General features: G+C 33.9%; 3 protein-coding genes across 3 annotated transcripts; 2 read left to right on the top strand and 1 right to left on the bottom strand.

The window, feature by feature from the left end:
• Positions 1 to 14,689: 14,689 nt before the first annotated feature.
• On the top strand, positions 14,690 to 15,348 carry LOC125675638 (uncharacterized). The gene has a single exon (XM_048913410.2). It carries the CDS (start codon positions 14,747 to 14,749, stop codon positions 15,122 to 15,124), a length of 378 nt encoding a protein of 125 aa, XP_048769367.2. The 5' UTR covers positions 14,690 to 14,746; the 3' UTR covers positions 15,125 to 15,348.
• Positions 15,349 to 51,235: 35,887 nt separating this feature from the next.
• LOC125677223 (uncharacterized) lies at positions 51,236 to 53,740 on the top strand. Its single transcript, XM_048915229.2, has 2 exons — positions 51,236 to 51,505; positions 51,702 to 53,740. The coding sequence occupies exons 1-2, from the start codon at positions 51,494 to 51,496 to the stop codon at positions 53,181 to 53,183; spliced, it is 1,494 nt and encodes a 497-aa protein (XP_048771186.2). The 5' UTR covers positions 51,236 to 51,493; the 3' UTR covers positions 53,184 to 53,740.
• A 2,902-nt stretch (positions 53,741 to 56,642) lies between these two features.
• LOC125675967 (uncharacterized) lies at positions 56,643 to 58,077 on the bottom strand. Its single transcript, XM_048913827.2, has 2 exons — positions 57,967 to 58,077; positions 56,643 to 57,656 (listed from the first exon to the last, which is right to left on the bottom strand). Exon 2 carries the CDS (start codon positions 57,639 to 57,641, stop codon positions 56,835 to 56,837), a length of 807 nt encoding a protein of 268 aa, XP_048769784.2. The 5' UTR covers positions 57,642 to 57,656; positions 57,967 to 58,077; the 3' UTR covers positions 56,643 to 56,834.
• Between the last annotated feature and the right edge of the window lie 14,012 nt (positions 58,078 to 72,089).

The following is a 72,089-nucleotide window of genomic DNA, read 5'->3' as shown; positions in this document are numbered from 1 at the left end:
GCAAATCCATACCTTCAACGCTCATGGCGCATGAAAGCGTTTGTGTTTGTACCTTACACATAACATACATTAAATTGTTAAATGTATGGTCGAATGTGAAGGATATGTTATCGTAACTTTTCTTCATGACGTTTTGCATATCATCTACCAGTAAAACTTAGAACATGTTCTGGAATGTACTGGTGATCAATTTCCTATGATCATGGATACAATTTATTGCACAGAAATGATTGATCGCAGATTATTAGATATATGATTAATCGCATTATGACTAAATACATGCTTATTTATTGAGTATAGTGATTGGTAAAGTGATTTTATATCCAATTAGCGAGGAAGAAGCTCATGCATGATATGTATTGATAACCAGAGGAAATTAAAAGGACATTATTAGGGAAACGCATAATAGAGAGAAATTATATAATGTGTGCAGATAGCCTAAACAAGACAATATTTCAAACTTAGAATTTAAAAGATATTATCAACAAGTGCCAGAAATTAATCACGTGCATATCAACACTCCTTTGCCTTTCAAAATTGGACTTTAAATTTGAAGTTTATTTACAGAAGAAACATCACTGATATTAAGCATTCTGCTATCATCGTTGACCTCAAATGACATTTGTTGACATTTCATTACAGTTCTTGAATAACAACATCTTTATTTAGGAGCTTATGATTCAAATTTTAAAATTTATGTTGCGGTTAGGGTCACACATTTGGAACTTAAAGATGGACGGAAATACTCATCAGATTTTATTTTATGTCAGTCCATTCAATGTACCACAGCCCTTCCCTGTTATTAAGTTGCATAACATCGTTCCAATTAAGATTTATTGTTGATGATTAATTAACATAATTATGCTATCACTGACATCTATCGAACTGTGATGAAGTATAAATAAGAATTCCCGTCGACTAAAAACTACCACATTCTCTGCAGGTCTTTCGCCAGTGTAAGCATTCATAGCTCTCTTGTAATTTGCGAAGGTCTTCCCTTCAGAAACAGAGAGGATGAACGGCTTTGAATTTCTATCAACATGTATTCTTCTTTTCGTGTTATGCATAGGGGTAGAAACAGCACCACACGCCTCCGACCCAGCTTATGTGAAATGCACGAGGGAATGTACAGTGGAAAAAAATAACTGTTCTATAGAATGTCGTCTGCTAGAAGACATTAACAACAAACCAGAAGTTATGTCCTGTTTGGTGGAATGCAAAGACGAGTACATTGAGTGTGATATTGAATGTTCATGTATTTCCCGTTGCTCGCGTGATTTGCGAGGATGCATAGAACAATGCGATAGCCATCCTTTCCAGAGTGCATGGGACATGAGTGAATGCAAGGAGGATTGTCATCATGAAGAAGAAGTATGTCAAGACTTATGTTAACATCTCATCTCACAGTGGAAGCATGTGAAGACTTATGTTATCATTTTTATCATTTCATCTCACAGACGAAGCATGAATGTGGAATGTTCTTTGTATGAGTTGTTGATAATACTGTGAAGTTGTAGAAATCCGTTACACATCTGTATTTTTAAATTGTTTGATGCATTTGTAAATTTGTAAATATTAATTTATATTGTTTTGTCAGAAAGTCATTGAAATCAGAATGTTTGTTGATTATGTAGAATTTACGTGTCAAGATATAGTGTGAAAAAAGTGTCGGTGTACATTGCTGGGAAACCTGTACTATTCCTGTATTTTGTTGTTTAGAATAAAAGAATAAAAAATATCAAATGTATTTTCTCTGAACCACCCCCTCTAAATAAATAAGGTTGTGTTCTGCGATATATTTTCTATACGATCTTGGAATATTTCAGATGTTGAGTTTGAAGTAAGCCAAAACAGAATACTGAACAATTCTAAATCTTTACAGGTAAACAAATACTCCAACAGTATTTTCCATATAAATGCCTACAATAAAGCGCTGGACGAGTGATTGTTTTTACATTGATAAAAATGAGAAAGACATTTAAAATGCAAATGGGTTGTGCGTTTTTAATATTATTGCTGATTGTTAGATTATCAAGTGAGACATTGAGAAAAGTGCATTTTACAGTAGCATTCAAGGGAAAGCTTTAACAAGCGGCCTTATGTCTTATTTGTTACCTGAATATTTGTTAAAAGTATCAATAGCCTCAAGGGTTACGAAATCTACAATTGTCCTGTTTTTTATCTTTCAAAATTCTAATATTCAAAAGGGGTATAGAGCAAGAGTAATTTTGTTTGATAAAGCACAAATATTCCCGAAAGTGATCATGCTGATTTTCATGTACACTTTATATTAATCTTTGTGATTCGTAGGATGGACTCAGATTCAGTCCGACATGTCTACCAAAGCATAACATGGGAAAATATCTGTACTTTTTGTGGGGGTTTTCAACTATTTAGTATAAATCACATTCTAAGTGTGAATTTAGTGGAAATGGAATTCAGCGGACTATGATGACGGTCCTCATTCAGGTTACATACGAACGAACTATCATTTAAGGAATTATACAATTGATAAATTGTTATATTATTTTCTGCATTCTTTTTCAAAACAATTGAATTTCCCGATATATATTCACATATATATATATATATATATATATATATATATATATATAAAATAAAAAAGATACACGAAGACGATTAGTAAAGTTTTAGCGCTTTTATTTCAAATCTTCAGAACTTATATAATCTTTCAGAATCTTCGAAAGATTTGAAATGAAAGCGCTAAAGCTGACTTGATAAATCTAACAATCAGCAATAATATTAAAAACGCACAACCCATTTGCATATATATATATATACGTCTTCGTGTATTTTTTTGTATTTTTTACCTATATATATATATATATATAAGATTCTGAAAGATTATATAAGTTCTGAAGATTTGAAATAAAAGCGCTAAAACTTTACTAATCGTCTTCGTGTCTCTTTTTTATTTTTTTTTACCTATACTTTTACCGATCATTGCGAAAAGTAGTTATTATCTATCTATATCTATCAATCTATTTATCTAACTATCTATCTACCTATCTATCTATCTATCTATCTATCTAACTATCTACCTTCGTCATGCACCGGCAACGAAGTGAAAGTCATGGATCTTGAGATTGATGCAATTTATTTCGATCCAAAGGTGATGGCGGGTAGAAAGTGATAGACAGATCTTTGTATAATTATGTTGTTTGTATTCGGAGGATGTATTTTTGCATGAAAGGCGTAATATTTCTTTCTTACAACATAAGTTTATTTCATTTCCAGATAAATATATCCAACAAAAATCTCACGGCGGCAGTATCGCATTTATTTTGATTATTAGATTGATCACTGTTCGCCATCTTCACCTTTCATTGATATTTTTTAATCAGTTTATATTATATTAATGCCCGATGTGTTATTGGTCTTTTCATCAACAACACATTAAATTGTTATTTTTTTCATAATCCACTGTCACTAAAACATCATGTCTTATCCTCCTTCAATGAATAATAAGTCTGTGAAAATGTTTGTCGTATGTTGCCACCTTTGTGCCGTTTGATAATTCGTTTTAAATTTTCAACAGTATTATCAACAAGGTCATATAATTTTACCAGAAACTAAATACAAATATGAGAAATAAACTAATTTTATAAAAGGAGATAATCCAAATTTCCTGTAATTAAAACTTGGACTCAACCAAAAAATCATGAAAATGGGTCTGAAAACGCTTACAAATATGATAACAACAAAATTGGCGGAGGCGGGGTGGAAGGGGGTAACTCACAAACTTAAAAAAAAAGTCCGTCATCCAAGGCTGCAGGTGGGAGAAGAGGAAGTGACGTGTAAAGTGGCCGGGATTTTATTGTTAAATTTTAATTGGTCAATTACTGCCTCTCCTAAGACATGAAACACAATTACCATTAACATGCATCATCCAACAATATATCTGACTTTAACATTCAAAGAAGATAATTATTGATTACTATAAAATTAAGTAAATTTAAATTTATATTGCACAGTTTAATTGGTATGATATTTAGTTGATAAATCAAAGTTAACTACATAATCAAAACGCACATTTGCATTTCATCTATGAAACATTTGAAGCGTTTTGCAGCGAAAACAAATTTGATTGCCCTATTAATGAGAGGTTGCTGAAAAAGGTTTTTACGAACATTGAATATTAATATCTAATACATTATTTTCCTTACCATGTGCTAATTAAGGTTAACTGCATGATACACATATGACATGTTACGTGACTGTTTATTTATCTAATTTTTGTTGTTGAAAATTTAACAAGAGTACCGGAAGCATTATGCACAAGCCTATGTAAGATGTTTTTCTTAAGCCAACAGTTTTAGAACTTTACTGAAGGTACATGTAGTTTTAGCTTCATCAAGCTGCAACACACACTCTTTTGTATCGTATAAATAAACGATCCTAGCTTAAAAACTATAACAGAAAGTAAAATATTTCCCAAAATTGTCTACGTTCAACAACGTGTAATTTTTAAACATCAAAGAACATTGTTGAGAAGCAAAATCCTTGCAAAGGTATTGGCACCGATTTTGTAATATTTCCTAAGTTCAACGATTTGTAACGTCTCAAATTCAGAGATATCCACATGTACATACTGAACATACATTCAACATCCATACAAAAACTTGTAGATAATAACTCATCACTTATAAATCGTGGGAGGAGTTAGAACAAATTATGTTCCTCCATATTACATAAAATTTCAAATAAAGTTGCAAAATACAAGAAAGGTATAAATGAGTCAGAATTGGATCATGATTTCCAGTGACCCACAACGATATTACATTGCAAGTTTAACAAGTTTAATGATGAAAGTGAAATGAAAACAGAATTTAAAAACCCAGAACAAACGGACGGACGTACAAACACTGCTGTAATATAAAACGGTGTGTCCAAACACGGGTGTACAGAAATGATAGACCAGATGCACCATTACCTGTAGAATGTAAAGCTTATGTAAAGTAGAAAACTCAAGTGTAATATTGTTCCTCCATGCATTTCTATCTGTCAGTCAGGTTTTTAATTGCTTAATATACTAACATGACATTAATTTGTTTACTATGTGGTTCCGAATATTATTGGCATCAGAATAACTACCTTTTCGTTTAGCTTGATATATAGGTAACATCTTGATGATACTTCATAGATAAAAGCACTCGCTGTGTTTCATGATTTTCTAAAACCAGTTGCACCGTTGAATGGATAACCAAGTGTCACATTTTTCAGTCTTGAATGAGAATAGTTTTCTTCATACATCCGATTCATTTAAGAGGTTGATAAGAAGATATCCCTAGTGACAAGAAGGGATTGTAAGAATGGTAATTGTAAAATTCGGCTACTTTCTCGTAGACGTAAATTTATTTCACAGCAAACCTCATCATGCCTTCATTGCTAAGATGGTTTCTTGTAGTTCTGTTGTCTTTCAGGAATCATTCAGGAAGATGGACTACAACGATTTGTGTTGAATAAAGTTATTTGGATTAAAGGATCTGTCCATGATGAAAATATAGCTAAAGCATCCCTAAAATATCCAAATGTGTTTTCGGTGCTTTAACTGTCTTAAACACATAAATGAAATAACAAGATTAGTATCTTGATGCATGTTTATTGCATCACTAATGGTTGTAATGAGGTAGAACAAGTCAAAAAGGCCCCCTGCAATGAATATTGTTGCTGTTGAAATAAATCAAACAGAAGGGGGGATTATTACCATACATATATGTACAGACAATTTCAAAATGAATATTTATTTCTTCCACATTTGTTTGGATGTTTCACGGAACACAGACATTAACTTCAAACTAACAATCTAACTTCATTGCAAACAGGGGGAATTCAGTGTCTCCATCGTCAAATTCTCATATTTACCTGCATATGCTGTTTATTCGTTACGCGAGAGCATGTTCTGTGTATGACAAATTTCAAAACCGAATCAGGTTACTGAAAAGTAAGCTGAGGTTTCAACAGTCTCATCTAAAGTAATAATTTATGATCTTATTTGCAAATTCAACTTCTCATTAGGCTGCATGATATCTGACGTGTTTCATAGCAATTGTCAGATTTTTCTTTACATATTGATTTTGACTATGTTGACCACGTTTGACTACTCCAATTACCTTATCATTATACAGGGCTCATACCGGATGTGACTAGTCAACAGGTTATGCTTACTCCTAGACACCTGGTCCCACCTCTTATGTTTCTATGGGTCAATGTTTGCCCTGTTCTCGATTTTGTACATGGGATTGATAACTTTTCGTTATATCTCTACCTACAAAGGCATACCGGATCAACAAAATGCTTTCATAAAAAGATGCATGACAAACTTCATTATATCAAGAGGCATAGAAAATAATCGAAGCAAGGGGAAATTCGGTATAAACGGCGAGGCAGATAACGAATAAAATGCCCAAATAAAAGAACTATGCATTTCTTTCTTATGTTCATATTTGGACAGATACCTTGTTTCTTGTTTAAGATGTATATCGTCTCTTATGTCAAATTGGAAAGTCAGTATTTTTTATTGAGAAAATGATATACAGTTAAACACTAGCAAAACTTTGTTACATTGTATGAGTGAATATAAAGATATATGCCTAAAGGTTTTGTATATATATGATTTTTGTCACTGATAAAGTTCAATCATGAGGCAGATATGCATTCTATTGATGTCAGTGAGAGTGTAAGTATGGAGGTGACTCATGGAAGATGTATTACATTATATCTGTCCACCTTCTGTAAATCAATCCGCAATTATCCTTTTTGACTGTATAATCACTTGTTTGTGTTTGAATACGTTACATTTGCCGACGTAAATTTTGTTTATATGATTTTTGTCAAGGGAGAGGATATCTATAAATGTCTATCAAATGGTGTATTTTTTAAATATATATGAAGTGTATCATTACGTTTTCAATGAGTTATGTTAAAATGGATTTGTTTCGACATGAGTCATTCTGCTCTTCACGAACCAGCCCCATGATTTCAAATTTGAAAAAGAAAATTATAATTTAATCACTTTAATTCGTCAATCATATAGCTGTCGTGAATAACGTATCCCAGTGTTTAATAGCCCCACATTAGAATGTGCACTTAAATAGTTCAGTAACAGCGGTGCCATTGACTTAAAATTTAATTTCGTATTAAATAAGCGGATCGTGGACCTTACAATGTCGACATATTGAAATATACAGCACTATAACTTAAACTTATTTCTAATCAGATAATATTCCGTTCGACGGTTTGGAAAATGAAGAAAAAAGCACATAGAATTTAATTCTCAATGCATTTAAGATACATGTTTCATGAAACGTTTTGTTTTGGAATTGTATGCCTAAAGTACTTTATCATTATACATCATTCTGAGTACTGAAGATCAATAAATATAACGTTGGTAACAGTATACAATTGCACTAAACAAGGAATAGTACTAAGTACACGTGTCTTTGTGATAAATTAGAAAGTCCCGACGGGGGTAACCGTGTCTGCCTCAGTCTGTAGTAATGAATTAATCATCAGAAAACAAGCTTATTAAATTTAGTACAAATCTAAGGATCACCATTCCTTGATAGTCTCATGGGAAAGAGATGAATTCAAAAGTTGCCTTCATATTAGTTGTTTTAGTTGGAGAGTTATGGGCACTACCCGACATTGCCTTTCAGAAATGTGACAGAAAATGTCTTGACAAAAAAGACTCCTGTAACGATAAGTGTGAGATGAGAAGCGCCAGAAGAAGATTCAAACTTGGAAAATGTCTTTCAAATTGTTCCTCAGACTTCCAGGAGTGTGAGGAAGACTGCTCATGCCTTTCTAAATGCCGACGAGAGCTTGGCGGCTGTCGACAAAGTTGTGAATGGCATCCCTTTAGTAGGACGTGGGACAGAAAACAGTGCGTCAAAGAGTGCCGATATGACAATCGCCAATGTAAACGCAGCTGTTAGGAAGAGGAGAAACGCACGTCTTTATAAAGGTTTGAACTTACCAATCAAAAAGAATACCAGAAGATGCAAATATGTTATAAAATCGATGTTGCCACCAAGTATGGAGGACTACAAATATAAAATGTATGATTACTTCCAAAAGCTTAACAGTTAGACTACAACACCATCAAGTAGAAATGGTTTATTTTTTAAGAATTAAAATACTGTTAAAGTAAGTTACTTTTTTGGAAAGTAAACGTTTTTGTCCCAACATTTTCACTTCTAGATTGACTGATGTTATTTGTTTAATCTGATGTTGATAAAACTGTGATATATAAGCTATTGTACATGTTGTTTGTATTCGGTAATTGCATGTATGAATGTGGTGTAATAACAATTCTTTCTTAATTGTAAAGTTTATCTCAAATAAATCGCCATAGTTACCAATGAAAGGCGAAGATGACGAAGAGTGATCAATCTCATAACTCCTACAAGCAATACAAAATAGATAGTTAGGTAAACACGGACCCCTGGACACACCAGAGGTGGGATCAGGTGCCTAGGAGGAGTAAGCATTCTCTGTCGACCGGTCACACCCGCCGTGAGCCCTATATCCTGATCAGGTTAACGGATTTATCCGCAGTCAAAATCAGTGTGCAAAGAAAGGCTTAACGATCGATATGAAACAACTGTACATTTTCTAGGAAACCTTGCCGCGACATCGTAATTAAATATTCTGATAAATGCATTAGTATATTTTAATAAGTGAAAGTTTATTGCATAGTTTAATTGGTATGATAATATTTGGTTGATAAATCAATGTTAACTGCAAAATGAAAATGCATACATTTACACTTCATTTATATGCGACATTTGACGTTTTCTAGCGAAAACAAATTTGATTGCCCTTTTAATGAGAGGTCCCCAAAAATGTTATTACGATTATTGAATGTTAATATTTAATGCATTATTTTCATAGCAATGTGCTTATCAAGGTTAACTGTATGATACACACGACATATTATGCAACTGTTTGTTTTCATAACTGTGTTTTGATTTAGAATGGGAGAATCTTGATCACATACCAAAGATAAAAAAAAACGTAACTGTGATTTGTGTGAAGTGGTTGAATCCTTTTTCCTAGTTTGATTTAGAATTTGTTGTTTGTTTACAATCGTATTGTTTTCTTAATATATAGGATTCATTAAAGTATTTAAGAGGTGGATTTGGAAAATTTCTCTCATCTATGTTTAAGATAAAAACCGTTTCAATAAAATGAAGAGTTGGTAAGAATGGTATTTGTAAATACGTCAACTGTTTATTTTATGTTCATATGCGTGTATTTTCCTTTCACTTAACAAGCCTTCATTGCTAATAAATGATGTTTTATTTCTGTGGTTTTCTTATCTTTCAATCTTCATTATCAAATACGTTGACAAATAATTGTGTCGGATAAAGTTATTTAGGTTAAAGGATCTGCTCACGACCCAGCACCCACCCCAAATAAAAAATCCTTTATATTTTTACTCGGTTATTTTGGTCAAATACGGAAATCTCGTTAGGGTTAGATTGACCTGAATTGGTTTTTTCACCGCTTAAAACATGTAGTTGAAAGAACAAACGAGGCAATTGATTGCATGTTGATTGTATCGCTGATCGTTGACATAAATTTAACAAAAAGGGAGATACACATCATTGATACATGCACAAACAAATCGAAATAGATTGATTGATTGATTGTATCGTGTTTAACGTCCCTCTCGAAATTTGTTCATTCATATGGAGACGTCATCAATACCGGTGAAGGGCTTCACATTTAGGCCTATGCTCGGCGCTTACGACCATTGAGCAGTTAGGGTTCTTTAGCGTACCATACCTACTATGATACGGGACATCCGTTTTAAGTCATCTCCGAGGACCTGTGACATTCACACCTGATGCCAAGCGTTTGGCGATGAAACTGTCTTTACTTGCTTTAACGACTTAGATCTGTCTCGGCCGGGATTCGAACCCAACCTTCCGCATGCGGGGCTAACGCTCTAGCTCTATACCATCGCGGCGTCAATTGATTTTACATTTTTATGCTTCTAATTTGAAAACACAACATTTTTACTTTAAGTGTCGATAGACCGATGAATACCCCCAGAATAGGAAATTCTACACTATTTACACTACTTATTTATTATTTTTACACTACTTTTGATTTTCATTAATTGTAGCTATTCATCCGATTTTTAGTAACACATTTTCATCTCTTCTGTAAACTGAAGAAACTCCATGATTGTTTACTTTCCTGTTAAAAGCTAAATAGCAAATTTAAATCCTTATTGAACAAGAGAAACTCAAGGATAATTACGAATGTAAATTTTCTATCAGGTTCTCGTGTCCTCAATATTACATTTATTTTCTCAAAGTATTGAAATTTGACCCCATTAGATTTACAAGAAATTCCACAGTATATCAAACTTGGGTATGTGTCTGTGCTTTGTATTTTATGCTGAACTTCCAGAAACAAGATGTGTTGGTGAAACACTGATGCTCTCATATAGCTAACTCCAACATCAATGTCATAAATTAGAAAACAAAATTGGTAATATAAGATGAATCATGTCAAAAAGAAATATACATGTGAAAATTGAAAGCCCTATCACTCTCCATTTAAAAGTGATTGCCAAATGTTAAAGTTTTCGTTGGTCAATGAGATACATTTGAAGTTTTGGCCTTAGTATGAGCAAAGTAATACATACTTATCCAAGATGCCCGATAAATTAGCACAATGTACATAATTATCAAATTGTATATAAATTGTATGGCGTTATTGGCCGCGGTGATTTGAGGCTACCAATGGGCCGCCTCATTACAAAACAAATCCACAAATCAATGTGTGACGACCCGTCAATAGGCTCATTGTGCAATGGTTAAGCGCAAATGTACAAACATAACAAAACATCAAATCACCTTTGTACAAAATATAAGTGATCCAACTCAACATGTCAAACATATCAAACGTTCGTGCGACGAGTATACAGGAAAGCACTGACATCACAAAACAACATTTTAAACTCATTATGATAACAATGCACAAGGCGTACATTAGTTATGTACAATACATGGCACCAGTTCATGTTTGACATGGCTGTGTAATATACAGAGATAGTTATAATAAACACTTCAAAAGTCACTGCCAAATCATTCCAGAATGGTTACACTCTTCCACTGAAGTTGGGGTGGGACGACATGCCACTTACAAGGGTCATAAACACGGCACTGCATCAGCCACCAATGGAGTGTCCAACGTTGGTGACGGCGGCAAACCAGTGGTCGTGTTGTAACGGGATTATGCTAAGAATTCAATGCCATTACAATCAATTGGATTGCATCTGAAAGTTGTTCAAACGTAAATCGCTATCAAGCTGGGACAAATGTACCTCCTCCTCATCAAACAGGTGTGGTGGGCTTGAGCTAAGTGGTGGGCGTTTTAAATATCGACAGCCCCAGAGAGACAATAACTCGATTGCTTCCATATCCATTCTACTTCGCATCTTTTTCATAGTCCTAACATCACAGAAGAAACGCAAAGATAATCTAAGCGACGAGGGGAACCAAACAAATGAGATGACAGAGAACATGCACAAACTTCCCACAATGTGGTAATAAGAATCAGCAGCAAGCGTTGTCTGGTCAACATGCTAGCCCCGCCGTGTACAACAATGAGAAATTAAGAAGTGTCTTCCCCGTCTTGAAATCGCACACCTGGCTGCGTTTTTGACGATGGAGGACCCAACGATCGAAAATCGGGATATACCTAAACGCTTGGTTTAAAGTTATGGGCAGTCATGGGTTTTCATGATTGAGGGTTTTTTATACCCTGAAGCAGCTTTCTAATAAAAAGGTGATCAGTAGGGTCAACATTGTGGAATGTCTTGGCGTAAAAACTTATGGCTGCAATAAATGATTGAGTAGTTTAGTATTTGTAACCAGTAAGGGATAGATAAGCAACGGATTGTGTAATGTGCGTACCTGTTGACAGCCATGTCTGTTGTAGGTTGTGTAGGCTTAGGAATATTTCAAAAGCCGAGCTACCTACGTCATATGATGCCATTGAAACCAATGCCGTGATAAAATCCATAACCCTTGGTGATTTTTCAGATTGACTGTTCAAGATGTGTACAAGTGCAATGTTGTCTCCTTGTAGATATCATTGATGTTGATATCTTACTGGCTCGTACGGACGAGGACATATTTAGCACGAAAAATCTGAAAACATAGCATTGACCACTTTGGTTTGAACTTATGTTATTGCATACATGTATATGATATACAATAGTTTTGAACACAAGTTCTAATAATTTACGAGATTCTCATTTGAGGATAATTGATAAAGAAGACAGAATAAATACTATACATATAGCATAAGATATATTACTATCACGAGAATTTCCTTGAATTCATTATAAATGTCTGTACAGCAGTGAAAACTTCATTTTGAAAGGAAGTAGTGAGGAAAGGTATATAATGATCTAAATTCCTTTTAAGATATATATCTCAATGAATTGTATGATGTAAGACATTAGAAAATAATTAATAGGTAAATGAAATTTCTGTTCATTGCAAATTATGTACGAAGAGTTAACGCACAAAATTACTTTACCATGATCTCTTCAAAAACCTCTGGTAGAGTTTTTAGTGAAGTGATCGACATACAACTATTATTCTTTATGAGGGTTATGTTACTCAAATATACGTCTTAAAATTTGCTACAAGTATTTAGCGACCATCAATGCATTTCAGAAGATATCACATGTTTGTGTCTGAAACCCATTATATTGGTTCTGATACATGCATTTGCAAAGTGGATTCCAAAAACTGCGATTTCAATGCACTGTTTTCATGGTTGTCGGAGCTCAATCGGACCTGCCTTTTTCTTGTGATGGCAGTGACTGATGATGTATATTTCCAATATTGCCAATTTTTGTTCCGCGGTCTTATATCCATGTGAATTTAAAATTTAAAAAAACTACACCATGTTTTCCAATTTCCATATCTGTTCCATATTTGGATATTTTATTGAATATATATGTCAATGGCAAACTAACAACACAAATGTATGACAAACGAGCTGACCTCAGCTTCTCCATCATCAACTTCCAATATTCATGTAGCAAAATCACATTATCACCTGTATATGGTGTTATAAACTATCGCTGGGTTGACTGCTGCTAAGTTGTAGAACAAAGAACGAATCTGTTATCCATCATGAATAATACATACGCTATTCAATGCATTTACTCGATACCAATTGTTAGTCGGTTCTCTACATATTTTTGTACTTAGGATTACTTCTTTTACCTGACCAAGATACAGGGCTCACGGCGGGAGGGACCGGTCGTTGGGGGTTGCTTAGACTATAGATGTGTATGTACAATATATTTGATATTCAACAATTTTCAAACAAAATCATTTGCAAATTCAACAAATTGCTTACTTTTTCTGCAATATTCAATAATTTTCAAAATAATGAAATTTGTAAACCCATTACACATATAAATATATCACTATTAGATATAACAAGTTGATTGTCAGAAATATTAGTTAAGTTTAATATTGTATGAAATATCCTATATAAAGTTAATTGATCAATGAAATATTGATTTGGAATAAAGATGTAATCTGTTTATTGTATTTTGAACTGATAAACTCAACGTACTGGATATATATTTCTGATAAGTTGTAGAACAAAGAACGAATCTGTTATCAATCATGAATAATACATACGCTATTCAATGCATTTACTCGATAATGATGACATGAACTTAAAAAAGGAAGTTGTTTTTACGCATATCCATGGCATTTGATCCCATAAAAATTTATTAAATCATTGAATTAAAGCAGATGAACTGTAGAAATTATAACAAATCTTTATTTTTATTCAGTGGAACACATACTACTTTTAAAGCTGTTTGAAATGTGTAAGATCTTATTTTTCCAGATCTTGTTTTACATGTATTAGCTGCAGAACGTTAGCTCTCTGAAAAAATATTTTGACGGAACAGAGAGCTACAGATCCACCCCTTATAAAAACCTTCAATTTATGGCGCACAAAAAGCTGCGCACAGTTGAGGCCTTATATCATTGTATTCTTGTGTTGTTGTCCCAATAATATATATATAGGAATATTTGAAAGTATGTTTGAACACTAGTAGGGAAATATGTTTGGATTTTTTTCATGTTAAATGTATGAGACAGCAACACAAGAATACAACGAAATCAGGCCTCAACAGTGTGCAGATTTTGGTGCGCCGTAAATCGAAGGTGTTTATAAGGGGTGGATCTGTAGCTCACTGTTCCGTCACAATATTTTTTCAGAGAGCTACAGTTCTGCAGCTATACATCTATATAATGCACCAATGGTATACAGTATGTTAAAAATCAATTTAACGACCATCAATCCATGCGCATTTTTCTACCTTGGAAATTTACCTTGAAGAGATGAAAAGAAACTATTCATACGATTGAATTGAAACCATTTTGATTTAAAGCTTTGCCTTCATAAATGACAACATGAGTACACAATCAATAATCAAGTACTTTAATTAACTGCGAAGTTTCAATAATTATGATTTATTACATTTAGATATATCCTAAAACCAAAACTTCTAGAGTTTGTAACACACTGTCATTTGTGATGAATTAACAAATGAAGTGTATCCTCAGGAAAAATCGAACATCGTATTTGCATATAAAGGGTAAGCATTAAATTATATTACAAAAATCAGCCTGAACTTTAGCAATTGGGAAAGAAAAAGAGGATGAATATGCAAGGATTGTTTGTTTCCGTTATAGTTATTGTTTTCATACTCTCTACCGGCACCCAAGGGTCTATTACTTCTGCATCTCTTCAATGTAACAGAGAATGTACGAAGGAAAAGTTAGAGTGTTCTAACGAGTGCCGTATGGAGGAAGAGGCCATTGACCGACCAGAAGTTATCGGATGTCTTCGAGAATGCAGGCTTGAAACTGAAGAATGCGAGAACGAATGCGCCTGCCTGAGTCTTTGCGCTCGAGAACTACAAGGTTGTGAGAAGAGTTGTCAGTCACATCCGTTTCAGAATGACCACAATAAAAGTGAATGTTTAGAGGAGTGTTCTCATGACGCCGAGGAATGTAAAGACGTCTGTGACGAGTAGAACGTTCGCTCTGATACATTAACTTTATTTAAATTTTCACGATTTTTAATCTTGAAATGATGAGATTTGTGGATTCATTACCTAAAGTTATACAAACTTTCCAGATTTGACTGAATCGAATCATTGTATGATGAAATATTATGATACCGTTCCTCTGTAAGCTTTTGTTAATGCAGTGTGTTTGTACATGTGAAATTAAATACAAATTCATCTTCAATGTGTAATCCGGTGTTATGTTATGAAATTAGATAAAATATTCTAGAATGGGACCTAAACGAAATACAAACAACTGTTACAGATGAAATGTTGTAAATTATATCGTGGGTCTCTTACTTGGGTGGTTGTACATACAAACAAACAATTGTTGATGGCGAAATATCGTAAATTATATTTTGTCTTTTACTTGGGTTGTTGTATTGTGAACATCATATAGATTTATATCTAAAAAAATGAATAAGATCTTTCTCGAACTATGAATATTACAATATTGTTAAATATAAGTATTATTAGATTAAGGATTCGTGGAATTAGTCTATCCTGTAGATGTAAACAGATAAAAAGATTCTCTTCGCAATAATTTTGAACATCCTTTGGTATGGTTCATAAAGTTCTGTTCAATCGTTTATTGCTCTTCGCCATATTTTTAAACAAACGTAAAGTAATGCATACAGGTGACCAATACCTTATTACTGTGTGTCGAATTGCTAAAAAGTTCACGAATATTTATCACATTCTATATCCAGACGAGTCGGTTGCTGGTTTTAACCACAGGGCGTGCTTGGAATGACGAAAAGTAAATATAGTAATTCGTAATTAATTGAATGAAACTTAGTTTCACCACAGACCTTCTTGAGGTAAAGGGACAGCACTTCCGATCTTCAAACGTGTATCCGTTTTCAAACTTAAATGCTATCATTAGTTCGAATGTTGTCTGGGGTGTTTCATACCATTAGTTGGGTGTTTCTTTACGTACTGATTTTGCATACGGAATATTCTGTTTATATGATCAAGATATAGGGATTACGGTTGGTATGACGGGTCATCAGGGATGCTTACTCCTCCTACGCACCTGATCCCCCTCTTGTGCTTCCAGGAGTCTCTCTCCAATTTGTATTTTTTTATGGTATTTATGAGAATTTATTAAAACAACTTCTACGTGAGAAGAAGAGATCTCTTGCTCTTGCCTTCAATTCGACATTTAGATATATCGACGACGTATTATCTATTAACAATGATAATTTTCATTCATATGTCGATTCAATATATCCCAGTGAACTCGAAATAAAAGATACCACAGAGTCGTCCACTTCTGCTTCATACTTGGATATTTTATTGAAAGTAGAAGTTGGCGGAAAACTGGCGACTCGACTTTGTGGCAGACGGACTGGTTTCGACTTCTTCATCGTCGGCTTCCCGTGTTTGTGTGGCGGTGTTCCATTGCGTATGATGTTTATGTCTCTCGGCTGGATTGGTGCGTGGGTGCTTGTTCTGCGTGTGGTCAGTTTTCCAAATGGAGAATGACTTCTGGCAGGCGAGTTGATGGTGCAGGGATTCCAGTGGTCTCGTTTGGAGGCGGCGTTTCGCGGATTTTATGGTCGTTATAACGATCTAGTTTACCAATACAAGCTATCATTGGGTCAAATGCTGTCTGACGTGTTTCATGCCGATTGTTAGGCCGTTCTTGGCACACTGATTTTGACTACGGATAACTCAGTTTACCTGATCAAGATACAGGACTCACGGCGGGTGTGACCGGTTGACAGGGGATGCTTACTCCTCCTAGGTACCTGGTCCCACCGCTGGTATATCCAGGGGTCCGTGTTTGCCCAACACTATTTTGTATTGCGTATAGGACTTATGAGATTGATCACTGTTCGTTATTTTCACCTTTCATTGATCACTGTTCTTTATCTTTAGCGTTTGCTAGCTAATCTATTTGATTGAATTTAAAGACAAAGGATCAATTTCATTCCTTTTCAGGAGTTCTGAATGAATAAAAGAATATTAAAAAATGCAATACAGTGTAATTTTAATTGTGTTTAATATCATTTAATTTCTCTGGATTATATAATCAACGATGCTAATGTAATAACTTCCTTTATGGTATAATTGTTAAATGATTGTGAATTGTTTCTAATAAACCCAGTACAAATGGAAAAACGATGTCATATTTCGATGATCGTCTGTGATATCAGGTTCCTGACACTGCTCATAATAAGTACAAATGAGAAAATGTTTTGAGCTGTCATCAGTTTATCAAAATGTCATAAATATGAATTTAAATAGGCACTTAAATATATATTCTTTGTGATGTGTACCTTCACCATTATTACATGATTTGAAGGTGAACACACGTTTAAGACCTTGTTAAAAATAGTCCTGTGAGTTATTATCTTTACTTCATATTCATTTAAATTGACCAATAAAATGTTATGATGATTTATGACATTGAATCAGAGTGGGTTTAAATAAAGCATGAGACATGCGCGAATCGAAACCATTCTGATGAATGCTTACCTGTTGATAATATTTGTTCGATACGTGTGTTAATTATATTTACAGCACGAATTACAATCATAGTAGATATGTCTTACAGAATTACATGTGTATTAATTTTAATCCTCTGTATATTATCTTTGGAAACTTATGCTTCACTAGAAAGGAAATATCAGAGATGTGAAAAGAAATGTTCCGCAGAAAGGGACAGTTGTTCCGCTGAATGTCGCATGAGAAAGTTAAAGAACTTGAAAAGAAAAATCAGAGTGATGAGCTGTCTCAAAGAGTGTAAAACAGACTTCCAGGAGTGTGAAGGGGAGTGTGCCTGCAGTGCTACGTGTTCCAGAGAAAGAATCGGCTGCAGGAGGAGTTGTAATGTCCATCCTTTCAACAGGAAGTGGGATAAGAAACAATGTAGGCGAGAGTGTCGTTATGACAACGAGGTTTGCAAGGACGGTTGTTGATGCTAAAAGACTATAGTTACCAACCAGTGGGGACAATATTTCAAACAGCGTATTTATTGTTGTTTTTGGTGACTACTACAGTATTTATTGAAGACATTGAAAGTTTCTGCACATGAGTACAACTGAGAAAGAATATATCTCGCGCGAGAACAGTTTTATGCAAAACAATCATATGTTGAAATCCAGTGCATGCATGTCAATATTGCGTAAAAGGTACAGTAATGAATTTGTCAAGACACAGCTCTGTATAATCAACCAAAGATGTGGCTGTGGCTAGTTTATTGTGTTGAATCTTTGTTATCAAAATAAAATCTTAAAATGAAATTCTTGAAGAATTCTATTTAACAAAAGTACTTTTAATTATGGTCATGAATATAATTTCAAAAATATTTGATTTTGCCATCCAAAGAAAAAAGGATGAAAAGGGAGAGAAATGAGTATTTATAAGCTGCAATGCAAACATTTGTAAAGCTGAAAGGCATTTCAAACACCAACTGATATCATGTTCTTGTCTCTCATAGTGTGATTTTGCATGGTAGCTTTTATGATAAAGAATTTTGTTAATACAAACTTTAATGGATAATCTTTTTATCATTTGCACCATATATACACATCAAGTATTGAAATGAACTGGACTCTCATTCTGTATAAGAAAGGCAAGCATATATAACATTACTTTAATTTTGCAATATTTATATTGAAATAGGATTTTGCTGTAACTAATATACATATAGCTGCGGTTCATTTGACAATAATCTCACTCAGTGTCATCATCATGTGATACTAAACAATAACGTCGATGTCACAGCTGCAATCTTCAAACCTAAGAAGTCTAGCGTGGGTAGTGACTATTCCTTCGCCAAGCGCCCGACATTAAGAGACAGTCGCCGGTCTTTTTCATATAACCTTTTATAAATGGAGGTTCCGTGTAGGCATCGACACGAAAAGCAACCCCCCCCCCCGCAACGGTTGTAAGCGCCATGCATAGGTAAAAATCTGAGGCACTTCACCTAGTGCTGGTGATGTCTCTGCCTGTGTTAAAATTCTCTACTGGGACATAAACATACAATCTAATTAAAATTAAATGTTAAATCCACTCCTATAGCATAATCGTAATTGGATAGAACAACAGACAACCAGAACGAAACCTAAGCCAGATCGATCAATTACGTTGAGGAAAGTCTTCAGGGCTGTTCCAACGGAATGACTGACGACGATGTAGTGTTGTTGATACAGTGTATATTACAAATGATGTTTTAAAACAAACAAAAAATCACGTCTAAATGTCATGTAAATATAATTGTTAAATATATTTTCGGCAGACTGTATACTAATAATACGCATTTACGTGTATAATTCAATTTTGCCTGCATTTTATTGCGATTGGTCTACACAACAGGCGTAAATAAAAAAGAAACTTTATTGTTTAAAAGAGTTCTTGCGAATGGAAATCCGTTAACATCATATAGTGAAACACAATAAGCACAATAAATATCGATCAATCCGAATTAACTGAATAGAACTTCAATGATATCTCGATTTTGTTTCTTTTATTTTTACATCCCCTTAAAGATTCATTTATCTAGACATCTTGAACAACAAGTAAATGGTTGAAATCTGGCTGGACTTGTGCATGGCACCCAGGGCTGTAGCAGTGAGGGTCCTTTATCGTGTAACGTCTGCCATGAAATGATAACTCGTCTGTAAGGTATCCGAAAAAAAGTATGACGTTTCGCATCAAAATCCCGAACCGAGCCACCGCAACTGATAAACGATATTTTGAAACATAAACAATATATTAGATTTCCGTACGTATACTGATGGACAAATTCCTTGCATTAAGATCTAGATGCAATAAATAAAGAAAATACAATGGGTTAAATCGCTCACCTGAGTCACCTTGACTCTACCCACGAGGCCATGGTTTGAACACATGGAACTACACTATGTCAGGAAGCTTTCACTTAAATTTCAACTTTTTTGGCGCAATAGTTGATGAGACAGTTTGTAAATCATCCCTGCCCTATTTTAGCTTTTTAAAGTATTATCTCCCCCATTGAACGTGGCACGGCCCTTCATTTAGAAAAACGTGAATCCCGTTTGCCAAAGGTTAGTTTGTGGAAATTTTTATTAAATTGGTCTCGTGGTCTGAAGAATATGATAATGTTAAAATGTTTAAAGACAGATGACAGGTGATCAGAAAAGCTCACTTGAGCTTTCAGCTTAAGTGAGCTATTACAGTTAAAAAAAGCTTTGGTACCAAAAGAAAGGTTCTGTCACAAAGAATGCACATCCAAACACCTATAGCTAAATTGAGGTCATAAAGTCATTGAAATGAAGTGTCTTGCCATAAGGAAAGTATATACAAACCATGAAAACCATATCCTATATAGTTTAGGAAATATTGCCGCAATGCATCTGGTTTTCTTAAACGTAGGTAACACTCAATGGTCAAGTTCACAACGCTAAAGACTTTGATACAAAAAAATATTGTCACAAGAAACGCAGATATGAAATATGATAGCATATCACTCACTATTCAAAAGTTATGAGGAAGGTTAATATTTTAGCGAACGTTTTGCGATTTGGGTCAAACCAAAATCCAAGGTAGAGGTCACGAAATGAAAGAACATGGTAAGAAATGTAAGATATTGACAAAAAGAATCTATATACAAATCATTAAAGCCCTACCTTAATACTTTATATAAATATTGCTTAAGTAAGGTTATTTAAAAGTATGTCAAACTCCAAGGTCAAGATCACAAGGTTACCATTTTCGGTATCAAACGAAAGCTCTTATGAAAGGAAATACGTACATGAAATATGAGAACCATATTACTCGCCATTCAGAAGTTGTGCGCAATGTTAAAGTTTCGAACAGACAGACGGGCAAAAGCAATATGCCCCCGACTCGAGTCGCATTGACCTTACAAAAACTTATTTCACACCACTTAGGGACATTTGCATTTTGAAATGATTTCGTGTGGTCCTGCTACTTTTCAAAGAATTGTTCAAATTAATTTGTATATTCCCATATCAAACTTTGAAATCCTATTGTGGGCCCAGTATAACCAAGCGGCCCCTAAATCGAACAGAATTAAATTTGAACCACCTGAAGGTTCTTGCATATCAATGTGACTGTTCATGACCTGATGTTTTTGAGATCAAGATTTTCAAAGATGTTTTCTTGTGTATTCGTATTCCTATCATGGTCCCATTCTACTCCCGGGTATTATTGATCTGACCAAGCTTGATTTTGCATTACATGGGGATGATTGCATATGAATATGGCTAATCGTGGCCCTCCTGATTTCGAGAAGAACATTTTAAAGATCTTTCCCTATATATTTTCATGTAAAACATATCCTCTATTGTGGTCCCACCTTACTCCCGGGTGACAGTCGGAATAAACTTGAGTCCGCAATACCTGAGTATGCGTGCATAGTAATATGACTAAGCATAGCGCTGTTTGTTCTTGAAGAGAAGGTTTTTGCTATATATCCCCATGATCCTCTATTGTGGCCCAATTGTTTTAACAAAACTTGAACTACACTATCAGGAAGCTTTAAATTTCAAATTTTCGCCCCAGTGATTCTTGAGAAAATTGTTTTATGAACCTACCCAATTTTTGCTTTTCCTTGATTATATCCCTTTTGAAAGGAACATCTTAACTAACTTGAACCCCCTTCAACGAACGATGATTTTGTCAAGTTTGATTGGATTGGTCCAGCAGTTCTGGAGAAGACGATTTTTAAATTATGTCACCATATTTTCACTATTTCTTAATTATCTTCCTTTTAAAGAAAGGTATGACCCTTCATTTGAACATTTATAAATTCCCTTTAACCTGTATTGCTTTATGGCAAGTTGGGTTAAAATTTGGTCATGTAGTTTGGTTTGGTTAAAATTGGTCATGTAGTTCTAGAGAATAAGTTGAAATTGTTAAAGAGTCTATGGACAGACAGACGAACGTCGGACAAAATTGATCAGAAAGGCTTATTTGAACTTTCTGTTCAGATTAGCTAAAAAGATGTAACGCATACTAAGAGTGTTAATTATTCTTGTTACATATGGATCAATGTATAAAAGTTTTGTGTTTTATTAAAGTAAATAAACCGATGGTTGGGTATCTCTTGTTGCAATTGGGAGATTATTCCTTGTAGCGACAAGCCTTAGACATTTACAAATGGAAGTGACTGTCCCTTTACCAAACTCCCGACAAGCACTTTAAAAGTAAAAGTTCAGAGTATTACGGAAGAATCGTTCAAAACGAAATTCGATGTCGGTACAGGCGTGGTTACAAGAAAATTAATTACTGAGTGGCATGGTAGTGCCTAACATAGGTCAACATTAATACACTCTACATACATTTGGCTCCACTTTTTGGGCACGCTGTTTTTGGCTATATTTAGCTCTAAAACTTCATAGTTATTTCGGATTTCAAACATTTCGGTTGAGCATCACTGAAGAGACATTATTTGTCGAAATGCGCATCTGGTGCATCAAAATTGGTACCGTATAAGTTTTACATACAACTAATACCGGTCGTGGTAGCCTAGTGGTTAGGGTGCCTGCTTCACATCTTAAATCCCCGGGTTCGATTCCCGATTCGGACACCGTATTAAATTTGAGACGTTTAATACAGGTAGTGACTGTTTCTTCCCTAACTTCCGGTATCAGAAGCGAGTTTCACCAGTCTATAGGATACGACATTACAAAACGAACGTCACAGCATGTGGTAGGTGTTTGATACGATGAAAAATTCTAACTGTACATAGGCCAATAGTGGCAATTCATCTACAGCATGTGAAGAACCTATGCAAGTGAGAAATTCTTGAATAGGACAGAAAATAACTATCAAGCAAACAAAAACCCATAGGTCAATATAGGTGTAAGTACTGCACGAATGCCACATCTACATGTAACTCTGCTTACATAATATATGTACATAGTGTGTTGATGGAACTATATAAATGAACAATTTAACGAAACAGTAAAGTCAATGAGGTCGTTTGATACAAGGTTCCCAAAAGCCATCTTCTGCCATCACAGCTGTTACCAAAACGAGGATGTCAATAGTTGTGACAATTTAAGACCGATACCTAAGGTAATGACCTTACGTCTGACCCAATCGACCGAATCCATCAAATATTGTATTCAAACACAGCATCGCAAATGACGAATGTACACCTATATTCGGGCTCCACCAGTTCATAATTCATATAGTAAATGACATGTCTCCAACATGAAGCTAATCCCCACATGATTTTTTATATATTGTAGTGAAACAATAAAATTTGCAATGTTTCCGATAAAAGCTTTAGGTAGATGCAAGCTATTTTACCCTTCGATTTCAATTAATAATTATGGCTTATCAAAGTCACACGGAAATATAATTAAAATCCGTACATGGAAGTCTTTTTTAAGGATTTAGAACATATACTTATGTACTTTTGATATTCTTCTTAACGAAAGAATTCATACGAGCACATTAAGATTTTCAATATATACATGTTTGCCAGAAATTTCTGTTTAATAAAGTAATAAGATTCGCAATCATTATTCGAACTTGAAAAGAAATGACATCAACAGCATTTTTTTTATTTTAAGAGATTCCAACCTGAGTTTTGTAAAATTGTCATTTTTTAAACTCATACTTGTACATTCTACATTGAAGGGTTATATAAAAACAGAAAGAAGAATTTTGACCATACTAAAATTCGCCTTTTAGCACTTAAAATATACTTTTGATTTAAACACATAAACTACGTATATCTCCTGGTGTCAACACAATATAATCAACACAAACCAATTATTACATTACATGAAATACACTAATTATGTCTTTTGACAATATAGATATAAGATGTTTAATATTTATAGATTGAGAATAAATGACATTTTGCACATCGCAAACATTCATCGTATGAGAATTTATATGATAATATCGATAATGATAATAACAATCGAGGAACAATGTAAAAAAAATTTAAATTGCTACTACATTTTAAAATCCTTAACTCAAAATTTACGATGGAAGGTAAATAAGGAGTTATAGATTAATATTCGGAATTATTGGCCAAGAAATCAAATGTCCATTCAAAAGTTTGTGTTGATTGATTTGTAGACGTCTATTATAATCCGTGTTATGTTTACAAAAATATGTGAACTAAATATCTTGAATTTACAACCTTTCCATTACCTCTAGGTATCTACATTACCATGTGTACTGCTGTCTGACATGTCTAATACATTTGTTAGGCCCTTCTTTACATACTAATTTTGACTATGGGTTCCTCAGTTTATCTGACCAAGAGGTAGGGCTCGCTGCGGTCAAGAGGGGATGCTTACTCCTCCTACGCACCTGAACCACTGGTGTGTCCAGGGTTCTACGTTCGTCCTACTATCTATTTTGTGATGTAGAAAGTGTGTAGAAAGGGACTTACTGATTGGAAAAAAGATGTTTGTCAAACACTGATGTCCTCTGATCACAAACATATTGGTATAAAGAGAGCTGAGGAACGTCACTCATCGTTCCTCTCATACCAATTCACTCGTTCTCATGAATAATGATTTGAATTTACTGTCCAATCAAATCAATCATTATAGGAACGGAACTCTTCTGTTTTAAAAGGTAGTAATACTTTCACCTCGTTTTCACAGTGATACCGTGTTAGGAAAGTGTGTAGAAAGGGACTTACTGATTGGAAAAAAAGATGTTTGTCAAACACTGATGCCCTCTGATTACAACAAAGCGGAACCAGGTCAAAGGTCAATGTTAAGGTCACAAGGTCAAAGATTTTGCTGTCAATATACAACTCTTGCCACATGAAATACACATATCAAATATGAAAGCTTTATCTCTTATGGTGTAAAAGATACATAATCATATGACCAAGGTTGAAGGTTTGTTTTTTTTACCACAGACAGATAGACAGACAGGCCAAAAAATTCACCCCTCCCCTAATCTTCTATTCCAGGGGCATAAAAACCGTTTTAGTCTTCCTTGAACGACTAATGAAATTGCCTCTGGGTCATTGATTATTCATGAGAACAAGAGAATTGGCACATTTGTAGGAATGAAACCACGGATGATGGAGAGATGAACGAAGCATAATCAACCGTAAGTATCCGACGATGTATGAGAGAGGGTTTAAATTCATAGCTAAAATACATAGCGCTGAAATTTACAATATCCCCCATAATACAGCGAAAATCATTAGTCGCTGTTTCAGCATGGAGTGTGTAGTGCAATCTGGCTCTATTCTACACGGCAAAGTGAATTTTCTCGGGTGACCTAACAAATCTGCGCACTTTTGTTCATTTTTTTTTAAATATTCGACAGTAGGAGAATCCCAATATAGCCATCATGACAATCATTTTTAATCTATAATTTTAAACATAATTCATTAATAGTAAATACAATTTGATAGCTACACAACATGGTCATTGAAATGTTAAAACAAAGTGTTCAAACCTAAACTTCCGTAGAAAGTTGCATCATCGTTCAATTTCTTACATGCAACATGTTATGAGAAGAATACGTAGGATAATGATCAGAGAATATTTTTATTCAAACTGAGTATGAGGAAATAATTCAAATCTGGCGAAAAGAAATTTTCTCAATAGACATTTAACATCTGTTGTTCATTTAACTTGGGAGGTTTTTATAGATATTAATTTGATTGGCCGTTATAATTAGTGCTCATCAAAGAGAATAGCCAGCTAAATGCACACTACATTACTAGAATATCAATTATCGTAATTATTAAATAATTTTGCGGTTGATAAGTAATTAAGAGATGTTATAAAATTCATCACGATTACCTGGAAATGACATAAGTGTATGTTTTGTATATCTCATCTCGGGAAAAAATAGATAAACGCTTATAAATACTAGTAACAGTTATTTCTTACTAAACAAATTAGGTTAACTTGATAAATTGAAAGAAAACCAGATATAGAAATTTGAAATAAACCAAAGTCAAAATGAACATTTAATGATATAGAAAACATTTACAATTTCTTCTTAATAACGAATTGAAAAAGTAAACATTCAATAACATAGAATTACTTCTTTATTTCCTTTTCACAATGCTGTCTCTGACATCTATTAATTAAAAAAAAAAAGGTCATCAAAGTATATGCATTTTTCGACACACAACATTTACCTTAGTAGGCATTCAAAAAGAATAAGTAATCGTGGTGTCGTACAAAGTGTGATCTTCAAATTTCGTGCTGATAGAACGAAACGGTATGCAGAAAAACTTAGTTAAATGAAATTTAAATTTTAAGATGGTATTGCAATATCCCATTTCTCATAACTCTTCGTACAAGTCATTCAACAAGTTGGATAAGCTCTGTAATAGATAAATATGTTTCTTCAATTGATTTGTATTAGCATTGTAACGTCAATGATATTGTCAAATGTGTCGTAAGAAATAAAACAACGTGTTTCAGTGAACACGGCGTATTGCACTATAATTCCATGATACGTGTTAGCATTCAATATAGCAGGTTTACGCTTAGTAACAATATTTATGTAATAACATCAGGTCAAGAGCACTCTGTATGTTAGATTTAGTAGCAGTAGCAAGCGATGAAAAGGTGAAAATGATGAACAGTGAACAAATTCATAATTCCTAAAAATAATACAAATTTAAGAATAAGGACAAACACGGACCCCTGGGCAGACAAGAGATGGAATAAGGTGTCTAAGAGGAGTAAACATCCCCTGTCGACCGGTCACACCCTCCCAAGAGTCCTTGATCAGGTAGAAGTAATAATCCGTAGTTAAAATCAAAGCATAAAGAACGGTCTAACAATTAGCATGAAAGACGTCAGACAAAATTTGACCCAATAACAGGTTTTATCGGTAAATTAGATCGTTATAACGACCTTAGATTTTGCAAAATGCTAACATTAAACTAGAGTGTTGAAACCTCTGCAATATCAACTTAATTGTCAGTCGCCTGCCACGATTTTAAAACTGATCATATGCAAAACAAGCTCTAGCTCATCGAATCAGTCAAGAGACAAAAACACCAGATGCAGGTAACAATGGAATATTGCTACATAATATGTAGCTGAATATCAGAGGTTGGCGATGGGGAAGCTGAAGTTGTCCCGTTGCTCCTCAAATTATGTTACATTGTCCAGGGGCAATGGTACATATTGATCTGTTCATAGTATCGAGGTAAAATGTTCTATTGACCAATTAGGCTTTTATTAACTGTTGTATTGCCTAATGCACATTTGTATGACTAGTGCCTTATGTTTGTCAAAGGAAGGTCTATGCTCCCAATTATATTCTGAACTCAAACAATTGGATGCTAATTTCACATAGTAGATTTCTATGAATATAACTGACGATTCGCATTATTTTTCAAGGGAGAGAAGCAAGAGAATAATGTATAAACCCAACTTCAAATTCTGAAAGTGGGAGTGGTGATTCGTCATACACAAAATAGGTTCAATTTCTCAATTCAAGTTACTATTCATGTTTTCACGACTTTCTATTGTAAAAAAATGACTAACGCAAAAAACTGAGGGGGGGGGGGTGTCACCCAATATATCTTACTTCGCACGTAAAAATAACGAAAATTACATGTAAAACAGAAAAACAACGGAAATGAAAGTTGTCAGAAAGGAGGGGGGGGGGCGTGTCAGAAAAATGAAAGATCTCATGAATTTCATGATTCTACATGTATAAATTGGCAAACGATACAAAGTGGACTGTCTGTCTGTAATTGCCTTTCCAAAAATGGTAGCTTCTCAAAATAGGAGATTTTTTTTTCACTTACGCATCAACACATTCAACGTCGTTTTGATTAAATTCTTTGTACTTTTAGAATTCTTATTTTCAAGAAGATATATGAGATCTGTGAATATTACTTAATATGACTGAAGCTGCGATGTTTGTTATCGTCTGCACATTAGTAAATAAATTTCAAAACGAATATCAAATAGACAGTCCGATATTATTGGACTTTCATGTTACTAGCGCAGTTCAGACAGATGAATATGCAGAGAGAAAAAAATTAAATCCTATGTATCTAATAAAACAACGAAATCTGTCACAGAAGGTAATAAAATAGAATGTTTTACCAAATGTTGGGATCACGAAGATGATAAATGATAGTTTTGGGGTGAAAGCCCTGTTAAGTGGGAAGTTTAAATTACTAAGGTAAAGATAAATATGTCAAAGAAAACATAAATGGTAACTGTCCCCGAATTTACATCCAACAAAATTGGCGAAACCACAGTAATTCAGTAAACTGGATTACTCAAACGACCGCAGCAAATATTGAAAAGTCCAATTCATGTAAAGCGATGAATAATACATGTATGTTGAAAGTAGAATTTGTAACTATGGATAAATTGTATTTTGATGAGATGATGATGGTGATGATGATGATGATTTGGATAATAAATAACTCGTACAATGATTATTACCACACTGGAATTTTACTTATTAAGACTGTTATTAAGCTTTGAATTAACATTATATGAACTCTAAAGTATGTCATAATTGAAGTATTTATGAATAACGTGTAGATTTATTACATAGTTATCTTCGTGTTTGCTGGTGTTAACAAAATAATGTACCGGTATTAAGATTTGTCGTTAATTGAAAAAATATATCATTTGAAATACCAAATTCCACAATTATTTCATACAAACATAAATAAATACAATAATTAATTATGTAGCATCGTTAGGGCTCTCTTTGCGTCATAGAATCTTTAAAAAAAATTACATTTCTTCATTTTGGGGGTTTTAAACAATGCAAATAATTCTATATTTTTCTATTCTGACTAATCCTTATAGGTTAAACTTTATATTATGATGGTATATTAAGGTTCTTTTGTCTCTCATAAATGAAAAGCATGGTATAATGTGTTGTGATCAATCTTTTAATTCTATATGATGAAACGTCCAAAAACTAAACCTTAAAAACAAAATTTAGAATAAGACAAACACAGACCGCTCGAAAAACCAGAGGAAGGGTCTGGTGCCCAGAAGGAGTAAGCATAATTCTATCTTCCATTCTTGTATGCAGTTTCCACATAGCACAGTATTAAAACACACGGACGGTGTACAAAATACTTACAAATGTAACCTACCTTGATTTATCATTTTGAATAGTATCTTATTTTGGCTACTATCCAGCAATTGTTCATCGACAGTGTCCAAAGTGTTTTCACCAAAGACACTTGTCATCATCATCACCGAGGAAACCAAACAATCAATGGACATATTTGCTCATTCTCCAGATATCAGTACAATAAAAATCCAGTGGAAATTTAAAGAATGCCATAAACAACGTCGTTTAAAACCCCCTACGTGTATGTTGAAGGTCTGGGTAATATATCAACAGTGGTACTTTGATGATGAAGAGGTAAATGAAGAGGAGAAGGATGATTAAGATTACAATTAGTACATCCCATGAAATGACCACACAGGAAACTTATCATACTTTGAACTTTGCATTAACATATCATTTCGTATCAAATATGTCAAAATTGTAGTAATTTTATATGAATAGCATGTATAAATTTATACCATAACTCTACATATTTAGTTGTTAACAAATGTTAATACAGCTTTGTCGGTAATTGAAGATATATATCATTTTAAATACCAAATTCCATAATTATGTCATGCAAACATACATAGATAAAAACATTAATTATGTAGTATGATTTAGGCTTGGCTCGCGTCATAGAAAGTAACAAAAAAGATATTTCCGCATTTTCAGAAGTTTTAAACAATAAAGACAATTCTAAATATATCCATCTATTCCCATCAACCGATGGCCTTAAATCTGGTAAGATTCTTTGGCCTCACCAAAGACGCATTCCATATCATTTTGCTGTTTCTAAAAGGTGAAGATCAGAAGCAGTAAATGATCACCAATTTCATAAGGAATACATAATTAAGAGCAGGACTAACACGGACCCCTAGTCACACCAGGGATGGTCTCAGGTGCCTAAAAGGAGTAAACAACCCCTGTTGACGGGTCATAGCCGCCATGAACCCTATATTTTAATCAGGTAAACAGAGTAATCCGTAGTAAAAATTAGTATGTAAAGAATGACCTAACAGCTGGTATGAAACACTTCAGACAGCATTCGACCCAACGACAGGTTATATTTGCATATAAGACCATCAAACAAGACTATACAAACCCATGCACCACCAATATATTTGTCAGTAGCTTGCCTCGATTAAAAAAAATATATATCATATGCTAAACAGAGGGACACCGTGGTCGAGTGGTTTGAGCATCGCGCTCAAAATCACACGGCCTCTCACCTCTGGTCGGCGCGGGTTCGAATCTCGCTCGCGCCGGTAAATGAGAAAGTTTCCCAGTTTACTTTCGGAAGGTCGGTGATCTCTTCCCAGGTACATTGTATCTGGGTTCTCTCTTCCACCAATAAAAACTGGGCGCCACCAGCTAACTGAAAAATTGTTAAGTGTGGCGGAAAAACAGCATGCTAAACATGATCTCACTTATTGAATCAGTTGAGAGACATAAACATTATATGCAGTTGATAATGGAATATTGCTACCTAAATATGGGATTCTGATGGCGGAGAAGCTGAAGTCATGTATTTTGTCATAAAGTTGGGTTGTTAATTTGCCGTTAACATTCATGTTCAATAAAACATCCAAAAGGTAATCATATATGGAAGACCCTTGTGTCTTTTATTTCACGTTCACTGGGATATATCGAATTGAAATATGAATTAAAATGAATACGGTATAATTATACTTTATTCAAACACTTGTTCGCATCCACAACTTGCAATACTGGCAGGGATCTTGATAGAATACTCAACGAAGCTCAGTAGTACTTCTGGTATAATGCAATCTCAAATACACTAGACAAGAAGTTGTTATTATGCCACTACGTGATGCCACTATTTCAACAGTGAGTCTACATGTATGGCTGTGAAAATCATCGTCAGATTTCACAGTCTAAGATTACGTTTTCAAACTGAAATGCCTATTATGGAGTAGTGTTATTATTAGATTTTAGGTCACTTGAGTAACTCATGTGACCTATTCCTATTGCTTTGTGTCTGTAGTCTGTCAGCAATTGAACATTTTTAACTTCTTGATAATGACCATTCCCACTTTATTTTTAAATTGAGTATGAAGCATCCTTAGTGCAAGGGGGTATACATTGTAATTTTCAGGACTCCTGGTCCCCATGGGTCTTAGAGGCGGGCAAAATCTGACAAACATTACCAATTTTCTTCACTACAACCGAATATCTGTAAGAAAATCTAAATGGATAGTGATGTAGAGCAGAAAGACCACTATCAAAATGGTAAATTTCGTGATCATTGAAATGACACCTTCCTTAATGATAAAGATACTGAATGACTGAAGTGAATTAATGTTTTCTAAACTAATACTTGTAATGGATGACTATGTTCCAAGCCAATTCCTGTATTGCGCCAAGGTGAGTGATTGTAAGAAAGTCCAACACACTGTCCCGAATAACAAATCATGCATGCAAGAGACAACTTGAATTGTTTACAGAAGATGAAAATGTGCATTACTGTGTACAAGAATCACTAGATAATCCTCATCTTATTTTGGTTAGATTTGGATATCATAATTATATGATTGATTGAGCAGTTTTTATGTGATATTACTGCCTATTGAATTTAAACTACTTTTGAACCATTTACCAATTGTAGGCATTCAAATTTTTTTGAACTGCAGTCAAAAAAGTTATACATGTAATTGGGTAAAAACATATCTTGATCCTCTCCGAATTTAAGAGATGTAATTATTAATGAAACAGCAATGAATTAATTATGATCGCTCAATCGCATACTGCATACACTCTAAACATTATATTTTCCGAAAACGTGAACTAATTGAATTATTTAATATTAATCGTATAGGAACCTTTATATATCCACACGTATGTAATGTAATATGTTATTACCGATCGGTATGAAGTGTAGCGCTCGCTAAATTCCATTTGCTTTGAAGTAGTAGGTCACTTGCATACATTGTCTACAATCTAATGACTGGGCAGATTCACCAGGAAGTAATGTATCACTGGTTTATCAGTCGCAATGAGAGGAAGCAGATAGAACCAAATCAGTATTCTTTATGAACATTTTCAGGTGTTGTCTTGTAAGACATGATTTAAAGCTGATTTTGTAATTCGATGAAGTGAATTTGGTTGATACAAAGACCATGTAAGTAATCAGCATTCAAGGGGAAAGGAAACACGAAAAATGATTATCATATCACTGTATGTCGTTGGTTGTACTTTCTAATACATTGACGGCGCGGTGTTACCGTTACAGCGATGTCATCTACACAATGTACAAATGAGGGGACCCCAAATTAAATGTGTTTCTGTAGTCTTGGTTTGTTTCGGTATAATGAACAATTTATTGCATGAATGTTTGGGAGAAATGACCTCGGGGAATATGATTTTTCTTGGGTAAATAGATCTTCATATCTCTCTCACTGTCGTGCAATAAATGTATGATATTCACCGGGGATGGTCCAGTGGTTAGAGCGTTTGATTCGTGTGACAGGGAAGCCCCGCTCGAATCTTGGCCGCGTCAGACCTAAGACGTAGGAATAGGTAGTGATCGCTTGTTCGTCGAACACTCTTCATATTATTAAAAATAAAAGTTGCGGATCTTTCGAATGAGATTTCAGAAGCTGACGCCCCGTGTCGCAGCAGGCGATACGAAACAGAACTCTCACTATTAAGGCTCTGGTCCGCGTTTACAAAACTTTGTAAGTCAAAGATGGACAGAAACAAGTATACTTGTTCTGTTGAGCAAGTTATTTAAGGTCATATCTACATGTATAGTGTATAGAATATTAAAAGAGATACCTATAGTCAGTGCATTATGAAGGAAATATAGAGTATAAAAATTATACGGTAAAGGGAAAACCAGGCATAAAAAACTCGGATAAAATGAAATGCGTGGACACAGTCATTAAATTAATATTCAGTATTAATTATTTTTATGAAGAGTCTTACGTAAAAGGAATTTCAGATGACCAAAATATAAATATACATTGGACGTTTTTAATATGAATATGGTTTTATATCGTATCAAAATGGGTGTTGGCATCAGTACGATGGACTGAATAGAAATAACGATCAATGTAGAAAAATGTTAAATATCAGAGGAAATTCGGTCTACCATGATATATGTTATAAAGTTTGGCTGTGTTTAGCAGTTCTGCTTGCAAACAGACATAGTGATTATACGTATTAGTTGCGCAGAAAAGTAAGGGAGAAGTCTATAATGAATCACAAGTAGATCCAATCTATATCTGCTCTAATAGAATTCAAGATCATTTGGCATAAAAAGACTGTGACCTTGAAATGACCTTGGCACAAAATTAAGAACCAAGACACCCAATTTTTGTGTGTCTCTATACATTAATTTATTTTGACCTCTCTTGCAGGAGTTTTGCCACTTTATTTGAAATTCAATGATATATGGTGGGTATGTCCTACTCTTACAGTTTTCAAGAGAGGACCTTATTTTACAGAGTGCACGTGCACATGGCAAGGATTGTGATTTTCGTCAATTTCTGAGGAATTTAAACCTTGCTGAACTTAGTTAGTTTTGAGGAAATATTACAGAATGAGTATATGGTTTGTCCATTTAACTCCACACAGTTTTCAAGTTCAGGCCTTTGTAAACAACTTGAAGATATATGTATGTGTAATGCATAATTATTGAATTTAGTCAGTTTGGGGAAAATTTTACACACAAAGTTCTTGGTTTGTCTATCTACCTCCTATCGTAATTTTCAAGCTGGGGCCTTTTATTCATACAATGCAAATGAAAGCATGTCACTGCTTGATGATGACTGGTACCACCTTAAATGGAATTCTACAACTCATAGCTTAAGAAATGCACCCTTCATAAACTTGTGACGGGCGTATTGTGTACTGTTTTCAGTACTCGTGGGGTTTTGTTGGGTGGTTTTTTTTTTTGCATTTTGTTTTTGTAATTTGGGAATGCCAATTTAATAATAGAGTACATATATTTATAGTGCTGCAAATAGCATACTATAATTAATGACCGCGTACGATGAATTCGTTGGAGACAAAAGATTTTGTTTGAAAATAAAATACAAACCCTAACAATAAATCGAAACCAAGGAACCTACAACGAGATCACCATTTCTACTCTGTTAGAGTACTGTTTCCGTAGGGCATATACAAACATTGCATGTAGCGTCAAGGTAAAACAAATCCCAAATAAACCCTTGATACGACAATGTCCAGCGGACCTTGCCAGAATTGCCCTTAAATCAGAAGTTACCAGGGGTTATATGAAACCTAATGCAGATGTGATAGTGTTAGATATCCTTCCTACTAGGTCTGGCTAGTGAGTTAACCCTTTGGTTCGATCGGTAGAGCACTGGACTGTTGTACCAGAGGACCAAGCTCTAGGTATAAGGGCATACAAAAGGACGAGCATAAATCAGTCTCCGTTACAGATGTGGACATCAACAGTAGATTAATTCATAGTAGTATTATCTTGGGCGTAGCTGTCTAAGCAATAGTCATTTACGTAAATACTCATATTAGTAGTTGATATACACACATTAAAATGATTCATATAAATTATCAAACTTAAGTAGGAAAAATATGGTTATTTGATAACAATGAATATCTAACTTCGATCGTTCATGCTCCGCGATGAGTAAAGTGGTACTTTTGTTTGCAAAGAAACTCAATTCGGATCGTGATCATGGGATGTTTGATGGATTTTGAAACCGGATCAGGATTCTGAAGACTGCAAAAATACCTCCATAAGTGGTTTCGCGTGCTGAATGGCTTTTCAAAAATTACTATTTATGTTTTGGTCGTGAATGGGTGACATACCGGGCGACGTTTTATTTCTTTTTTAAAAAATCAAATTCTTGCCATACCAGTCACACTATAAAGGAAAACAAATCGGAATTGCTCGATATCTAATGGTGTGCTACGTAAACGATTTTATGTGTATCGATTCGCAAATCTGGATTTGTTGTAATCAAATATGTATTAAAGTTATTATTGATAGTTGATGTTACAAAGGTTTCAAAAATCTAGTTTAAAGTCACTATGAAAGGTGAAGATAACGAACAGTGATCAATCTCACAACTCCTATAAGCAATACAAAATAGAGAGTTGGGCAAATACGGACCCCTGGATATACCAGGGGTAGGATCAGGTGCCTAGGAGTAGTAAGCATCCCCTATCGACCGGTCACACCCGCCGTGAACCTTATATCCCGATCAGGCAAAAGGAGCCATCCGTAGTCAAAATCAGTGTGCCAAGAACGGCCTAACAATCGGTATGAAACACGTCAGATAGCACTCGCCCCAACTACAGGCCGCAATGGCAAACTAGACCGCTACAACGAACATAGAACCCGCGAAAAAATATACTCCAAATGAGACTGCCGGAACCCCTGCACCATCAACCTGCCTTTTAGCAGCCTGCCTCGACCGAAAAACTTACCATAAACAGAACAAGCTCTTACGTATCGAATCAGTTGAGAGACATAAACACCATATGCAGGTGATAATGGATTGTTGCTACATAGATATGGGAAGTTAACGATGGAGAAGCTGATCATCCAGTTTGTCATAAAGTTGAGTTGTTAGTTTGCCGTTAATATCTACTTTCAATAAAATATCTAAGTATGAAGCAGAAGTGGACGTCTCTGTTCTGTCTTTTATTTCGAGTTCACAGGGATATATCGAATCGACATATGAATGAAATTCACTATTGTTAATAGATAATACATCGTCGATTTATCTAAATGTCGAATTGAAGGTTACAGCAAGAGATTATTTCTTCTCACGTAGAGGTTTTTGAATAAATTCTGCTTCGTAGGAATATAAAAATAGGTCAGCTAACAAAGGAGCACAATTCGTGGCCATGGGGATTCCAACAGACTGATGCGCATATCGTTGAATCTTTACTTTTTCTTTACTTAGTACAAATTAGCTTGTTACATGACAAACAGCTGATGCAAAATCCATCGCAAACCATACTGATTTTGTCTTAAATATTTGTTTTAGAAGTATCAAAATATATTAATATGTCCATTTTCCTGAATAATTTACCACGTATTTCTAGTGGTGAGTGTCCTTAACTTAACTGCTTATCTTTACCTTGCGCTGAAATTCCGTAGGAAATCATAAAATAATCCGTGCTTTATATTAAAATCAGGAACGATTTGCAAACAGTATAAGCAGATCTATAATTCGTATGTTAATTATAAACGATGTGAGATGATTGACCAGATTGAGATATTTTAATTTGTCACAATATCGAAATCTGTATAGTATAAAACTAGTGTTTGTAACACTACACATTTGAGTTTAATGGACACAATCATCTACCATTGCTTTCAGTATACATCTTTCTACCTACGATTTTAAATTTAAGCTAAAAGCTGTAATATAGATTTATGACAGCTTCTAATGAGTTTATCATTAGTGTCGCAAACATCGACATCCAAATAATTGACACCTACAAAACAAACTTTATATGTATGTGCGAGATCTAATTATCGCTCGATATTCATTAATGCATAATGTAATTATGGTCAATGCTTCAATACATGTTAATTAAGACTTTTCAGGCAAAATCTAAAGTAAACGACTGACTATTTGCATAATCAAACTTCAAGTAAAAATATTATGATATAGAAATGCACGCTATGTGGCTAGATGTAGAGAAAGTCAGCAGCAAATATAAATAACTTACTAGTTTACAAGTCTGTATCATCCTGGAGACAGAATATTTGGTCTTTCCTACCAATTCTTTTCATGCTGATTTTGACTACGGATTTCTCTTTTACCTGATCAAGATAGAGGGCCCAGGACGGGTGTGACTGGTCAATAGGGGGTGCTTACTCCTCCTAGGCAACTTATCTCACCTCTATTGTTTCCAGAGATCCGTGTTTGCCCTACTCTCAATTTGGTATTATATAAGGTATTTATAAAATTGTCTACTGTTCGTTATTTTCACTTTTTCATTGTCACGTAGCAATTCTGCCCATATTGATATGTATTGGTATACTGTATACGTATAGTAAGCTCGTGACTCTAAAACATCCAAATTGTAAAAAGTATGGTTCCTTGTGCTCTGTTTGTGTGAGCCAGCTATTTTCATATATATATTTAAAGAAGAAGAAAAATTAACCTTAGATCTGTTCCTTGATTAACAATATGCTTGGCGTGTTCTGTCATATCAAATGAGACGAGGTGTCTGGCTTCTGCATTAAAAAGATATGTGACTACACCGTGCTTAATTTTTATCCTTTATCAGGAAAAAAATTCTTTTCTGTCAAAACAAATTCCAAGTGATTTGCTACATTGCAAATTTATTCACATAGAGATCACACGCTTGTCCGCCGTAAATTATGAAATGATGACTTTTTTCCTATTTCATGACATGAATTTAATTAATCTATTATGTACTGTTGTAAGATGCACCGTTCCGCCCTTCATAAATGAAAATGCACACGTGCAGTTTTTAAAATTGGTTTGATTTTACCCTTATCTAGACGATTGGGTTGTTTAAGCTACGAAAAGAAAATTGCTAGTATACACATGCATGCATGTCCAAGCATGGATGCAGACATTACTTTTGTTGATCTAATGGTCTTAAAATTTTCCTTTTATTAGCGAATATATTTCAATAGATCATGTTGAATAATTAACAAATATACACACATACAGTTCAGTTGCGGGTGTTAGATAGTGCTGATACATGTACCGTACATGATCAACGTATATCCTGTCTTGTTTAATTAAGCATTAAAAAGAAACCATCAACGCGAACTAAAAAATAAAGCTAGAAAGAAAGATAGGCACCTGATCCCACCTCTGCTGTGTCCAGGGGTATCCCACCTCTGGTGTGTCCAGGGGTCCGTGTTTGCCCAACTATCTATTTTGTATTGATTTTAGAAGTTATGAGATTGATCACTGTTCGTTATCTTCACCTTTCATACAGCGCAAGAAAATAAACCCTTGTAACAAAAATCCTAAAAATGATGTTGTCCAGAGAGAATGTTTTCCTTCTTCAAAATATTGACGTAATCCACGGGTACCATATTCGCATTCTGTAATCTTTCAAATCAATGTAAGTGCAATGTTAATATCAATGTAAGTGCAATGTAACTCAACATTTTCGAGATTAATTTTCAATATGAGTATCAGAATTCAATATGTACTTTATGTTCAGCACGAAACAAGCTGATGACATTTGGTCTTTTATGAATATGTGGCTATCTGCATTTTTGTCTCTCTATAATGACAAATAAAAGATGTTAATAAGTTCATTCTTCATTAATTATGCCCGATGCATATATTGACAAAGTAAACACTCCGCATCATCGGAAATAATATGAGGCAATTTTCATTAGAATCAGCAATTGACATTTTGTTAAATAGTTGAACTTATTAACGAGATATCTCTGTGACATTTTGCCGAATAAATAAGAAATTATAATAAACCATTTAGATTAAGAATAAAGTAAATTAGTAATAAATGTGTACTATAAAAGAAGAAATTGCTGTTGATGTTGTTTAATATCTAAGTAATCTGTCTCCAGGATGATACAAACTTGTAAACTAGTAAGTTATCTATATTTGCTGCTAAATGTCTGTACATCTAGCTGCATAGTGTGAATTTCTATATCATAATATGTTTGTTTGACGTCTGATTATGCAAATAGTCAGTCGTTTGCTTTAGATTTTGACTGAGAATTCTTAATTAATATTTATTGAAGCATTGACCATAATTACATTATGTATTAATGAATATCGAGCGATAATTAGATCTCGAACATACATATAAAGGGTTTTTTTTTGTAGGTGTCGATTATTTGGATGTCGATGTTTGCGACATTAATGATAGACTCATTAGAAGCTAAGCCAACGTCCACGGGAACCGTGGCCTGTTTAGGTGAATGTCTGCAGGAGAGAATCCAGGAAGACATAGAATGTAGAACAGACTTTCAGTATAACAGGATTGAATATCTTAATTGTTCAGCGGAAAATGCATTACAGTTTAATACATGTCTAAGCGAATGTTCTACGGAGACAACGCCCCCCACTCAGGACCAGGAAGTTTCAAAAAGTTCGCCATGCGCTTTCAGATGTACACGGGAACAATTAAGATGTCATGGGCTATGTCGAAGACATCCATTTAAGTACGAATGGGACAGAACTCAATGCATTATGGAGTGTGATTTTGACTTCGAGCAATGCCAAGAACACTGTGACGATAAGAATTTAATAAATCAGACAACGTAGATTGTAGTTGGGTAAGATCACTAGGGATCATGTACTGGTGCATTTGTAAGACCTTCTGGTGGTTTTAGATAAACCTTTATAGTACATATGATTGCATCATGCATGTTCTTCATTTTAGCAAATAAATGGTGAAAGATAACCCTTTTCTAATGCATTGCGACAGAATGAGGAAATTATCATTTATCTAAAATGCACGAGGTATTAAATAAGAATGCTATGGTGGAAGGACGCGTTTACATGTAGTCTCTAAAACATTATAAATGTTCCTGCAGCAACATTAATCTCCAAAATGGTGCCTCTTGAAATGGATTGCCATGAAGAAAATTCTGATTTAGTACCACCTTTCTGAGAGGGGATGCGTATTTTGGGGAAAATCATTATCAACTCTAAAGACATTAAATAAAGAGGGGGCGGATCTTGTTGTATAAGACAAGATATTCTGATCTCCCAAATACGACAATGATTGTCCACGGCAAAGCTTCCACCGATGAATTGTTTGAATGAATACTAAACAACAGTAGAACGAATTCGAAACTTGACGTGTTTTATCATTTTATAAATATCGTCCGAATTTTATTTATTTGCTTTTTCTTATCCTTTTGGTCTAGTTAGACGAAATAATGTTTTTAAAAATCCATTAGATAATTCGAGATGAACAAGAACTTGATAATAGCGCAAATTAATTACTTTACTATTTAACTCACGAATGTCTCCTACATGTACATACTGATTTGGCTTCTAGGAATACACAATGATATCAAAGATAGCATTTATGCAATTCATAAATATTAGATTATGTAAATCTATATTACAGCTTTTATCTTAAATTTAAAATCGTAGGTAAAAAGATGTATGCTGAAAGCAATGATAGATGATTGTGTCTGTTAAGCTCAAATGTGTACTGTTACAAACACTAGTTTTATACTATGCATATTTCGATATTGTGACAAATTAAAATATCCCAATCTGGTCAATCAACTCACTCTCGTTTATAATTAACTTACGAATTATAGATCTGCTGATATTGTTTGCAAATCGTTCCTGATTTTAATATAAAGCACAGATTATATCATGATTACCTACGGAATTTCAGTGCAATGTAAAGATAAGCAGTTAAGTTAAGGACACTCACCACTAGATATACGTGGTAAATTATTCAGTAAAATGGACATCTTGATATATTTTTATACTTCTAAAACAAATATTTAAGACAAAATCAGTATGGTTTGCAATGGATTTTGCATCAGCTGTTTGTCATGTGACAAGCTAATTTGTATTAAGTAAAGATTCAACGATATGCACATATTGATTAAATTTCAAAAATTTTACCGATTGAAATAGACCAAAATCCTTTACTTCAGGGATGCTAGGAGGAAATTTCTTGTATTTCATAAGTATGCAGATATGTGAAATTAAGTCTGCAATGTACTGTCTACCAGTACCCCCCCCCCCACACACACACACATTTAAAATCACCTATACAAGACGGACAAAATACCACGGTGAATATCTAGTTTCAACCTTGACCCCGACCACAGACTTGATGCCCTTCAGGAACTATTTTGAAAGCGATCCTCGATATACATGCACTGTACTTTTCGTGTCGTTTTACGGAAACCAAAATAGAGTGTATTGGTCTTCAAAGTCGTCTATATTACGACAGTAATTGCCAATGTTCCATTTAAGCAACTATGGTTTGCACATTTTGATCGAACTGAGAACTCTTTGTAAACTAATCAAATTTTTTTTCTTGGAAAACCAGAGTAATGCATCATTGAAAGTAAAGCATGAAAAAAGGCATACATTGTCTTTCGTCACGGGGTGCCAGCATTCTTTTGCCAATACAGTATTTCTATAATATTCATTATCATCAAGCCTGAATAGTGTTTAATGTTTTTATCAGTAAGATATTATGTTAAAGGAGGGAAAAAAACTTGTTTTACCGTTTTATATTGTATCAAACCCACTGATTAGCGAATAGTTAAAGTAATTATATTATTTTAATTATTTGCTATTGAAATCGTCACACATTTCTTACTCGCCTATATGCACATAATTTGTAAAAACATGAATTTGATCGAAATATTTAGCAAATAATATCTATACCAAAACCACTGAAAAAATGCACATAAACAAGGGCTGCCTTCTCCCATGTTCATATTCCACATGTAATTATATTTTATATCTGAATAATCTACACAATCGTTTTACTAACAAAAAATAACATTTCGGTTGAGCATCACTGAAGAGACATTATTTGTCGAAATGCGCATCTGGTGCATCAAAATTGGTACCGTATAAGTTTTACATTATGACCCTGGGTCGAGGCCTCTGCTGGTGGACTGTTAGTCCCCGAGGGTCTCTACAGCCCAGTAGCTAAGTACTTCGTTACTAGCTTGAAAATACGGATGTATATTTAATTGCTGTTATAAAATTTAGAAATTCATTTCAAAATTAAGGATTATCTCCCTCATGCATAGCTCTTATCCTTGGACGAATTTGGCTCCACTTGTTTGGCACGCTGTTTTTGGCTATATTTAGATCTAAAACTTCAGAGTTATTTCGGATTTCAAACATTTTGGTTGAGCATCACTGAAGAGACATTATTCGTCGAAATGCGCATCTGGTGCATCAAAATTGGTACCGTATAAGTTTTACATTATGACCCATGGGTCGAGGCCTCTGCTGGTGGACTGTTAGTCCCCGAGGGTCTCTACAGCCCAGTAGCTAAGTACTTCGTTACTAGCTTGAAAATACGGATGTATATTTAATTGCTGTTATAAAATTTAGAAATTCATTTCAAAATTAAGGATTATCTCCCTCATGCATAGCTCTTATCCTTGGACGAATTTGGCTCCACTTGTTTGGCACGCTGTTTTTGGCTATATTTAGATCTAAAACTTCAGAGTTATTTCGGATTTCAAACATTTCGGTTGAGCATCACTGAAGAGACATTATTTGTCGAAATGCGCATCTGGTGCATCAAAATTGGTACCGTATAAGTTTTACTTATACCTTTTTTGTATCGTGTAAACAGGACGGCACAAGAAAGATAATTCAATGGTTGAGATATATGTTTTCTTACTTCAGTGATATCATGTCATAAAGAACGTACGAGTACAATATAGAAATAAGAGCAAAGCCCCGTTAACCTCTATATACGTAACAGTATAGAAATAAGGTCAAAGTCTCGTAATTATACATGTCTTAAAAGAAAAGATCACCCCCTGTGGAAGTCAATGAGGAAACGGAGAAAAGAAATGAATTTGGTGCAGGAAATCAGAAAATATACTGAAAATGGAGGAGTGGAACCTTAAAGATGGAAGATGAAACCCCACAAAAAGAAGGCATCCGATCCGGAAAAAGACACACGTGTTCAAATTATGTTTTCAGTATTGTAAATGGTGTCTCTCTCACGATCAATTCACATGAGTTTGAGTTACCCTTTAATCCATTAAGACAAAGATGTACATGGGTATTCACAGTTAGATACAATGATAATTGTGAACGACGAGTAAAGAACAGCTAACAAAATATACTTTCAAAACGTTAAGATACGAAATGATATACATGTACATGTATAACATATTTTGACATATAAAATATACAAACAAAATATGACAAAACCATTATACATTAGCATAAGTAAACATACATCTTTGCATATAAGTATCGAAAATTTGTTGATCTAATATATTTACAACAGGCTTTCCTTGACAGTCTACCGTATTTTTCGTTTGTCGGAAAGCGTCGTTTGCAACTGGTGTTTGGGTGGTACATTTAACTGCACGACCACTGAAAGATCACAGAACCAGTCTCATGTTGTGTATTGCAAGAAAGACTACTCTAAGACTACAAAAGTGCCCTGGTTTGTCAAAATATGATCATATATTTCAAAATAAATGTAGACTACATAATTTTTCGGAACAATTTTGATGTGCTCCTACGTAAATTGATATATACTCCTCATAGGTACCTAGTCCCACCTCTGGTATATCCAGGGGTCCGTGTTTGCCCAACTATCTATTTTGTATTGGTTATAGAAGTTATGAGATTGATCAATGTTCGTTATCTTCACCTTTCATTCCTTTTTACAGATGATGTAATGGAGCTGTTATCGCGCTATTGGCTAGTCCTTAATTTTTCTACTACCCACCATTCAATACGTAATCTTATTAACTTCTAAATTTAATCAAAATTCTGTTGTTGATGATTTATGATATTCATTTTTTTGTCCATAATTGATCACTATTTCAGAAATCAACTTAGCATTGTTTGTATAGGCATTAAAATGGTCACCATTGGTATATTATTTTATTACATTTGATAAAATTCCATTGCATTGAATATCAAGTCTTTGTTTTCTATACAATGATGTTCCAATGATATTGACGTTATATGACGTTATCAAATGATTTATGACGTTATCTCGGGATCAATGCATACATTTCAAATCAGTATTCCTATGGGTTAGGTGTAACGTTTAAGGTAAACTTTGGTATCAAAATAATTAGGAAGATGTATGCTTTCAGGAAAAAAAATAAACCCATTTTTGAAAATATTGCCCCGAAAGTCCCCTTTCGCTTGACGCAACTCATTTGTAGTGTAAACAGACTAATGCCTTTTCTAAAATGATACATTTACACCGCAAGGTATATTCAGGGATTTTCTATGATTACAGAAAAACAAAGAAATGAATCTGAAGAATGAGGATTACCATGTTTTATGTCAAGATGACAACTTCCATTTGTCAGATGATTTGTGGATTTTATAATTAGTCACAGTTGTCCGCTCCTACAATGAAACTCCACAAGTGTGAACTTTATAGTCTTTATTCAAAATTATTTTCCCAATTGAATTACTTTTACTTATTTGTTGAAACAATAGTTCCAAGAAAGCGCACGAAAAGACAATTTTCAGTGTTTCATAAATTGATATAGACTCTTAATTTGTCTCTCCATAGCAATATCATTCATGTACGAGTATTAATATTGAAATCGAAGTCCTTTTCATAGGTGCTTACTAAAGATCCTCTGCTATGGCTATAAATTAAACATCGACAAAATTTTGATAACAACAGGCCATGACTAACGATGAATGAAATTACATATATGTAGCACCCGTTTAATCAACTATTTTAGGAACGTGGTAGAAAAATTGTTGAAAAATCCTTTAAATCATGTTTTTAAGTATGAAACATTTTTATTTTATATGTTATATAGAAGACTATGTGTTTTTCTTTTACTCTATGCAGAGCACTGTGTAAATGATCGCTTATTCAAATAATTTCATATTCATAAATATTCTGCTTGATATGCAGTTAAATTTATCAACTAAATTACTATGTTTAAAAGAAATTTTAAAGTAAGATCCTTATTCACTGCAGTATGGAAGTTCATTTCTTTCCCACTTTTTAAGGTTCAGCAGAATTTAAACGGATTGAAAGTTACAAAATTTGAAACATGAAAACGCTCAATAGGAGAAAACACAAGAAGAAGAGGAATAACTCGACTTGGATTGAATAACAGCGTATGTTTGTCACGTGATTGATCAGTTTACTATTTCCTTGTCGGCCCCCTCCTACTACAATAGCAAGCCACAAGTGTGATTTTTTTTATTAGAATACATTGTTAATGCAATATTGTTTTATAAAACTGACGATCATCTTACTTTAAGTACATGTCAGATACAATGACTAAATTGGAAATGTGATTTAATTACTACGGGAAATGTAATTGACACTAATGATTTCTATGAGGAGTACGGAATCTGTGAAATAAGGATGGTAACAAGAATGACAATTCAACTACGTGAATTGTCATTCATTCACGTTTAAATTTCCTTTCCCTAGCGGCATTGTCAATCATATAGACATTGTCAATCAAATAGAACTTTATGAAAAGTCGTCCTTTGTTGTTAAAATCCGAAAGTATTGAACCAATAACAAATGGTCAATTACTTTTGTCTGCTTAATTACTAAACGAAAATGCAATATCGAATAATATAGGCAGTAAGTAACAATATTCACAATGCACCCTTCAATAGCTCAAGATAACATTTATTTTCTAACTTACCTAAATTACGGATCATTGCTTTGTGTATCTTCTCAAATGTAACAGCGTGGAATTTAAAAACCTGTATATAGGCATTTACGACATCAAATCACATAACGTTGTGCGTATAGAAAACGTCATTGTGATGTAACATACATTTTTTATACCCGGCTTCAACACTCGATTTGCTAGCCAGAAATGTCTAATTTTGATTAAATTTAGAATTGAATAAGATTACGTATTGAATGGCGGGCAGTAGAAAAAGCTTATCAAATGATACAGGAAATTAAGGACTAGGCAGTAGCGAGATAACAGGTCCATTACATCATCTGTAAAAAGGAATCAGAATATCGTATATAAATTAACTCAAGGAACAACCAACACAGTAAGATAGATGGAGATTTGTTTCAACTGTCCCCATCTCCACGAAAACGTGTACTTCATTTCTTAATCAGATTTAACCAGGGCGACAAAAACATCACATGACGCATTGTAGCTGAAAAACAAAGAACACGTTTTGTTTGCACTAGTTGGTTGAATTCCCGCTGAAACTTCAGCAATGATACAGACTGGGTGGAGTGGTAGAATACGGTGAGTTGTCTGCATCAAGAAGCACAAACAATGACCATTTCGAATAATGTTAAAAGTCTTGACAAACAAAATGCAAAATTCATGTTCATTGTTGATTCACTATTGGCAAGCATCTATGGAGATCAGAGATTGACACTTTGTCAAAATGGATAAAGAGTGCAAAATAAATCTTGAAATATCGTATTAGACACGTTAAAACAAAAATACATAACATCAATCCTTCTGTGTTTCGTAAATCAGAAGTGATTAGATAATTAGATAGGTCACATGGAGTTCCAGCTGACAAAACTTGTACCAAAATTGTCTTTGTTTCTAAGCCTTATTGTTACAAATGCATTTTAGAAGAACTTGGCTTTAATCCCACACATTGCAATCCAACTTATACTCAGACTTCCCTTTCAAAAGAGGAATTCTTCAAAATCACTTAGTTTTAAACACTTGCATGTAATATCACAAACAATGGGACGAATGGATTTCTCTTATCGAACCTACACTGGATCATAATTTCACCAAAACCCTTACAAAGAAAGATACATTGCAGGATCTAGAAAATGTTCTACTAAACCCCCCTTGACTCTTCACGAAAATAATTAACTTCTTTGAAGGAGAAACTTTTAAGACCTATTGTACCACAAGAATGAGTTTATATCAAGTGTGGATTATAAAAAATTCGAAAGACTTTTTCATGAATTTTAAATCACAAACCTTTTCAAAAATAACTAGCATCAAAGCGCACAAATTTTCATCGAAAATATTCATATCTTGTCATAACACGGCATTCGACATATTTGCAAATTAGATTATTTTAACGACCATATAATTATTCAAGGAATACTTTAAACGAGATTATTGAAAACCATGTAACATTAATTTATTTGTCAGTAGCTTGTCTATTGATCATACGCAAATCATGCTTTCATGTTAAGAGACATAAACACAATACGCAGGTGATAATGGATATTGCCACATGAATACGGGAGGTTGGCAATAGAGAAGCTGAAGACATTCCGTTTGTCATAAAGTTGAGATGCTCATTTGTCGTTAACATGTCTGTTTAATAAATATCCAAATATGAAGCAAATATGGAAGACTATGTGGTTTCTTTTATTTCGAGTTCACTGGGATATATCAAACATCGAAATATAAATGAAAATGAGTATTGTTAGATAAAACGTTGTCGATATATATAAATGTCGTAATATAGGTTACAGGAAGATCATGTTTCTTCTCTTGTAGAAGCTTTTGAAGACATTTTGCCTCATGGTAATCCAAAAACATGTCAGCTAATAATGGAACAGAATTTGTGTCCATGTTGGAAGACATAATCGTCAAAGATTACGGAGATATTGACAATGAGGAACTCCAGTTTCTTTCTACTATCAACTTCAGAATACCTGTGCGCAGAATCAGATTGGTTTTTAACAAAGTAATTTTCTGAATGACTGATTACTAGATATGAATATTTCCTTCTTTCCATTTTTGTTGAGGAAGCAATTGCCTATGATGTCAAAACGTCTAGTTTAGTCAAGTGTACCACATAATCAGATCATCAATATTTTATTGGAGAATATCGACCATATGGCCTAAAGTTGGTCGGATAATGGATGCACTCATCCGTCTACGATGGGGTGAGAGGAAAACCGGTCTCTGCAGAACATCAACGCTGTGGAAAGCTGACGATCACGATCTACAAGACATCATAACAAAGAAGTATCATGATTTATAAAAGGCGATGGCTGGGAGGATTTAAAAAGTTTAGTAGTTACTTTTTTCTGACAATTTTCAAGATCTTACCAGTCCACGAGCATGATGAAAAAGAAAGGTGATGACGTCAGTATTGCGTAGTAAAGAATTCGCTTGTAGCGCGGATTACTAAATATGGGGATGCTTACTCCTCCTAGGCACATGATCCCCCCTCTGGTATATGCAGGGGTCCGTGTTTGCCCAACTCTTAATTTTGTATTCCTTATGGAAGTTATGAGACAAATCACTGTTTGTTATCTTCACCTTTCATATTGTAGGCAGTATCCGCGCGTTTGTTGATGGCGGAATGGGCACTTGGTGTCAGGTTTTTAGTTTTCCGAAGAACACATGCTGTTCGATAAAATGTTATTCATAGATTAGAATATTATCTTGAAAAACTGTTAGACAATCAATTAAAATCTTCATCTAAACTAATACAATATATTGTGGGTTTTTCTAAATAAAATTATGCATGGATGTTGAGTTTATGATCACGATTCCAACGGGTTTTTTTAACATTTGTAGATACATGCAATTTTGTAAAGTACACACAGTCAATACCATAAGTCACATGATGTATCTGCAAACCCCAAAGGTTCTAACATGATTTATACTTCATCTCCGTCATTTCTCATGTGATGTTGAACGATTACAATTCATAACAAACATTTACAGCGTGATCGACATACGATAACATGACGTATATTGTGATTACCACTCTTTACAACAACTGCCTTCCTTTGTCTTAATTAATATCTTATACACCTATCTGATCATGATTTGTACCTATAGGTAACAGTTATTTTGTGTACTTTTAACATTTAGTAAATCCAATAGCTTCACAACCTAATATTTTATATTCGTAAAGTTTGTTATTATGTTCCACTTTTACAATGAGTGAAAACAAATTGAAATCGGAGTTCTTCTTTTTAAACGTGTTCTGCATTTCCTTTCCATTCATGTAATTCTTAAATAGAAGTGGTTTATTACTTTGCAGATTTATAGTGTAATATATTATTGAAATTATCTCGATTTGGATAGAAAGTCAGTCTATTTTGAGGATTTCAACACTAAACATCTATTTCTAAAGTTAAATAGCGAACTCATTTTGTCCATCAGATTTTCATGTGGTGATAGACAACAGTGTTGAATGAAAATTAATCATCCACCAGACGACCATGGATTGAATAATTGGACCTAGTACTCTTCAATCGCACATGGTTTGATAAAACCCCTTATAAAGCTTATTAAGATGACGAATTGTTAAATACATGTATTTTGGTGCATATTTATAATCACCCAACCCTTTACAAAACTGGTCTATCACATAACCACAGGTTGGTTTTTGCATTAAGAAAGACAAAATTCTATTCTCGTAATTTGAATGAACCCTGGGCATTCCCGGTCACAGTTTTATATTGATTTCAGATATAAATGCCGGAAAGACGGCTGATAAGTGTCAATCTTACTGATGAGCAAAACTTATGAAATGAAAGTGTTTGGTCCCGGAAATAAGCTTATTAATATTTCCCCGTGTGAACAGAAAATATTTGCAAGGTACCTCTGCAGTATTTTTTCATATTCTTTTCACACAAGATAAAGTAGACAATGGGATCCTTCTTTGTTTCACGCTGAATACTAATGAAAGATATGTTCTAACGTGAAATGTGTCCTTACCAGCAAGGCAATTAACGTTTAAATTAACAAATTGTATACTTATCATGTTCTTGGGTTGTTTCTCTACAGAGAAAGGTATATGAAGATCATGTTGTATTCCTTCTGCAATGTTATTCATTCGTCGTGATAGATCCGATCGTCAAATTAGCTAATAGCAGTCAGCTACTTCTAACTGGGTATTTAAAAAGAGAAAAGTTAGGTACTGGTTGCCAGCTACTTCAGGCTGACAAAGTGGGTCACTTTCATATCAGAATTTTCATATATCATTTTTGATTTCGTCAACTACGTAAACATTGCTATTCAAAATACCATTACTGAAATAAAAGTTGACTACAGAATAAGTGAATGTATACTATAAAACATTTAATTCAGGATAAAATACATGAAATATAGTAATTGTCGTATCTGAACGTGCCAAAGAGATTGCGATATTATCCTTTGAGCGATCAACTACATATACACGTTGATGATGAAACTCCGTACATGTCCAGTTTTTATTTACATGATAGATACAATTAATTCATCGTTATGTACATGAAGAGGAGTAGTGACGACATCTTAATACAATGTATAACATACATTTGCATATATCATGCTTGGGGAAATCAGCTACTTATGAATTTTGATGGAAAACATCCTTGACGTTTTAAGTTTTTTTGGACAATTTATCGATACAACAATTTGAACAAGAATTTGCATTCTTCACATTATGACGTAAAATCAACTCATTGTGGCCAATACTTTAGCTAGCACACCTTCTGTATCTGAAAAATCTCCTTGTGTACGATATTGTTTTCGATCTGAGATCATAGAGAGGTTTAACAAAATCTTCTGATACAGATACGTGTACATGTAGCCAGGAATTATCTTTATGTAATGCATATGACGTCATGAAATGACATTTATGAGACCTGCTTCATTGATTATAGAAAACACGCGTAATGTGTGATAAGTTTACTCTTTTTGTCTGTTGTTCGACCTAGTGCCCGAATATGCAATGTATAAAATTATGAAAAACTTAAAATCTCCATAATTACTTATTTTAAATGAGCATTTACTTAAAATTCTAGGAACGCACATGCTATTTTCTAGCAACACAAATAGCAATTTTCACTTGATCCATGAACGTCTTCTTCAAAAATGGATTTACATTAAAAAGGAAGTTTTAACTTTCTATGGAAACTCGGAACGTTATTTGTGTTTGGTTTAACTGGTTTTATGTTAATTTTAATGTAATCAAAATATCATAAAGTTCTTATACATGACAAGCTAAAACGGTTTTTTCCCCAAGTATATTATACGAGTGTTAATTAAACCGTTTACCCTTTCTTTTCGATTTACATATTGATATTCACGGAAATGGAAGATACGGGTATCATTTGCCTTATGAGGCACTTATCATTTTCTACACTTTCCTAATAAACTTTCACAAGAGAAAAAAGGAAGCTTCCCGATAGAAGGAATAACTAATGATGCACGCTTGTGTCTACATATAAATAAACCTTACCTAGATGAATCACTAAAAGTCGAATTACATAATTTGTAAGTAAACATGATACTATGGCTGTGCGTAGTACGAAGGTTTTAGAGGATTGATATATACATGCATTCTCTAATTAATTATTCCTTAGCAAGGTTGCTATAATGATTAAGGAGGAAAATAATTAAGAAAATAGGTGGTGTCTCTACTGAACATTACATTCTGACACACCATAGCATCTTATTAGAATTTTAAATTAATTTCTCACTTCAAATCCCACACGTGGAAAATAGGATTTGACAGCTAGCAAGGACCAAATCAGAAAATAACCATAATCGCAATTAGACCAATAATAGTGCAGTGATGGATTGCAGTTATGAATTAAGATGACATGTCAGGTGATCTTGATAATTTTCACTTATTTCAATTAACTCTACGCATGTGTTGTTGTGTGGGGAAAATTATGACGTCATTAAACAAAGGAATAAAAACTCCTCGTTTCCCAAGATTCTGCATACTTTGAGTAAACATGCAGACCTCGGTAAGTCTAATTTTCAATATATTAAAGAAAGTTGTCATTGGCTTTCACAGCAATTGTCATTGTATTATCGAATATGATTTCCTAATATTTTCATTAAAGTTTTAATAATTTGATATACATTTTGTATTAAACTCAATCTTTTTAGAGTAGCTTATGGGAGTTTAAATGATTTTTTTTTTGTTTAATTTTTACTTAGATTGTCCTCGTCACTTTCCTTTGTGCGACTTTCCTCTGCACGGAAGCCATAAAGCAAGAACACTGCGAGAAAAACTGTCATCTGGATCACGTAACGTGTAGCTCAACTTGCCGAAAACAGCATTTGTTGAACAGAGCTGGATTCTTAGACTGCTCCAAAACCTGCAAATTTACCTACTCTAGTTGTTCTACGGGTTGTCTTCCGAAAAGTTTCTCCAATACGCCTGTGGTAGAGTATAAGACTACAAGCAAAGCAACAGTAGGTGTAAGTCATGTTCCACAGGAGCCTCAGCAAGCGACAACCACTGCACCTCCTACATCCATATGTCTTAGAGCATGCTCCACCATCAGAACTGCATGTAAAAACGAATGTGCAAACGAACCCAGTGATGTTGGCTGCTTACCAGAGTGTACATCCGACTATGACGAATGTGTACAGGAATGTGGAACTGTTGCTGTACAGTCTGGAAATGAGCAAACGGCAGCAACAAACTCAAATAACCAAGAAAAAGTCAGCTGCATGATGGAATGTTCGGTAGAAAATGTAGATTGCATGGTTGAGTGTCAAACTGACGTTACCGATACATCCTGTCTGCCGGAATGCACGGCAGAGCAAAGCGAATGCCAGAAAGAGTGTAACGACAATTTTCCAGACACCAATGCTAATACTGCGGTCAATGCAGCCACAGTCGCCGATCCAATTCAGATAGAGATACTGACTGGAACCAAGGGAAACAATGCTCAAACTGGAAATTACAACGTGTATACTTCGCAAACTCTCTCAAGTAAAACTGACGCAATACAGGCAACAGATAACTCCGCCGGTTGGGTCGATCCATCTGGCAATGTTCAAACCCAGTCTTACTCCATTCATTCCACGTGTGTAAGGCAATGTTCTACCGAGCAATCTGATTGTGAAGGTGAATGTCTTACTACGGATCCATCTTGTCGAAACGAGTGTAAACTTGAATATGATGATTGTGTTATTGAATGCAATGAGGATTTTGGACACACAACTTCTAATGCCGTTAATAGTCAAATTTTGCCAAGTTTTAGATCAACACCTAACACTGTTACTGGCAATGCGTCGCCATCAATAAATAATGTCATTGCACAGCCAGTCGCATCCACTAACTCTAAAACAGAGGTCGTAATAAAAACTGGTGAGGGACAAGTTCGAACAAGTACTACAAAACAAACAAGTATACTCAAGATTTTGTGTCTGTCTTCCAGTGTAATAGAAAGAAGGTCGTGCCTTGAAGAATGTAAGATTGGTACTCCAGAGACTGGATGTACGACGGAATGTTATGAAGACTATAAAGAAAACGTTGCCGAATGTAAAGAAGAAGAAATTGAGAGACAAGAGGAAAATGCTGAAAAAGAGCAAGAGAAAGAATCAGAAAATAACAAATTGTCTGACAATAAACAAGATCAAGAAGAGGACTATGAATCTGATTCATCGTCAGAATCCAACGAGAGCTAAGTTGATCATATGTTGGAGAAAACACCAACATAACGGTAGTTGTTACTGCTCTTTGAACGACGTCGAAATCCCGATGTAGAGTTCACAGAACTTATACAAATAGGCGTTGTTATGGGATGAGCTGTATTCCTAATTAACTTATTGGGTATCGATGCTCCTATCAAATCCGAATTTCGCAAATCACAGGGGGTTTCGCTTGCCATTCAATGTTAAGTGATATCTATTATTTCAATGTGACATTTCTTGTATCTTCAATGAAGAATATTTCTGTGGCTTTAACTCTTTTGTGGGTTTATTTCGCACATACATTTCAAAATATTTTTTTTTTGCAATATTTCTTACCTTAATTGTGAATTTTAAAAGAAAGAATGACCTTTTTAACTTACATCTAACATTTCCTTGATTGTTGGAATTTGGCTGATGTATAACGTTACAATGGACGCTGTCTCTTATTCTTATGTGACCTAGAGCTGACAAGAACTGCACCTTAACATATGTCACCTGTTGTTACTTGTTCATGTCTGACTTTGTTGAAATTAAAATTTAAAAAACCACAATATTTTCTTGTCTTTTAACTGAATTTGAAATTACATCATTTATTTCAATGATGAATCATTCATTAACTCGTTATGTTTCTGTCACAGATACCGGACTTCAGAGAATTTAGCATAAATTAAAAAGCATTTAACCTCGAAAAAATATGACATTTATTGGCCTTTCACGTCGTGAGTCCCCCTTACCTGGCAGTAGTGTTTCATTGTGCATTTATTAATTTTGTTTAAGCTCTACTGCATGCTTCTTGACCGGAAGGCTTTACACGACGGTAAAGTCTCTGTTGGTTTGTTTGTCTGATGTCTAACGAATTTTTAATACTAGATATTAAAGAGGATTTGGAGAAACCGTTTGACTTACATTAGCCCTTGTTGTTTACAATAAATGAATTTTTTGAAACATTTTGAACAAAAATTATAATTTTGTATACTGTTGTGGGGTTGTTTTTTTATCTTCAATGATCAATATGACAATGAATGTGAATTATTTTTGTCAAATCGTCTTAAAATTTAATCATTTCAAAATATCATTCCTTATTTTTCCAGTATTGTTTGATTTCAGCCGGGCCTTGTACAGTAGAAAACTACAAAGTAATGTACACTCAAGTCTATTGAGGGATTGTGAATCTGGGCGTTTCTATGTTAGTATTTTCTCCAATATATTACGACCTGAACAATTGAGCTACAGTTTCGAAAGAGTATATTATTCACAATACCAAGGGAAACCGATTGGTAAACCATGCTAATGGAAATAAATACGAGAAGGTCACACACATGTATACCATATTAAAATAAAAACTAATAGAAGAAAAACTAAATTTGTGTCCTTTAATGTCAATGAGAGAATTACAGATATTATTGTTTAATGATAAAATGAATGTTGTGTTTAGGGCGTATGATACCAAAACAAAACAAAATTATCAATATGCACTGCGATCTGTATTTTGTTTCAATTAATTTGGAAAATGCTGATACCATATACCTCTTCCAATTTTAGATTTTAAATTGAAGATTTTTGCGAAATTTATAAATATATCGGTCATTTTTTCATATCATTATAATGTGACTGCAGTGGATTATTTTAATCTTCATGCTGATAATTATTTAGTAAATCATGTCCGTTTTAGATCGTAAAGTTTTCCTAGACTCCCTGACTTCGAAGACTATAATGACATCGTTTATATCAGTGATAAATGCATTTGAATTCAAAAGTTTGATTTTATCCCACATTTGGACAAGATCGATCATTTCTAGGCATTATCATTTTCACTGATATATTGATATGGTACACGTCTAGGGTACTTTGTGCCACCCGCATATTCAGCACGTTTTAAACTAGTCAATTTGTAGTTATTACATGTACTTAGGTTGTGTTTTTATCTACCTTCAGCTAATTAATCCTTATGTAAGATTATGTAATGTGCCACTTTAGTTTTCCTAGCCATGTGTTAGTTTTAACAAATGACAAACTCACACAATGGAATTTTTTCTTAAATTCATTTTCATATGGGATATAAAAACTGCGAATTTCCATTCTCCGGGCAAAATTGTGGATATAAACATTGGTATTTCCGATGCATTATATTTGTACATGTACGCATGCACCGCAATTTCTGAAAAGCATATTTCTGATGAATAAAAATGCAAAGTTAATGGGAATAGATTATGTACAGACAATGCATTTGGGCAGAATGCCAATAATCTGTTACAAACAGCTGCGTGTATGTCGATGCAATTTGTATTTTACCTTGATTTTTTATAATCTTTTTCAAGTTTGAATTCAGTAAGATGTGATTGGATTTTTTTATTAAAACTACACGAAAACAGGGAAAGCTGCATACGTAATTTCTAACTTGTAAAGGTTTACCCAACAATTTAGAAGCTCCTTGGGTGTGCTTTTGCTTGATTACCTTTGATCTCCAGAAAGTTGTTGACAATTCCAAAACTTTGATCGTTTTCAAACGGCGTGGTATTACCATCTTCAGTGGTGAAGCTATTAGAATTTTCGGCTGTACTGAATACATGCCATTTGTATATATTTTGTCAATGCATTTTCTCTTTCTGTCGTATTATTTTTCTTTTGTATACTATTGTATTTATTTTATTTTCTATAATTTAAAAACATAATTATAGATAGTTTAGACACCTAAATGAAAGCATGCTTCCAAAGAAATAATCATTGATTTGATGATTGTTGTCCATCCAGAAACTCTCCCACTGGAAAATCTAGATACATGTAGTAGGTATGGAACACTTTTACATTTGTATAAAAGATTCTAAAAACTATGCGCAACCTTCTAACTATATGAAAGGTGAAGATAACAAACAGTGATCATTCTCATAACTCTTATATCGAATACAAAATAAAGAGTTGGGCAAACACAGATCCCTGGACGTACCAGAGGTGGGAACAGGTGCCTAGGAGGACCGGTCACACACCCGTGAGCCATTTGTTGTATATAAAACACACATATTTTTGATAAATTTATCTCTCTCATACACACAGTCATAGATACCTTTTTAAAATCACAATAATTACTCAAACATTGAAAATTAGGTAAATGCAATATCTTTTTCTTACTGTAATCTATTTAAGTTCAGATTATGGATCCAGAATTGACGATTTATTTATTTATATGGACATACAAATGTGAAGGCTGTATATGTCAAATCACACCTATGTTTTAAGTATAGTCTTCCTCTTTCAGTAGTATGTTTAACAAGACACGTGATATAGGTACATTGGTACCTTCCCTGTTCTTTGTTTTCCCATGGCCGTTAATATCAAATCATTCTATTTTTATTCTGACGTAGTTGCCTATGTTACTAGTATCCTAAATTCTGTTTACAAAAACTTTAAGCGAATATATACGAATTCGGACATTATTCAATATAATCAAAATGCAAGGACTTTGTATCAATTTTATTATAAATATAAACATCAATAAAATGCATTGAAATAAAAATCGTAAACAGTATATGTAAAAATAATCATGGATAATTGATAAATAGATACACGTATGACGATGAAATGTAAACAAAAATATCAGAACAATGGAAGTCAAATGTATAGTCAGTGGATTTCATATATCTAAAGTGTTCAACGAGCCCAGTTCCCTATCATCCTTGTACCTGATGTCGGGAGTCCCATTAAGATTCTCCTCAGAATACTCATTTCTGTCTCCAGAGAAGACAATGACCTATCAGTGACAGGGATTTCTGAAGTCTGTTGAGATACCCCAAGGTTGGTCACTTGGTTTGGAATAGCAACTATGATGTCCTCGCCATTTCCATTCGCATTATTTTGGCCAACGGTACAATTTTCAATGCAGACATTTTTTTTCGCTTTGCATTCGGAGGTACAATCGCTATCTTGAAAATTATCAACATGGTAGGCGATGAAACACTCAATTTCACAGTCCACTTCATCTGAGATGCAATGTTGTGTACATTGTTGAGACTTTACATTACTTTCCATTCCTTCCATGGTATTGGTATCACTACTCGGCGGCATGGAAGTGGAGATCGGATTAACAGGGAAAATTTTCTCTGAGGAAAGCTTTGCGATATTGACATCAAAACTATCGGATACCAACGGCTGCCTTTCCGGTTGCTGTTCTTGTGGTGCGTCGTGTTTAATGATGTCTTTCGATAGTCCTTGCTCTGGAATGACATGGCCGAGTTCTATCATGTTATTGCATCGGTCATAGCAAAAGAGCATGTCCTCAGAACATTGATCTTCACACGTGGTAACTTCCATTTTATCTGTTTGATAGAAGCAGTCTCTGTCGCAATGTTTCTTTTCTTCTGTACACATTTGATGACAGGAATCTACCGCCTGCGCTTGAACATAAACAATCCACAGGATGGATGTCATGATGAAAAGAGGGACGCTACCGGAAGACATTCTAAATAAATTCCTCTGAAAATAGCAAAATTGTACCATAAGTGAAGGTTAGTGGGCATTACAACATTTATTACATGCATGATATTTTGGTTTCATTATTTTATTTCGAATACCAATTTTCGTTGTTTTAGTGGTTGTTCCAGAACGCGAGATCTCATGATCAATAAAGTCCCAATTTTGACTTACAAAGAAGCTTTCTAAGAACTTTTTTCATGAACGCGATTGTACTTTTGAAAAATCCACGAAATCTGATGCCCACGAAAATTTATCACACCTTGGTATTACACAAAGTGGAGTTTAGATTTTCAAAATTAGTGATACTTACATTAGGAGTTATTAATTTTTGCAGAAGATATTCAGTTTTCTTTATCGCTTTTTCTTTTGTTTCGTCTTCTCAGTAGAAACTTTGAGTTTCAGATGATGCAGTCAAAGCCTTGTGAGCTTTTTATACTAAATGTATAATGAAATTCATAGCTAAGAAATCCCCAGCTAATTGTAAAATCGGATGTTAAAGTTGCTATTATTAGATTCTTGTTCCGTTTTTGTGAGTGTTCGGTATTGTTACGTCATGTCTTCCGCCGAATTCTAACATTCCAGCGTTGTCAATACGTTCCTGATCAGTCTTTTCCATGTAAATTGTCTGTTTAACTCGTACCTACATTATGAATGATTGCTCGCTCTGAGACGCCATCAATCAAAATGGATTAATCAATGTAGCAAAAACAATGATCATTTTGTTGACGTGCAATTTTTTTTCCACATATTAAAATATCATCAAATATGCTTCTAGTATCGATATAATAGGTATTTTCAAGAAAACCACGCATAATTACTTTCTTTGTTGTATGAATTTTCCCCCCAAAACAATGAAAGATTGATAATTTGTTTGTTCCTTATGGAACTTCTGCTGATGTTTGCATACAAATTGAATCAGAAAATATTTGCATCACAATATCCGAATCTAATAAATCAAGTTATATTTACCTTTGTGTATTTTCAGAAGCCACTGGGGAGTTGATAGCCTAAATGCTGCATTCATTACACTTTATTAAGAGTTACTTAATTATATGTCTTCATTCCAATAGTTGATAGATACTATCTGAATCTCAAAGTGATTAACATTAATTTTCAAGGATAGAACTTAAAACTGTTTTGATGCAAGTTGTGGAGGGGTTAAACGGTGATGTTTATAGAATCAAAGAAGAGGAAATATTTTTAATCCTCCTTTTTGCCATTTAAGCAGGTAAGACACATATTTCACGATACTCAGAAGCAAACTATCGACATGCATATTCCGTACGGTAGGATATCCTTAGCGCAGATGTCAATAGAAATTCCTCGACATTGACATATTAATGCATAATCTCAATACATGCATAGAAAATCAACATATTGACACAGCAACTAGAAGCAGCAAAGCGTGTAGAGTCAAGCAATTCTAAGTGACAAAGTGTGTGTTGGCGTTTTATAGACCCCTCAATTATAAATCAAATCCACTATATATACAAAAATATTGTGTATTTACATATAATTTGCACCCGGCCCTTAGGGCCTATAAATGCATGCAATGGGATATCTCAGTAAGGACAGTAAATATATATCAACTATATTTCTAATTTAAATTAAAATGCATATATTTTTGTCTTAATAGATAGGCTGAATTAATACATCTGGCTATATTCAACAGACACAAAATTACTATGAATGAAAGGTGAAGATAACGAACAGTGATCAATATTATAACTCCCACAAAGAATACAAAATAGAGAGCTTGGCAAACACGGATCCCTAAACATACCAGAGGTGGGATGAGGTGCCTAGGAGGAGTAAGCGCCCCCTTGTTGACCGGTCCCACCCGCCGTGAGCCTTGTCTTGATCAGGTAAACTGAGTAATCCGTAGTCAAAATCAGTGTACCAAGAACGGTCTAACAATCGGTATGAAACACGTCAGACAGCATTTGACAAAATGATATGTTGTATTATTACATGTAACAGTTTTATGTGTCTTCATTTCCCTTTTTCCACAACTGTAAAGACATCTTGTTCATCTTGTTCATCAAAATATTTAGACCTTAGATATCTTGTCCGAAAAACCCATGACTTTTATTTACTTATCAGAGGAACAGTTACTACCTACATGTATGTGTAAAAAAAAAAAAACACTCAGGCTTGACGCGGCTCTGTGGTCGAAAATCTATTTTCGGCCTTCCGGTTGCAAAGCGAGCGCTCTAACATTTATAAACCGGTAGTAGCCGGTAGTTACGATAAAGAGAATCATTAGACAAATACGAAACAGTACATGTTACACGTAACACGTACTGTGTAATTTTGATAGGCTCTTCTAAAAACTCAATGAATGGTGTGTTTCCACTTCCCATTGCCAGTGGCGAAGTTGCTTATAATATACATTGTACCCTTGGTGTCTTATTGCTTTTGGTTGTCTGCCCGCATTAAATTTCGGTCGAAACGTTGGATCCATTTCAGATGAAGACTTCACATTTACTGAAAAGGTTATACCAAAGCTCTAAATTATATTACATATACATGTCATGTCACGTGTCAATTTAAAGTTGCACTAGATATTTATAAAGGACAATATAGATGTGCATTGTATCATGTCAAGGTCAAAGCTACGTATTATGTTGAAGGCAATTATACATACCAAACCGAAGTTCTAATTTACACAAGTCAGCTATACGGCGAAGTGTTTCACAAATACATCTAGATGATATTGTTTTATTCATAAAGGTAAATTCTTGGATATTTTAGATATTTATATTATCTTTATAATATTCACAATGTCTTTCTTTGGTAATCTGACATTTCTTTTGGCTATATTGTTTTTATATTTCTCATGACCAGACCTTTTTTATGGTACCTTTATCTTTGACCTAGTAACCTTGCATTTTTTATCAACTTTTTAAAAACTTGAATTAAGGAGGAGAGGGTTTTGTTATTTCATATACATATTCCCCATGACAAGAGCTTTCATTTCGTACCAAGACTTTTGAATCTTCATTCACTGTTCATAACCTTTAACCTTATCTATGTATTGCTTTAATATGGTCAAATACCAAATTGATCACCCCTCCTCGTAAATTGATGAGACGCCTCTGATTTAATTGCATCGAAAAGTTTCTTTTGTACAATTAAAATCACGATGGATGCAGGATGTCATAGTGGACGGTCTACTTCTAATTTATATATCAATTTGACAGGAATTATCACGCGTTATAAATTCTAAGAAGTTAACTCATATAAGATTGTCAGAAGTGCCTGGAAATATGTTGTAATTTTGGTTTAGCACCGGACTATCTATCTGAACTAGTCCGCGAATACAGATCGCTCCGACTCGTAAAACCAATTGATTGTGCCTCGAGTCCGATGGAAAATGAACGGTGACCGTAGATTTGACAGAGTGGCACCATCTCTTTGGAATGAACTTCCAGTGAAGTTGAGAAAAATTGACAATCTCAAAGCTTTTAAATAGAACTTAAGACCCATCATTTTAAAAAAGGCCTTCCTGTGAGATGTATATACGTTTATTGTTTTATTGAGTAATTGAATCTTGGGCTCTGACTTTTTTTTTTTATAGATTATTTAATTCTGTTTTGTTATGCTATTTGCAGTACTTGTGTAAAGAGCTTTAGAGTATATTTAATGTAAGCCGCTATATAAGTTTAAATCATAATCATTATCATTTTAACTAGTCACATGAATGATTTAAATTAATCAACGTTAAGCAGCGTCCCGCTTCCCGAGAGTTACATCTTCTCCTGACAACTCTTGTTAGATTTAATGAACGATAAAGGACAATGTGATTCCATCCTTGATTCATCTCTTAAAATGTCAAGCGCCGCAGCTGACTCCCCACAATGAATGATATATGTACACTTGTTAAAACTTTCTAATCAAATATTCATTTAATAAGATATTTTGTTAAAACTTTCTATTAAAATATTTATTAAATAAGATATTTTGTTAAAACTTTCTATTAAAATATTTATTTAATAAGATATTTTGTTAAAACTTTCTATCAAAATGTTTATTTCATAAGATAGTTTCAGGGAAACTTGTGATTAAGTAGAATAATTTGATTGAACATGGTTTTTGTAGTGCCCAAGAGTTGGAAAGCGTGATCACATCAACTAACCCTATATAGTTTTGCATTCAATACGTCAATTGGTAGACCTTGGTATGAGAATAGGACTTGCGTGGGAGTCGGGCTTTTCCGCCAACACAGTGAGGGACTGCGTTTGGCTTTGTCTATATATGTCAGAGAAAACACATTTAAATAGTAACTATAAGTTAATACTGTAGTTGGTTCTTTTTAATATTTCTTGTTCATCTCACATGTATATGTTCATAGTGATGAACAAAGAACTGCCAGAAAAGGTAACAAATTACAAACGTACTTATGGGAAGGTAAAAAATCAAAAGCAGGATGTTAACCAAGTTTTACAAACTAAATGAATATAAGATATAGAAAGACTAAGATGAAAATACTTGTGCGTGATGTTCAACAAGACCACAATTAAAAACATCACATTTAATTAACAATTCTCATCCACATGCACTGTAACATACCGCAGCGCGGTTAATGATAAAAGCTTCATTCTTCATTTGGGTCGTCATGAATTTATTTTTGAAATCTCTGGTAGATGGAAGCTGCTGAGTGGTGTCTTGATCTTTACTAACTTTCATGGCAGAAAATCCAGCAACATCAATTACATTCAAGTAAAAGGTGTGTAATCATAAATCAGGCACTAGACAGGAGATGATACTTTTAATCATAAACAAAGCAATAACTCATAATCACGGAATTAAATTATACCGGATCTAGGGGATTAAACGCATTTTATTACGTATTATCTGGTGAAAAATTCCATGGTTTTCATTATTGTTTCACATGAGACGAATTCATAATGACTGAAAGGGAGTTTAAATATTTTTATCGCTTTGAATAATATTTTCTTGTACGATTAAATTGCGTCCCACGACCTGCATGCGAGGTGTATTCTGAAATGGGGCAATACTATTCAAGGTGTTCGCAATTAGGTTCCGTTTTCCTATAATCTCATGAAGAATAGGCCAATTCATCAATGATAAAAATCATGACTGCGAGATTTGCAGAAAGTGAACGATTTACATTAGTCCTTTCAAAGCTTTTAGATTTATTTTTTCATTTATTTTATCTATTTTTCTACATGTACATTAATTATTTATTTTGCACTAATGAAAATTCACAAGAACTTGGTCACCGTTATCACTGTACAAGATATATTAGCATGTGTTTTGACATTAAAATGATACATTATATACATAGATAAAAACTAGGGCGGAATGGAATTACAATCTTGCAAATATATACAGTTACATGTACGCAGAACAGCCCTATTGGTGCATCCTCTGAATATCTCTCAAACGTCCAATTTTGAGAGAGGGCCTACATAGGCTATGCCTATTGCCCGATCCTATTGAGTTTCTCAATAAAATATGTTTATATTAAATTAACATCAAATACGGAAACTGACGAAACAACCATAAATATTTAATTTTATAGCACTTTACCTATCCAGTGATAATAAAGAGGAACAAGATGATAAAAAAATATATATATATTCAAATTCAAACGAAGCCATAATGCCTCATAAATTGAATGCATTTACGGCACTCGATATTTAGACATCCAATACAGTTTGGTCACGGAAGAAGTAGTTTTCCTTTTTGTGTTTGAGTTTAGATGAATACAATGTTATCATTCCACAGTTGGTTATAGTTTTATTGTCATCGATTGTTAGGTAGACAATCAGAAAATAACAGTTTCTAATCATTGTTTGTTTTAATAAATGACAAATTCACACAATGGCGTCCTTTCTTATTCCTTTCATATCGAATGTACAGCAACACAAGCTGTGGAGTACCAGAATTGTTTTTCATACATTATTTGGGCAAATTGTGGATATAATTAAACATTTATTGGTACAAAAAATGTTTTATATTCACATTTTGAAAGTTTCATTTGATATAATGTAGCTTGGGATAGTATGTTGCTATTTTCATTAATTTCCCCCTGCCTCTTAAAACTGACTGCTATACGAATGTCACTGACCAATCAAAATAACGGATTGCCTATGTTGCATTCAATGCACACTGACCATTGATTTTTTTTTTTTTTTTTGGTCTACAAGCCGCGGAAATTTTCAACAACCAACACTTCCCCTCCTCCACCACTTTTACTTTTCTTCACTAAACATTGGTGGCTTTTTGTGTATTTTTGCGTGCTTTTTGTGCACCACCCTTTTGCAATATCTAGTGTTTTGTAAGCATTTGTACATGTTTAATTGGCTGGGCTACTTGGTGTCATGCGACTAGTCAGCCTGTTTTAAACTTTAACAAGTTGATTTGCAGTTATTAGTTAATTTCCTGGTTTAAGCTCCTCCAATATTAATTGTGATGTAAGATTATGTAATATTTTTAGTTCCTAGTCATTTGTTAGTTTAATAAATTACAAATTCACACAATGGTATTCTTTCTTATTTCTTTCATTTGTAATGTACGGCAAAAACAAGCTTTGAATTAGCAGAATTGTTTTTTCTTACATTCTTTGAACAAAATTGTGTATATAAATAACTATCCACCCTATAGATACATTGTATTTACACAATGTTTGCATATCAAAACATCGATCGACCATTCATTTCTAATTCGATCTCGATCTGGACTCCTTAGAACGGAGGTATGCAGGTCTGTCTCTCAAAATCACGGCACTCTGAGTTGGTCGTGGAGATACTGGTAATTTTCTTCGTTTTACTCTATACATTTTCTTGTATTTGATTCATTTCCAGTGAAGGTAGTAGTGGAGCATTCTGATCACATTTCGTCTGATACACAAGGAGAGACACTAGGTGGTGTGCTTTGGATATTAAGTCGAACGGACGACGAGCGATTCGCCAAGAATATTATGTTTTCCAATTATTCCGTATACATGGTTTTCACATTTGATGATGAAAACAAACTGTTTTCGTGCAAGGTAATTCTAAAAGATACGATTCCATTGGAGAACGTATGAGTTATGAGCTCTAGAGCTGCAAGGCACTGTCCAAATTACGTACATGTAGTATACTAATACTTCTTAATTAGTTACCAAACAGTCAATTTCACCAAGTAAAATATTTTGATTCATAATTAATTTACTATTTCCTACAATCAAAGTGACCAAAATATGGACTGGTCAGTATTTACAAACTTCTTGGAATATTTTGTTATCCGTGTTCTGTCATCCAACAGACCGTCAGATTAAAGAGGATTGAACTCTGTTCGTAGCGGCTGCATTCATCAGACAAAGAATCCGAATGAGGTTAGCTTTAATACCTCGATCACATCAATTAAATGAGTCTGGGTGAGACACGTGACTTCTACCAGACCCGATGACTCCATCCTACAGAGCCCAAGAAGTCATCAAATCAGTTGTGGTCAAACGAAGAATCGATCTGAGAACAGTTGATACATTAAGTAGGGTCATTTCTTAATGGGCTGTGGGATCCGGAAAACAAAGAAAGAGTGTATGCTCATAAGAGCACTCCAATGAATAGCATAACGCAATTGTGGCTGATATTTATACTGACATTTGTTATGTATAGTTACTAGTATTTCATGTTTACAGAATATCAATCCGTTTGTCAATTTATCTAGGACAACACAATAATTACTTATTCAATCTCAGTCGTCTTATACTTAAGCCAGTGTATCTTTTAACTTTTTATCAATATCTTGCATATATGCTAAATCCTTTTAGAGTTTTGGTAAACATTCTATTTTCATTTCAATTATCTGAAGCTATCGAATGAGATGTGTTTCATTTTGGTTTCCACATTCGTATCTGAAAATACTGTATTTTACGCCCTCAATTAATCATATGTCTGGTCAATATTCCATGTACAATAAAACACATGTCATTTTCGGTTCCATTTTTGACCCGCAGCTTTGTTAATTTTTACTTCCTCAAAAACAAGTAATTCTGCTTTGGTGAATATTGTCATTCAATAATGACGAAAATAAAAAAAAAACTAAATATAAATAATCTACACCACTATTAGGGAGATCCCAGAAAAAACAGAAAGACTTATTGGGCAAGTGAGATCACACTGACAGCGGGATCTCCTTAAGACAAACGAGATTACATAAGAACGCACATGTATTACATCATGAACATCTCAAAAGATGGGAGATCACCAGGTAACATATATATACAAAATATTCAAAAACAATGGCAAGGGGATCTCCCTGTGATATGAAAATCAAACTCATGTAAAAATTAAGGTGGCATATACAAAATTCCACCACAAATCCAATGTCAAGTGGATCCCGCTACACAAGTATTTATGAGTTCAGCTATATGGATTTCTTGATAATGGAGACTGATTTCAGGTGTTATATTGAGTAGTTATTACAAAAATGAAGGGAAAAGGTGAAAAAAGAAACCAAGATTAAGAGTTAAACATCTTTTTCAATGATAAAATATAGAAGTACAATATTCTTTGCAAATTCTGTTAACTATAGATTAACATACATTTAATGATTCATTTAAGATTCTTCAGTTTTCAAATCTTCTTGATAAGAGGTATTTAAGAATAAAACAAAGCTGAACATGTTGTAGTCGTGAATTTGTAAATTTCTCTGAAAATTTTATGTACAAATGTACTGGGGAAAATCAAATTCATGTTTTAAGTGAAATGCCTAGCGCAAACAATAAACACATTTACTGTTTTATGAATGTAAGCGTGTGTGTGTGTGTGTGTGTGTGTGTGTGTGTGTGTGTGTGTGTGAAAAGGTGAAGATAATGAACAGTGATCAATCTCATAAATCCTATAATACAAAATGGAGAATAGGGCAAACACGGACCCCAGGACACACCAGAGGTGGGACCAGGTGCCTAGGAGGAGTAGGTATCCCCTATTGACCGGTCAAACTCGCCATGAGCCATCTATCTTAATAAGGTAGACGGAGTAATTCGTAGTCAGAATTAATGCAAAAAAGGCCTAACTATTGGTATGAAACACGTAAAACAGCATTCGATCTAATAAGGAAATGAATTAGTCAACTCTAGTGTCACACATATATCAGTTTTAGCATCTTAGATAATTTTATTAGCTGATTTACTGTTTATTGGGAAACAAACTTATATCAAGGACAGTGGCGTTTTCCTTGATGCCATAAGCGGTTACCCACGCAGTACAGTACATTAAAGGTCAGCTGCATTCATGTGTTCTAAATTTGGACATGTCAACCACGTGTTCAACGTTGTAGTCTTCACTTTTATTCCAAGGTCAAGAAACGCTCAGAAACAAATGCGTAAAGGTTAATTAAGAACCTTTATTTTTTCAGCAATAAAAGTAATTAACACCACCTTTTTTTCCAAAAACCCTAAGCCTTCTTCCTGTAGATTACTGATGTATGGTTTTATTGTCATTATTGCATTCTCTATTTAAACACATCAGAGAATGAAAACCCACTCAGATTGATTCTTTTGAATTTTCTTTTATTGATTGATTGTATCTTGCTTAACGTCTCGCTCGATAATTTTTCACTCATATGGAGACGTCTCTCTTTTATTATTCCCACAACTGATTTGTTAGTTGTGTTATGAAAAATTAAAAACTTTATTGTTGTGTTTTTAAGTGTTTACTCAGAGATATTTATTTGTAAATACATCACAAAATATTTCTCTGCAAAGCCTTAATCAACCTTCAAATAAACAGATTTCTATTTCGAATTATTTGTCGTCAACTTGTAAGATGATCAATTGATGTTTGTTCAATAATACTTCTTGGAAATGATTCTTGTGCATTGATCTGCGACAATCATCATACATATTTTAGAAATAATATTGATATATGAAGAAAATAATTTGCCTTTGGCCTTCAAGTTCTAGCATTGTCGTTTCAAGGTCGCAGTAGACATTATCATAATCAAAATGAACAATAAAAAACACAAAACGAAAAAACACCTCTCTACGATTTCATAAAGAATTGTTATATTCTACATGATAGCAGCAGGGATACTGAATTAAGTGAATGAATGGGTAGGCCATTTTGTAGTTGTGTATGTATAAAGTAAACGTTAATCATTATTGGAAACAGACATCATTTCTGGAAATGTGAATGTTAGGCTATTCATAACAATTTTGACACTAAAGCAATAATCACAGAGAGAGAGAGAGAGAGAGAGAGAGAGAGAGAGAGAGAGAGAGAGAGTTTAATAGTAATATTTTCCATATCTTTCTTATGGGATGAAAGATGAATTTGACGTATGAACAAAATGACAAAACATGAACCCAGCTATACTCCCCTATTCTACTTTGGCACTGCTTAAATGTTTATATATTACCGTCAGAGTCTGTGTTTTAAAGATACTCAAGATACATAATTATGCATTGCTATCGTGTTAATATTTCTATTCATCTAATCACGTGGCCTTTCAATAATCTGCATAATCGCAGTATGGTGCATTAATTTTTAACTATATCAACTATTTATTGTATCATTTTCTTTTTATGACAATATTACTTGACAGAAAAGTTATAATAATTATAATAAATAATAATATAATGCTGATACCGTACCGAGTCGGGTAATGACAACGAATTTTATTCTCATAATTACATAACCGTGTATAGACGATACATACGTACAGCGATGAACAGAACATACAATAAATAGAAAATATGCGATTAATTATTGAAATGAAGACGCGAGAATGTTATAAATGACACTATATATGTTTAATTTCGCCCCTTACAACATGTATAATTTCAATTGTAATCTGTACACCAGGTATCTCCTTACTCCTCTTAAAACTTCATTTCCTCATATTTACTTTATTTACATACATTTAACGAATTTCATACAAGATAAAGATTCTAAAGCTAAATTCAGAATAGAACGCATACTTCATCACCCGAACTTGCGTCATCGGCCCATTTTCTGCACTGATGATACATATTATTTGCATAAAGAACTTTTCTATATTTACAAAAATAGAATCAAGTTCCATTAATAATTGCTTAATATTTAAAACATGATTTTTCACCGCCAGCAACCTTGGACTGTCCACCTATATGTAAGTTACTGTATTTGGTAAATATTTAGATTTCCAGATATTAAAAAAAAATTGCTCTATTATATGATACAGTTTACATAACAATAAATTTCTCCCGAGTAAAATGGTTGAAAAAATTATTAGAATAAGGAAACAAGACTTTGTATTATACACGTGCATGTCATGTTTTTTGGTTGTTGTTTTTTTTTTTAAACAACTTTATCTTGCATTGCTTTTAGCGAAATTAATGTCCGTGTGTTTACTTGAATGTTAGAGGAATTTCGTTCGTATCAATAATAGAACATCAAAAACAGAAACAAATGACTGTCATTAAATAATTGTAAAGGTCCTTCAAATTTTGTGTATGTACCTCGTGATCCATACCTGTCTCTCAGTAACACAGGCAGACAGTTACACTGCATGAATGGCCAATCTCTGAACTGCATGCAGCTGTTTCGGCAATTTACATCCTTGTAATAATGCACTGCGAATACAAACATCAGCTTTTATATCCATCATGTATTAATATCTGTTAACCTTTCTATTAAAAAACTTTCTGAATTTGACATTAATGCTATACATTTGTTTGTGGTTTGAAAAAAGTAAAAATGGTCTAAATCTAATTTAATAATTGATTGCTTCCTTCGTCTAACGAAAAACAGCACCTGCTTTCATATCAATTATACGGAGTAAAATGGGAACAATGATGTGTATCTAATGAATTTCTAATCAGTAAGATAATCTCACAAGACATATAAATTAGATTGATTGACCAGCAGATTTTAATGTGAATAGCTGTCTGCATTACAGCAGTACGGTTGAAAACTTTGTTTAAATTTAAATCATTTTTTTCTTCTCCCAAACTACTTTATGTTAAGACAGGCAGGATATAAGGGATAGGAAAAAAGACAAATTAAATGAACGCTCTACAAAAAGTCCCCTCTGATGATAAAAACGTGTGCATTTTTGTACCTGTCATGGTTTCACTTATAATAATTATAGTATAACACCGCCCGGGTTGTCAGCACACCAGTAGATATGTGTTGTTTGTATTGATTTATAAAATAGTATGTTTCAGTTCTGGTTATCGAGACAATCCAGAACATAGCTCAAGTCCCCAATCTACATTCAGACTACGAGCTCGCCATACCGCTAGAAATCTCCAAACGACTGTATGCAAGGTGAAAATAACGAACAGTGATCGATCTCATAATTCCTATAAGCAATACAAAATAGATAGTTGGGCAAACACGGACCCCTGGACACACCAGAGGTGGGATCAGGTGCCTAGGAGGAGTATGTTAGGATACATCATGTGAACAAGAGATATTTCTGTTTTGTATTTCAACAAAAGAATAAATACAATGCATGCATTAAAGTTTTCCACATCATACATTTCTTGAAGAGGTTTTTTGATAAGATAACTTTTCGCGTACACGAGCTGATGTTGAAACTGATAAGGTTGTCAAAACGTTACTAATATATTTTCCCATTTTACTGGTATCTTAATCAGTATATTCAATAGATGTTTGTCCATAAGGTTAAAGTTCATATCACTGCATTCTCTGGATATCATTTTAGAGTTCAACTGTTATATAATGTTCTTTGGTAGATAACCAATAGTTGCACGACGAACGATCCTTAATGCAATATCTGAATGGACACCATTAAGTCTTGTAAATATTCTGTAATCCATGATTTTTATTTCAACACTACCTCAGTCCTACATAAAGATCGACAACTCTTTGAGTAGTTTTTTTTCTTCTTCTTTCCAAATACCTCTGTCTAGTGTGTCGTTGCTAATCCAGTATGAATAAATATGGTACGATACCTGCTGCCTTAACACCCCTGAATACACTGGCTAAAATATTGTTTAAATACTAGAACAATATACCCTTTATACGTATGTATAAGGAAACCAGTGATATTTTCTTTCTAGGGTACCAGTCTATGTTTCCTGATAAAAAAAAAAAACAACTCTTACAGCATCGCACTAGTAAATGTCACGTGTGTGTGATTATTTCATAAACAAGAAAATTATGGGACTAGAAGAGGAAATGTTACTTACTAATGCTAATTAATTAATGATTGCATGAAACGTAATCATTGAAACAGCAATTGAAATGATTTTGAAATAGTAGGAAACTGGGTTATCCAAGGGCAAGTCACTCTAAGCACAAAAAGTGCATGATCAATGCATTATGATATGGTATATTTTTTCTTCTTATTAAGGTAGCTCACTACACTAAACCTTATGCTCTTTATGACACCACGTCACAAGATGGCGATTTAAATGTTTTGTGAAATTATTTGTCTATTGTCTATTGTCTATTATAGTAGATCAGTGGTAAAAGCATTGGGCTGGTGAACCGCGGGTCAAATCCGCTAGTCTTTTGTTCATATTTGTTGAAATAAATATTTGAAAATCATGTTTTTATCCAAATTTGAATATTTTCTGCCTTTTTGACATATATACTTATTATATATCATATATTTTATAATTAAATCAATTCGTACTGATTTGAGAAACTATTTCTAGGTGTAGTGAGCCGCCTTAATTCATAATTAAATTTTGCCATACATTCACCCACTATAACTGACATTTTACAGGTGTAGATGTTTTTCATAAATAAGAGGAATTCAATACAAATTCCTTTTAAAAGATTGGCTGATAGCATCCATGGTTTGTAACATTTTCTACAAACAATATAATTATAGCAACAACAAAAATCAATTCTCGTTTAAGAATGTTGATTGTATCGATCAATATATTTTGCATCAGAGAAATCAAATGTGTTGCACAAGGAGTTTATGAGTGATGGAATAGTTATATTCACACACTCAATTCCATTTATTTCTACAATATCCAAAACATCCATGAAATTATCAGTTTTATGGAATAAATATTTCATGCAGAGAATCCCGCTTGCCACGCAGCTCTAAAAATAATATGGTTTTCCCTTAGCGCATTGTATTACAGTTGTTGCGCATGGACTGACGTACATTGCAGTGTCTGGTCGTCTTTCATACTCATTAAAAGTTTACTGAATATAAGACTTCCTTGTTAAGCAAGAACAGGGTTTTTTTTCTCTTCTATTTGTTGTATATTCTCCAAAAAAAATTTACAAGCTGTCTATATTGAGATTTTTTATTTTATTTTTTTTTTTTTTTTTTTTGCATAAACCAATAGGTAAAAAATGCTTTTGTTTCTTAAAGTCTTCAAATCCAGGTCACTTTTAGAGCTTCAAATTTACTTTCAACTTCAACAATCCCCAATTCCTGTGTTGAGTATGAATCTTTTATATTTGCCCCATAAAAAGTTCCAAAATACGACACTGTACTTTCTTA

Source organism: Ostrea edulis, chromosome 3 (genome assembly GCF_947568905.1).
Source record: "Ostrea edulis chromosome 3, xbOstEdul1.1, whole genome shotgun sequence".
In the NCBI taxonomy this organism is placed as follows: domain Eukaryota; kingdom Metazoa; phylum Mollusca; class Bivalvia; order Ostreida; family Ostreidae; genus Ostrea; species Ostrea edulis.
Note: the sequence above shows the minus strand (reverse complement) of the source record. Positions and strands in the feature narration are given on the sequence as shown.

Coding starts and splice junctions, on each gene's coding strand:
- LOC125675638 (XM_048913410.2), top strand. CDS start 14,747: ATGAATATGCAAGGATTGTTTGTTTCCGTTATAGTTATTGTTTTCATA.
- LOC125675967 (XM_048913827.2), bottom strand. CDS start 57,641: ATGTCTTCCGGTAGCGTCCCTCTTTTCATCATGACATCCATCCTGTGG.